Below are 72,089 nucleotides of genomic sequence, written 5' to 3'. Positions count from 1 at the left end.
TGAACCGATAATCCCTTCTTAGTTGGTCACGATCATGTGGTTTCCCAACAGCACAGTATGGGTCTAAGTATGGGGTCAAAAGTGAGGCAGGGGTGATGACAGTAAAATCCCTAGGGTCGTCACTCAAAGGTACCAAAGGGCGTTCGTTCACGATCCGAACAGCACTGCCTGTGTACGTAAGCAGTTCAATAAAATTGGGCTTACGTATTAAAGAGTCCAAAATGTGAAAAAAGTACTTGGTCATATCGGCCACGAAATCAAATCTACCAAGCCGAAATCTAGCCAAGAGATCTGCCAGAGGGTTTAACAAATCAGAACCCGAAAACATTACATCATTAACACAAGTTCCTCGAAATTCAGACTTGCGATCGTAAACAATACGCTTTTTTAATTGTGACGTCACAAAGTATGGTAAATACCATTCAAATGTCTTGACATTTCCTGCTTCACCAGCACGCTCAATAAAGCCATTAGATTTAAGATCTTTCATGGTGTCAGTAAGGAAATCACGAAGTTCAGATTGTTTTAAAGCCTTCTTCCTTAAAGCAGCAGCTCTATCTGACGCCAACACAAAATTGTTAGGTAAATCAATATCTTCCTTCAACGGAACAGGTATCTCAAATCGACCATCTTTCAACTCAATATTCGGTTCAACAAGTTCTCTAGCCAAAATGTCATTGCGAGACAATTCACAGGTTTCATTTTGCAAGGTCAAATCCTGAATGACTTTATTCAGGTCTGCTATTTCCATATCACGAGACTCAATTTTACGCTGAAAGCCAGATATTACCTGTACATCCGACTCTGAAGACGTCTGCACTCTGCACACGTTAGCAACGCTTTCAACTAAGGGTGACTTACCACCACAAGCCAACCAGCCGAGAGGAGTGAGTAAAGCATGCGGTTCACCACGATTTTCACCAACACGTTCTTCTTTTGCCCACATCAAATAAGCGTTATCGTTGCCAATCAGTACATCTACAGTACTACAATCATTCAAATGAAACATATTCACGTCATGAAAATGACGGAAACCACTTAAATCCTGCTTATGGGGTAAAGTTTTAACATCGTCAGCCCAAGCTGGGTTAACCACCGAGGTTATATCACAAAACAGTTCATTCGTCTCTAACGACTGGATGTTGAGTTTAACAAGGTTAGCACAAGTAGGTTTCTGACCAGCCAGAGTATCCATTTTAAACGACGCTTTATCGTACGGTTTAAGACCAAGTTCGCACACCAAATCACTGGAAACAAACGTCAACTGCGAACCAGGATCATGCTGACAATACACCAACTTCGATTTACCAGTTATTGGATTCAAAACACGAGCAGCAGTAACGCGGTTAAAGGCTGCTTTAACAATTCCAATCTTAACATTACGCGCAGGAACTCTGGCACCAGCATCATCTTTGCCAATCGAATCCAGAGAATCATGTGACGTCACATAAAAATCATGCAGAAGAAAATAGTGTTTCCTATCGTTGTTAGGGCCACACTTACGACAGTTGTTTGCATGAACGCAATCCCTAACCATATGCTGGCGCAAACAATTCGAGCATTTGCCAGCTTCCACAATGACATCTCTCCGATCTTTAGGTGTCAAGCGCAAAAATTCTTTACAATTAGACAAAAAATGATATTCAACTTGACCACGTGACGAACAATAAAAATATGCCGGTATGTCACTACGTCTGGCCACACCACCACGCGGTGCGCCAACAGCAGTCGAGTACTGCGAACTCCCTGAAATCACATTATGATGGGGCAGGCCCGGATTAAGGTCAAATGGGGCCCCTGTGCTAATGAATTTTATGGGGGCCCTTACCAGCTTACGTGGAGCGTAATGGAAGTAAACTGGTTTTGCTTGCAGAGGAAACCGAGCTTTGCTTAGGTAGGCTAAGTTAGATAACTTTGAAATAGCACGTGATCAATGATAAGCATGTGCAAATTAAATCAACAATGTTTACGTTATAATGGATGCAAAATCGCACACATTAAATCAACGAAACCGTGCAAGGGAAAACATTGTAGCAAGGGACCACTGTTAGTACTGCACACTACACTGCAAATTGCAATGAAAGGTTATTCTGAATTTCTATTCTAAGCTGCTCTTTCATTCACTACTAACTACCAATAGGATTTAGAAAACTAACATGGAATTCAGTCGAACGACTTTTTTCTGAATTGAGAAGTCGCAGTTTATCACACTCTATGCTGAGAAGGCTCAGATTAGCCCACCGCTCTTGTGTCATTGTAGACCGAAGTACGTTTTTGATTCTTTTCAGCTTAGAGAATGATCTTTCTCCAGAACAGTTAGTGACCATCATACAAAGAAACAATCTAAGAATTGTTTCTACTTTAGGGAAAGCAGCTGCAACTTTGTCATTCTTTATTATCTGGCACATGTTTTCATGACTAAAACTTGCTTTATTTCCATAAGCCTTTTTAAGATACAGGTAGAAATTCAAAAGTTCATCAACAAGACAGAGATCAACATCAGTAGGAAACTCTTTTGCTATATTCATAACACTCTGTAAAATCTATTCCTTTGATGCATGAAGATCAATTAAAAACGAGAAATTCTTAGCAACTCTTTTGTACACAGTAGCTCTTCTGCTTAAATGAGAGCGAAAAGAATCAATCACTGGAATAAATGGTTTTATCCTAAATTTATCTCTTGCAGCAGAAGTTTCTAGCAAGTCTGCAGTTGCATTGAAGGGGGAGATATATTGATAAATGTGTTACTTTTTTTAGACAGAGGGGCCCCACTTTTCTTAATTTCTTTTCTTGAAAATGTTTTTCAGGAAAAATTTGTTATTTTCATTTATTTATTTCATTTTCAGGAAAAGTGGGGCCCTCTGTATGCGGGGCCCCTGTGCTTTAGCACACCCTATCCTGTCTTCCTCTGACAAGCCAGGAGTGTCGGAAACCAAATTAGCAATCGTTTGCGCAGCTGTTCTAACACAAGCTGCTTGTAACAAAGTCAAACGAGTTCCTTTAAAGGGCGAAGCTGCCATTAAGGCCGTAACACGATTTTTAAAGAAGATAAATGGCATATTATTACCATCGTAACCAATCAAGGCCGCCTTATCGAAAAACGTCCTACTATTTTGGTATTCAAAAAAGCAATCCTGCTGTTGAGAACTCGATTTAGCGGGAGAAGACAAGCTATATTCCTTAAGGGGCTGAGTGGGCTCAGTCACGTGCACAGCCCGATCACGATCCTCACACACGTTAAAATCAGGAGACGCGATACGCCTCTCACAATCACCCAAATTACGTGTAGCTGGGCGATCAAAAACTAGCGGCGCAGAAAACTGTGAAGGGGGCAAAACATTACTTGTGATAGCGGCCTCGTGACCTGTACGCTCTGGGGCATGAGTTCGGCTATAATTCGCAGGCCTTGGCTCTAGGTCCTTCGGAAGACCCTTAGCCGCGGCCCCGAGACCTCCTGAAACAGCTTGAAAACGTGTGGATTGCACTGGTCCACTTACAGATTGAACAGGCGTCTGGAAAAGGTTATGTAAATTAAACTGTGATTGATGTTCACTTCTGGAATGCCTAGAAGATCCCTTCTTAGAGCTACGCCGGGAGCCCACCTCTGATCGATATTCAGCTAAAGCTACCTCCTTACGTTGTTCAGCCCTCAACTGTGCGTCTTTGAATGCGAACTCAGCAGCTCTCGCTTCGGCTTTCGCGGCAGCCTCAGTTCGTACGGCCTCAGCTCTTGCGGCGGCCTCAGCAGCTCTTGCTTCGGCCTCAGCTCTCGCAGCAGCCTCAGCTCGTATGGCCTCAGCTCTCGCGGCGGCCTCAGCTCGTATGGCCTCAGCTCTCGCTGCGGCCTCTGCTCGTATGGCCTCAGCTCTCATGGCAGCCTCAGCAGCTCTCGCTTTGGCTTCGGCTTGTATCTGGAGCTCCTCTCGTCTTAGCTGTAGGTTAATTTGTGCCACTATCCGAGACGAACTCCTAGACATCCTAGTGCTTACATTAGAGGCGCTATCCTCAGGATGTATGTCAGCATCCAACCTATCTCAGAACTCACTTTTTTTTTGTTCGAAGTTATTTTTTAACGAGTTAAATTCGGGATCTACCCTATCACGAAGTTCTGCCAAGATTGCAGAGTTAAAAATTTTAGTCAAAAGAGCATGGAAATGCCGTAATTCCTCTTCCAAAGTAGAGAACTTAGATCTAAAAATTAACAGTTCCTGCTTATCACTCAAAGAACCTAGGGCTACAGAAAGTTCCCCAATTTCAGTCAAAACATCCCGTCTAAGATGCCGGGCCTCTCGAACTGATTTAGCCTCATCGTTACTGGGTCCCTCCCCAGAATGGCCTGCCCGACCGCAAAGAACATCATCAGGCTTAAACTCAGTCGAGTCTACGGCGGCCGAGTCCCTGTCGCTACCGAGTGTAGACATATTAAATGTTGGGGCTAAATTTAACAATTAAAAAAATTAAGTTACACAAACACACAAAATTATTACAGTAGTTATAAAAAACTTAACTGCAAAGACCGTAAAAACACAAAAAGAATTTAAATGCACAATACCGTAGTTGTACGGGTATATGAAGTCTTAAAGTTCCACAAAACTTGGATTCGTTCACTTGAATCTTCAAGCACAGATCGATTGTCTAAAATCTTCTTTCTTGCCAATGAATGTCAAAGTTGTTTTCCTTCAGAACCAACAAAGAAACGCCTTTAATTTTTAGCTTGAAGTTCTTCAGTACCAGAAGAAATGTCTTTAATTTTCTTTTGCTTCTGTAGACTACCAACCAACAACAATCTTCTTTAATTACACTTCTGTAGCCTACCAACCACCAAGATCTTCTTTTATTATTTCTTTGCTTCTAAGTTCCAACTGACAACAACGTCTTTATTATTACTGTGCTTTAAGTGCTTCTTGGCCTACCAACTAACAAGCCACGTCTTTATTATTTATGCTGCCTGTGCTTCCGTACAAACACCAGTTAGAGTAACGTCTTTATTTTTTATGTGCTTCAAGTGCTTCTTGGCCTACCAGCTAACAATAAGCCACGTCTTTATTATTTATGGTCACAGCGGTAAACCATAATCTTTTTGTGGGAAAATTGTAACATAAGATTCCCGAATCCGTTCGTCTGTATGTAATGACCGAAAAGAAACACTTCTTGAAACGTCTATTCGAGAATTGTATTTCTGTAAAATTAGCCCGCGGCTATCGAAAATGGAACGCAACACGGTACGCCACTAAAACCTGTCACTACAATACAAACTACTTAGATAAAGACGGAATTTTTGTCCAGCTGGCAAGCACTAAGCAAACAGTTAAATGTGCGACTAACTCTCAAGCAACCATTTCACGAATGACCAGAATAGATATCAATATCTCAAACTCACGTACGCAGTACTGTGACGTAATAGTGAAAGACATTGTCACGCAATTCAAACAGGTGTTCAAAGGCGGTGATGCAATGTTTCATGTTTAAACAGGTTTGACACAAGTCTTACGAACGATGGTGCAATTTTGGCTCATTTTCTAGCAACTTCCATGACGTAAGATGCCAGCTAGGTTAAGTAGACCATAACGGTTTTTATATGACGTTTGATTAGGTGAACCATTGTCGGGAACACCTTGCTCAACGTGATTTTGTTTCATTTGAGATTTGTGTGCTGGTTGCTTTGAATTCCGAGGACTTTATGTCTGATGCAAAAAAAAAAAAAAATGTTCACCTCTGGTACACATTTACTACTTCCCTTTTGTTTCATAAAAAAGATAGGGTGTTGCCAAATATTTAAATTTAGGCTTTTTCTTTATAATCTTTTTCTTATAAATCCATCCATATTTAGGCTTTTTCTTATAAATCCAGCTAATTCTTGATGTAGAAAAGGAATGTGGGTAAAAAGTTTACGGCAATAGAAGTATCGAGCTAGTGTAAAAATATCACAAATCAAAAAATATCATCTTCAAATCAAATGTATTTAAAGTTTTACGTTACTTTTCAGATTTCATAAGTTCAAAATTTAAGCAAATCAATCAAGTTTATTTCGGTATAGCTCCACATTCATTTTCAATGTACACATCAGTAGATATAACAATCGCTTTTTTGATATGGAAGCTACACCATGGAGGCACCGAAAAAACCATGCGGTTATCTAAGTCAAGGTGCCCCCACAAACGTCAGAATCTAAGTCATACTCATATCACAGCAAAGTCAGGAACTGTGGACTTTGTTTTTAACGTTAAGTCCGAAACAAAAGTAACTATATCCTACATGTGATGATAAAGTGGCAAATCTGCCAGAAAGTTGTGTCTATCAAAGTGAGACAATCATTTGAATATATTTCGCAAATTTTTCATCTTTGAACAAAAGTCTTGCTTTTTGGCAACATTTCCATTTTGTGTTGCAATTTCAACAGCTTGGCAGCTTGTTGAAAATAAAATTGATAGGCCTACGGTAGTAGCCAAGAGCCAAATCAAGTTGTATTATTTTGGTAGCCACTTTAATAAGTCGAAATTCTGCCACTGCGAATGACTACAATGCAACCGCCAACCAATCAGCACATGTTATAAGAAGCTACCGTCCAATTGTGATTCTTCTAGCACTCAGCCAGAGAGTTAATGCTTGTTTTGAACTTTATTTGGTAATTACTAGGGCAACCAATTTTTTGACCTAAAAACTTGAAATTTTGACTTTATAATTTACAAATTTTGACCTAATTTTGACCAATAACTTTCTGCGTTTGCAACCCGAATGCGAAATACAAAGCATACAAGAAATCGAACCGTTAGGTAAGGATATCTTCTTTTTCTAATGAAATAAAAATGTGGAAGACTCAACGACACCACAGCCAACGAACAGGTAATGAAAGTCACTCGAACAACTGCAAAAACTAAATATGGAGTGTCTTTAAATATCCCGCAATGACTGAGAGGGTTCTGCAGTATTATACTTCGACGTCAAGTAATGTTTCACATTATCGCCTTTGAAGTTCCTGTCTCTCGCCAAAATTTTTCATAAAATAGAGAAGCTTCTCTCTACTGATACAGAAGTTGCCAGGGAGTTCCTCAACAAGCTATAAAAATGCGGTGAAATATCATCTCGTCCCATTTTCACAATGCACTTGATGTCATTTCTTGAGATTCTTGCTTGAATATATTTTCCAATTAGGCAGCCATCAACACCAAAGTTAAGGGACCTCATTTTCTGGTAAGCTTCTTGAATGGTGCATCGGCTGTCTTCCATCTTCTGAACTAAATCAAACGGTGCACTGTACTGCTCCTCTATTCTACAAGGTGAGTAGCTAAATTGGGAGCTTTTACAGCATCTTGAGCACGCCGCAGCAAGACACCACCATCATGGAAGCCTTCCACAATATTTCTTACTTTTAGTAGACTTCTTGAATAATAGAAAGCAGCTTTCAACCAAAGGCCCATCTAGTTACATTTGGCTGTGGAAGTTGGCCAATGGAAGTAAAACTAGCTCTTCTTGACCTGTTTTTAATGGTCACTGCTTTAACCCTGGCAACCAACTCATCAACAGCAGGGTAGTTGGCTAATATTCAATCGTCAGTAGTGGCCCCAACAAGATTATTACTTCAGAAATTGCAACAGATGGATTATTACGTCAGAACAGCAGCAGAAACTGCAACAAAAAATCAGTATCTGCGTAGTATTAATAAAATATCAATAGAGAGAAGAAAAACTACGTTAAAAGAAAATTTTGACCTAACCATGAATTTTGACTTTTTTTTTACTTAATAACTTTGAAACCTCTCTTCGTGTCAGCCTGAAATTTAGTTTGTGGACGTTTTATAAACTTTTAACAGAGCAGAAAAATTTTGACTTTATTGACTTTTGGTTGCCCTAGTGATCAGTGACTTCGGCTTTGTTCTATTTTTTTCTCTCAATCTTTTCAGATTCCGTTGTTTGTTTGCTGAAACACTCTAACCCTTTTAAAATGTTTGAGGAAACTACGATCAACGACTTCGGCAAACTCTTAAGATCATTACCGGAAATTGTAAAATGTTTTCGGAAAAACCGAAACTGCGATCAGCGATCTTTTTCTCTCGATCTTTTCAGTTTGTTTGTTTGCGAATACCACTAACCGATACTCCGATAGGCTACCCTAACTCTTTTAAAATGTTTGCGGAAACTGCAATCAGTGACTTCGGTTTGTTTTAATTTTTTCTCTTGATTTTTTCAAGGTACGAACTGACGGTACGAATTGTTCATGGTACGAATTAGGTTTCACTCGTTTTGGTTGTCTGCCACGTTTTTTAAATTTCCTTCTACTTTGCCTTCTGTGCAAACTTTGCTGATTCTGAATTGTGATCTTTTAGTGTGGCCAAACAGTTTTAACAATTGGATGTAGTTTTGTCATAGTTAGAAGATCTTCTATTTTCGTGTGATCAAGTAACCTTTTGTTGGTCATGCTTCTCATGATGTGATTTTGGAAGGTAGTGAGTTTTTTCATTGTTGATGATGTCCAATTTACGCATTTTAGACTGTACAGCACGACTGGTAAAACGTAGGTGATGAAAATTTTTGCTCTCAGTTTGATTGGGAGTCTAATATTATGATACCGGTATCTTTTTGTTTTTATTTGTAACAACTTTATTGAGAAAAAAATGAAAGAATAACATATGTGTTGTGGCAATAATATCGAGTTAAGGTTATATCTCCTGCCAAATATGAAGCAGGCTCGGTCTAGTCCAGTTATTTGTGTCTTTGACTATTCTATTGAAAACAATGCGGTACATGTCAACATATCATTGACTTAGAAAAAGTTAGAAGCAACAAAGCGCAAAGTTAAAAAATGCTTGAGACTGAATTAAATTATTTAGTTAAACAACTTGACATGATTTCAACACCTTGAGAAAAAAAATAAATGAAAAAGAAATAGCCTAAGGTAATTTCATACTAAATAATAATTTTCCAATCTTCTGATTAATTAGTCTTAAAATTTCTTGTTGAAAATTTAAGTTATATACTGGTGCTTCATGATTGTAATCAAGAAGTTAGTTGGCTAATGTATATACGGTATCCAACTGTCCATATAGGCTAAGGTACGGTTGGTCACAGCGGTAAACCATAATCTCTTCGTGGGAAAATTGTAACATAAGATTCCCGAATCCGTTCGTCTGTATGTATCAACCGAGAAAGAAACACTTCTTGAAACGTCTATTCAATAAGTGTATTCCTGTAAAATTAGCCCGCGGCTATCAAAATTGAGATGCAATGCCTTACACCTCTAAAAAACTGTCACTACGATACAGATTACTTGGATAAAAGACGGAGAGTTTGTCCAGCTAGCAAGCACCAAATAAACCAGTTAAATGTGCGACCGACTTCCAACAAACAACTTCAAGAATGAATCAGAAAAATTTGTGATAACTCAAAGGCACATCAGCAGTTCGTGTGACGCAATATTTCATGTTTAAACAGGTTTCAACAGGTTTGACACAGGTCTTACGAACGATGGCGCAATTTTGGCTCATGCTTTAGGAATTTCCATGACGTAATATTCAGTAGACTTGAACGGTTTTTATATGACGTTTGACCAGGCGAACAACCGTCTGGAACATAGCGGCCCCTAGTTATGACAGTCTGACATGGCATAACTAAAAAAGAATTGACGACAATTGTGAGCCAATGAATAAAAACACATGATACACAAATTGTTTGAATCACTCACGTTTAAGTTAATACGCAAATACAAAGGGCATGCAAAGAATGAACAGCAATAAGAATAAACCCGACGATACATGAAATTGGTACCATAGGTAGTAGGTACACGCAAAAAATGATGCTATATACTATGGTTGCGATAATAACCGACTGTTCCGGGCTCAGACAAGGGTCGGCCACCGCAGACAAAACCAGGCTCAAACCCTAACACTTAGGTGTTCTTTACGGGGGCGAGGCACGAAATATCCCTCAACACATAGTCTACTTTCACTTTCCCCGTACTCTCATCATAGTTGCAGACGGCAACTTTAGCTCTACGAACCACAGGCTTCCCTTTCCTAATTTGTGGAACTACCTCATGCACCCTCCCAAGTTGATACTTCCCACGTTTACCAATGTCCTGGAGAGAACCTACCACTACAAGTTGACCAGGCTCGAAATTCTCGGCCATTTTTAGCCATTTTTTCCGGCCCTGAAGACCTGGCAAGTAAAAGTCGATCCATTTACTCCAAAACTGCTGAGAAAGTGACAAATTGAACCGATAATCCCTTCTTAGTTGGTCACGATCAGTCGATCATGTGGTTGCCCAACAGCACAGTATGGGTCTAAGTATGGGGTCAAAAGTGAGGCAGGGGTGATGACAGTAAAATCCCTAGGGTCGTCACTCAAAGGTACCAAAGGGCGTTCGTTCACGATCCGAACGGCACTGCCAGAGTTTGCAAAATACCATCTCGGTAACAAAAAATCCTTAAGCAGGTCCAAAGAGCGAAGCCACGACTCCCACTCTTTAACAAAGCTATCAGGGACCTCGGTGACCCAATCAAACTTGTCTATCGCCAATTGCTGAAGTATAAGGCGTGCTTTTAGAAAAAATGGCGCTCCAAAGCCTAGCGGATCAAAATTTTGTCCAAGCTGACTGAGCATACTTCGGCGCGTGTGTTTAGCTAAGGGTTTTAAGGAACATGCGATACGCATCTCGTCAGACTCGGTTTGCCACACACAACCCAATGTCTTCGCTGATGGCAAAGTCATATTTTCAGTCTGAAAGTCAATGTCACGAATCAAAGGTGAAAGCATCTCATTATCCAAATTTGACAAGACAATCATAGCCTCCTTGTTAGCACTCCACTTACCAAGTTTAAACCCACGGCTATCAAACAAAGCAATTGATTCATGAGTGATTTGCTGAGCTTCCTCTAAGCTATCAGCCGAAAATATAAAATCATCCATGTACATATTATTTGCAATATTGCAGAGAGTCAATTCACCAGCACTGCTGGGATTCTGCTCGATCATTTTCTTTATAGCCAAGCAAGCGATATACGGACTACTCTTTATTCCCCAAGGGTGTACACAAAAACGAAATGGTACCATCCTACCATTTTCAAGGTCATCATCTTCAAACCACAATATACGAAACAAATCCCTTTGCGACTCAGGTAACTTTATTTGAAAGAAGCATTTAGTCACATCAGCCATGAGACCAAATCTACCAAGCCGAAATCTAGCCAAGACATCTACCAGAGGGTTTAACAAGTCAGGACCCGAAAACATTATATACATCATTAACACAAGTGCCTCGAAATTCAGACTTGCCATCGTAAACAATGCGCTTTTTTAATTGTGACATAACAAAGTATGGTAAATACCATTCAAATCCCTTGACATTTCCTGCTTCACCAGTACGCTCAATATAGCCATTTGATTTAAGATCTTTCATGGTGTCAGTAAGGAAATCACGAAGTTCAGATTGTTTTAAAGCTTTCTTCCTTAAAGCAGCAACTCTATCTGACGCCAACACAAAATTGTTAGGTAGATCAATATCTTCCTTCAACGGAACAGGTATCTCAAATCGACCATCTTTCAACTCAATATTCGGTTCAACAAGTTCTCTAGCCAAAATGTCATTGCGAGACAATTCACAGGTTTCATTTTGCAAGGTCAAATCCTGAATGACTTTATTCAGGTCTGCTATTTCCATATCGCGAGACTCAATTTTACGCTGAAAGCCAGAGATGACATCCGACTCTGAAGACGTCTGCACTTTGCACACGTTAGCAACGCTTTCATCTAAGGGTGACTTACCACCACAAGCCAACCAACCGAGAGGAGTGAGTAAAGCATGCGGTTCACTACGATTTTCACCAACACGCTCTTCTTTTGCACACATCAAATAAGCGTTGTCGTTGCCAATCAGTACATCTACAGTACTACAATCATTCAAATGAAACATATTCACGTCATGAAAATGACGGAAACCATTTAAATCTTGTTTATGCGGTAAAGTTTTAACATCATCAGCCCAAGCTGGGTTAACCACCGAAGTTATATCACAAAACAGTTCATCTGTTTCTAACGACTGGATGTTGAGTTTGACAAGGTCAGCACAAGTAGCTTTCTGACCAGCCAGGGTATCCATTTTAAACGACGCTTTATCGTACGGTTTAAGATCAAGTTCACACACCAAATCACTCGAAACAAACGTCAACTGCGAACCAGGATCATGCTGACAATACACCAACTTCGATTTGCCAGTCATTGGATTCAAAACACGAGCAGCAGTAACGCGGTTAAAGGCTGCTTTAACATTTCCAATCTTAACATTACGCACAGGAACTCTGGCACGAGCATCATCTTTCCCAACAGAATCCAGAGAATCATGTGACGTCACATAAAAATCATGCAGCAGAAAATAGTGTTTCCTATCGTTGTTAGGCCCACACTTACGACAGTTATTTGCATGAACGCAATCCCTAACCATATGCTGGCGCAAACAATTCAAGCATTTGCCAGCTTTCACAATGACATCTCTCCGATCTTTAGGTGTCAAGCGCAAAAATTCTTTACAATTAGACAAAAAATGATATTCAACTTGACCACGTGACGAACAACAAATGCATGCCGGTAGGTTTTTACGTGTGGCTTCACCACCACGCGGTGGGCCAACAACAGTCGAGTACTGCGAACTCCCTGACATCACATCATCATGGGGTTTTACGGACGTCTGCCTAACCGGACATGAAGGCAATTTTCCTTTGCCAAACTTTTTAAATTGCTGCGACTCACCAAAATCGCCCATTAGCATAATGCTAAAATCAGTCGACTTACGCGTTTCCTCCCGTACTACAAATTCAAACAAACTCTGAAAAGTAGGCTCACCAGTGCCACCATACTGATCACCTAAAAAGTCAAGATAACGCTGCTTAGCGTCAAACGGGAGTCGCTTAGCCAAATCCAAAACAAAACGTCCTTCCAATTTGTCACGCTGACCATAAGCTTGCGCGACTGCGCGTAAAGCAAACACTGCGATAATTCATCTTTAAACTCTTTCAGATCACTGGAAGAGGTCGAAGTCAATTTGCTACCATAGCGATACTTTCTAATTTCCGGTTCTGCAAAAAGACCTCCACGAACCCCAAAACGCTGGGACAAGCGAGCTAACGACATTTCTATCCTGTCTTCCTCTGACAAGCCAGGGGTGTCAGAAACCAAATTAGCAATCGTTTGCGCAGCTGTCCTAACACAAGCTGCTTGTAACAAAGTCAAACGAGTCCCCTTAAAGGGCGAAGCTGCCATTAAGGCTGTAACACGATTTTTAAAGAAGATAAATGGCATATTATTACCATCGTAACCAATCAAGGCCGCCTTATCGAAAAACGTCCTACTATTTTGGTATTCAAAAAAGCAATCCTGCTGTTGAGAACTCGATTTAGCGGGAGAAAACAAGCTATATCCCTTAAGGGGCTGAGTGGGCTCAGTCACGTGCACAGCCCGATCACGATCCTCACACACGTTAAAATCAGGAGACGCGATACGCCTCTCACAACCACCCAAATTACGTGTAGCTGGGCGATCAAAACCTAGCGGCGCAGAAAACTGTGAAGGGGGCAAAGCATTACTACTAATGGCGGCCTCGTGACCTGTACGCTCTGGGGGAGGAGTTCGGTTGTAATTCGCAGACCTTGGCTCTACAGCATTCGGAAGACCCTTAGCCGAGACCTCCTGAAACAGCTGGAAAACGTGTGGATTGCCCTGGTCCGCTCACAGGTTGAACGGGCGTTTGGAAAAGGTTATGTAAATTAAACTGCGATTGATGTTCATTTCTGGAATGCCTAGAAGAGCCCTTCTTAGAGCTACGCCGAGAGCCCACTTCTGATCGATATTCAGCTAAAACTACCTCTTAACGTTGTTCAGCCCTCAACTGAGTCTTTGAGTGCGAACTCAGCAGCTCTCGCGGCTGCCTCAGCTCGAATGGCCTCAGCTCTCGCGGCAGCCTCAGTTCGTATGGCCTCAGCTCTCGCGGCAGCCTCAGCAGCTCTCGCTTCGGCCTCAGCTCTCGCGGCAGCCTCAGCTCGAATGGTCTCAGCTTGTATCTGGAGCTCCTCTCGTCTTAGCTGCAGGTTAATTTGTGCCACTATCCGAGACGAAGTCCTAGACATCCCAGTGCTTACATTTGAGGCGCTATCCTCAGGATGTATGTCAGCATCCAACATATCTGAGAACTCACTTTCTTTTTGTTTAAAGTTATTTTTTAACGAGTTAAATTCGGGATCTACCCTATCACGAAGTTCTGCCAAGATTGCAGAGTTAAAGATTTTAGTCGAAAGAGCATGGAAATGCCGTAATTCCTCTTCTAAAGTAGATAACTTAGATCTAAAATTTAACAGTTCCTGCTTATCACTCAAAGAACCTAGGGCTACAGAAAGTTCCCCAATTTCAGTCAAAATATCCCTTCTAAGATGCCGGGCCTCTCGAACTGACTTAGCCTCATCATTACTGGGTCCCTCCCCAGAATGGCCTGCCCGACCGCAAAGAACATCATCATGCTTAAACTCAGTCGAGTCTACGGCGGTCGAGTCCTTGTCGCCACCGAGTGTAGACATATTAAATGTTGGGGCTAAATTTAACAAAAAACAAAAATTAAGTTACACAAACACACAAATTATTAGGCTACAGTAGTTATAAAAAACTTAACTGCAAAGACCGTAAAAAATACAAAAAAGAATTTAAATGCACGATACCGTAGCTGTACGAGTATGAAGTCCTAAAGTCCACAAAACTTGCTTGGATTCTTCCACTTGAATCTACAAGCACAGATGGATTGTCTTTTAATCTTCTTTCTTGCTAATGAATGTCAAAGTTATTTTTCTTCAGTACCAAACTGAGAAGAAATGTCTTTACTTTTCTTTGCTTCTGTAAGAGTGTAGACTACCAACCAACAAATCTTCTTTTATTATTTCTTGTACTTCTAAGTAGTTCTTCTGCACTAGCGGACAACAAACACGTCGTTTATTTTTATGCCTTCAAGTGCTTCTTGGCTAACCAAAATCGGCTTTTATTTTTTTTTTGCTTTAATTTCTTCTTGACCTACCAACTGACAAAAATCGTCTTTTATTTTTATACCTTCAAGTGCTTCTTGGCCCACCAGCTAACAAGAACTCGTCTTTTATTTTTTATGGTCACAGCGGTAAACCATAATCTCTTCGTGGGAAAATTGTAACATAAGATTCCCGAATCCGTTCGTCTGTATGTATCGACCGAGAAAGAAACACTTCTTGAAACGTCTATTCAATAAGTGTATTTTTGTAAAATTAGCCCGCGGCTATGGAGATGCAATGCCTTACACCTCTAAAAAACTGTCACTACGATACAGATTACTTGGATAAAAGACGGAGAATTTGTCCAGCTAGCAAGCACCAAATAAACCAGTTAAATGTGCGACCGACTTCCAACACACAACTTCAAGAATGAATCAGAAAAATTTGTGATAACTCAAAGGCACATCAGCAGTTCGTGTGACGCAATATTTCATGTTTAAACAGGTTTCAACAGGTTTGACACAGGTCTTACAAACAATGGCGCAATTTTGGCTCATGTTTTAGGAATTTCCATGACGTAATATTCAGTAGACTTGAACGGTTTTTATATGACGTTTGACCAGGCGAACAACCATCTGGAACAACGGTAGCATGCTGCTGCATAAGTATATCTTTACTAATATTAGGCACCTGCAATAAAATCAAGCCAAAGTATTTCAATCAAAATATTCACAACTCGTGCCATGCTAATGTTGTAATTAGCCTACATATATAGCTTTTAAATCATGGCTATAATCCTTCAATAGTCAGATCAACCGAGTTTCAGCTCAAAAGATACAAGCATAGCAATAAATAGTAAATATAGGCTATAATTTTTTTTTTGTAAACTGAGATTGTGTGATCATTTAGGTTGTTACTGATACTTTGCAATTATAAATGGATGTTGTAAAAAATGAAGAAGTGAAAAAGTGTGAAGATGTTTATATGAATGACAATGCTGGCTTTCCTAGTTCTGTTTCAAATGATATAGAGCAAAGTGAAGCAGAATCAAATGATGCAAATCTTTTGGAAACTCAGATGGAATTGGATTCTGGTCGTAGAATCATATCTGAAATTATGAAGCAAAACAAGTATGTGAAGTTGCTCAGGCTATTGTATCTAAACTTAAGTAAAATTTAAAGTGGCGCAATCGGCAAGTTTAAATATAAATTAATTTGATTAGTTTGTAACATACATTCACAACTTTAGTGGAAAATGTGTTGCAGTGCATGGTTTTTTAATAATTATTTGTTGTAATGATTGCATGCGTATAGCGTAAACTTGCTTGTTTTGTAAATAAATTGTAAGTTATAAGCAATTATTAAAATCAATGTAGATATTCATTGAAGTATATGAATGTAGTATGAATAATTGAATATGACTTATGATATTGTGTTTTTTAATTTGAAAGACAAATGGATTAGTTACCATATTTAGTAACCATAACCTCAGTGGTTATTTTACACCTATTGAGCAATATCATGCACACAAGCATCGGCGTCGATTTTTTCTTAGAAGAGAGGAATTCTGGGTGGGCGAGAGTTTTCAAACAGATTTCATTGAATGTGTAGGTTCGCAATGGTTAGTTTTTCTCACTAAGACTGCGTTTAGCGTCGCTGCAGCAATTATGCTTTAAACTTCTTTTATGTTTTCCTTTGCGACCTAAAATGCGCGTGACCGGTGACCTGTTATCTTTAAAGTGGCACTTTCGGATTTGCCACAAAATGGTAGGACAGAATGATGACTGCTGACTGTGCTGACGGAACCTTCCTGAGCCGGAAGCTAATCCGGCAGCATGCTAACGTCAAATGGAGCAGGTAGATTTTCATGGTTCATGCTGTCTTCTACAACTACCAGTGCATTGCCTGAGACATTGACTTCACCACTGTCCATTAGACCTCACCAATCCCCGGACTTTCTTTTGTTTTTATTTATATTGTGACTTTTCTGCATGGGTTTTCAATAGGGTGTACCAAAAAAACCTTACTTTCACCGATCTTGCTGTTGGCTGGCAAAAAGTTGTGTTTGGGGTCAAAACTAATGCTAATATAAAAAATTTTAAATTTCATTGTTGTTTGGCGCCTATTTTCTTTACGTTTCCATGGAAACAACCCAAATTTAAAAAAAATAGTGTAACTTGAAAACCACTATAGTTAGAAAGCTCTAATAAACACCAAAAGTTCCAGAACACCAATATTCCTATGAGTGTTTAATGCATTATATGGGTCTAGGTAATGTAGTTTTTTTGATATTTCCTAAAATAGTGTTTTTGTAAAAAATCTAGTTAATTTACTCTAAAAATTATTTTATACAAATTTTTGCTATTGCTGGCTAAAGTGGCAATGTAACAATCACACAATAGTCTGGCAATGTAAACAAAAAATTAAAGTACTTGACTAAAACCTTAAATTACCAGTATACATACAGTATATATAATCAGATAACATGCAGTAAGCAATACTATTTTACTTCCTTTGACAATGCTCAAGACAAAAGGTGTACCAGTGGTCCGGTACCTGTGTAGCCGTAATGCGATATGCAATGTTTTACGCATCATATCAATGGAAATCAATGTTGCTTGATTTGTAGTTTTTACAAGTACAGTTTCATTCCTTTTTTAGTAACTCTTTCTAATGATGTAGCAACTGTGGCTTGTTTTTCTCTCAATCCTTTGATAATCTTTAAAATGTTTTGTTTTGCTGTAGAAATTCGGGTGAGTTTGTCATAAAATTCAGTAAGAAGACCCAATGCTCGTTCAGATGCATCATTGACAACTGGGATTGCTTTGATTATATTTTTTACCTTTAAGTATCAGTAGATTTTTGTGCCAAAACTTGGGATTAGCTGTTAAAAAACTTTTATCTAATTTGAGCAAATTGAACTAAGTCCATGAGTCTTATTCCTATAAGGTTGTGGAGTTAAGTTTGTTGTTGAAGAACTGGCATTTGCTGGATTCTGGTTTTTGGAAGTTTACTTGATTTAAATGCTCCATCATAATTTAAAAGTTCTCTACCCATTTTCTGTTTTTGAGTGAAGGAAGCATGATCGCTGAATAGTGCAAAAATAACTAGGTGCTCAGAAAGGTACCACAAATGTTTATAAAACTTTGTCAAATATGCTGAAAGTTATTTCAATAAAAAGTGGAGGTATAGTTGCAGAATATTTTTGCATCTTTTTCATATCATTGCTCAACTGGCAATGTAGTTTTAAATCATTGATTGGAGAATCAAGAGATTTGGATGCAGTAAACCAGGGCTCTATAAGTCTATATTAGGGTGCATCGTCTCCCCCCTTTTTTTGAAACTGGTTTCGTAACATTGAGAAGTGTGTTCCACTTCAGGAAAAATTCAGCCTAAAAATTTTTTTTTGCTCAGGGACTCCCCCTTCCACTAGCACCTGACCCCCCCAAATTGCGGACAGAAAAATCGCCATAACTCCAAAACTAAAATACTTAGACATAAAATGTTTGGTATTAAATTCATTGCAACTATATGATTTGATTCAAATTTGGTAAATAAAACATATTTTACAAAGAAACAATTTTTTTGCTATTCAGTAGACACTGTTCACTCAAATACATCTAAAAAAATAGCTATGAAATGATAATGCACTTTTCGTTTTATGCATGTTCCCTCGCAAATATTATAATAATATCAATGAATGAACTAAAAATATCAATAAGCCTAAAGTGAATTCTGTTTCATTACTAATAATTATAATAATATTCAATAAAACTTTAAAAAAAGGCAGACTTTGTCTCATAGAATAGCCTTGAAAACGGCTTTAAAAAGGGGGTCCAACGAACGTTTTCGTCTAGCTCCCTTCGGGAGTAGTCGCTAGAATAGATTCTTCAGGCAAACGGGGTAGTATTTGTAGTAAAGCTGTTTTAAATAATTACATTTCATGGGATTTGAAAATTATGTGGCGATATACCGTAGTTAGTTAGTTACGCACAGAACTCAGATTTTGTCCCATAATCAAAGGCCACTTTTGAAAGTGGAGTTGCAAGCTTGTTAGATGGATGTAATGCAACAGTTTATGGTTTTTGCCACAAATTTGGTGTCTTACATTTGCTTTGTTGAACCACCTGAAGAATGCTTTCAAAGTTTTGAATATTTTGAGCTGATGATCGAAAATCTGTGGCCAGCTTGACGTCATGCTCAGAGCAGCCATTTATAACCGTTAACATTTCTGTTTTTGATTTGGCCAGTTTATACTGACTATCTTGTTCTCACTCTAACGTTTTTTTCAAAAAACATTGGGCGTACTTTTAACAGCTTAAAGAGATACCAGGAATCTTTACCAATCAAATCAATCAGTGAAGTGTTGGCATCAATTGTGCCTGGAAAGCTTTCCTTTACCTTTTATTTTCAGAGGTTCCTGAATTGAATCTTTACCAATCAAATCAATCAGTGAAGTGTTGGCATCAATTGTGCCTGGAAAGCTTTCCTTTACCTTTTATTTTCAGAGGTTCCTGAATTGAACCATCAGCTGCTAGCATTTTTAACAAAGCAGTAACAATTCCTCTTTTTGTTTCCTCTGGAACACGGTAATCAAACAGAGAAAGAGGAAGCATTTCCTCAGTTAAGTACCAGAGGTGGAGATTCAGCTTCTTCAAAGCACTAGAGGCTACAATGGGATCAATCTTCTCAAACAAATGTAAAGTTTTCATTAACTTCAGGTCTGCCCATGGTGCAGAAACTCCTGAACTGCAACGAAACCACCATGACACATACACATATAGGAGGAACGTTGCAAACATTTTCAACTTATTAGTTTCCTTTGGCTGCGGAATCAAGTGTTCTTGGGATTAGCAGCATCCATTACTTCTTCACTTCAGCCCTTCCAGACAATAGTGACAACTTTATGACATAAATAACTTTAGCCAACTTCTGAGCTTTGTGAATAGCTCCTGGCTGTTTAAATTTAAATGGCTTCTTGCATGGCAATGGATAGTTGAAACTAAATAGACACAGCTCCAATAGTTCTCTGTAGTCTTCTTGAGGAAAATATCTTTCATCATTTTTTGTAAGCAACTGGATTGCAAGAGCTACAGATTCACTAATTGACAAGCACTTGTAGCTTATGTAGGCTATCTAAATAAGGTGGGAAAGAGATGAGGTCTTGAGAAATAATGTTGAAGTGAGTACAAAAGTGAACAAACATAGTTATTTCAGGCAATCGAGATGTTTCAATACTCAATGCTTCAAACGCATTACCTACGATTAGTTCTCCAACATGTTTTCTGCATGTACATTGCACACCATAGCAATGACTTCTTCAATTTCTGTTGCAATTCAGCACAACCTCCAGACCAAAGGCCAGTGTTTGTTGATGTAGTGTCAATACCATGCTGATAGCACCATCAACAGAACAGTTCCATGCATCCTATAATTCAGTAGTGAAATCAGCTATGATGCTCCCAATTGATTGCTCTATTTTAGGATTGAAAGGCACACCAAGCAGTTTGGTTTAATTTCGAGGACTGAATAGTTGATTGATGGTACAAAACTTGACTAAATTTAAAAAAAAAGACGGATCCATAACTCTTTATCTCATGAGTAGCCTTGAATAAGGCTTTAAAAGGGGAGTCCAACTTGAAAGTTTTCAACGAAATTTTTGTTTTTTTGTAAAATATGTTTTATTCACCAAATTTGGATCAAATCATATAGTTACAATGAATTTAACACCAAACACTTTATGTTTAAATATTTTCGTTTTGGAGTTATGGCGATTTTTCTATCCGCAACTTGGGGGGGCCAGGCGCTAGTGGAAGGGGGAGTCCCTGAGCGAAAAAAAATTTTTTGGCTGAATTTTTCCTGAAGTGGAACACACTTCTCAATGTTACAAAACCAGTTTCAAAAAAAAGAGGGAGACGATGCACCCTAGTCTATATGATATAATACAGTACTAGAAAAACTGCCAGAGATGAGATTTCATTCAATGTTGCTTCAGATACCAGATTTAACTTCAGCAATTGTGATTTGAATAAAGATATTTTTAATGAATATAATATATTATTCTACTCATCCAACGAGCATGATGTGATGCTCCTGAACAAACTCAACTCCACAACCTTATAGGAAAAGACTCATGGACTTAGTTCAATTTGCTCAAATTAGATAAAAGTTTTTTAACAGAGATCCCAAGTTTTGGCACAAAAATCTACTGATACTTAAAGGTAAAAAATATAATCAAAGCAATCCCAGTTGTCAATGTTGCATCTGAACGAGCATTGGGTCTTCTTACTGAATTTTATGACAAACTCACCCGAATTTCTACAGCAAAACAAAACATTTTAAAGATTATCAAAGGATTGAGAGAAAAACAAGCCACAGTTGCTACATCATCAGAAAGAGTTACTAAAAAAGGAATGAAACTGTACTTGTAAAAACTACAAATCAAGCAACATTGATTTCCATTGATATGATGCGTAAAACATTGCATATCGCATTACGGCTACACAGGTACCGGACCACTGGTACACCTTTTGTCTTGAGCATTGTCAAAGGAAGTAAAATAGTATTGCTTACTGCATGTTAACTGATTATATATACTGTATGTATACTGGTAATTTAAGGTTTTAGTCAAGTACTTTAATTTTTTGTTTACATTGCCAGACTATTGTGTGATTGTTACATTGCCACTTTAGCCAGCAATAGCAAAAATTTGTATAAAATAATTTTTAGAGTAAATTAACTAGATTTTTTACAAAAACGCTATTTTAGGAAATATCTAAAAACTACATTACCTAGACCCATAAAATGTATTAAACACTCATAGGAATATTGGTGTTCTGGAACTTTTGGTGTTTATTAGAGCTTTCTAACTATGGTGGTTTTCAAGTTACGCCATTTTTTAAAATTTGGGTTGTTTCCATGGAAACGCAAAGAAAATAGGCGTCAAACAACAATGAAATTTAAAATTTTTTATATTAGCATTAGTTTTGACCCCAAACACAACTTTTTGCCAGCCAACAGCAAGATCGGTGAAAGTAAGGTTTTTTTGGTACACCCTAGTTTTCAATGCTGATTTCAAAAATATGCATAAAAATTTTTTTCGATCAACGTCTGGGAAGTTATTCGCTGTTTCTTGGCAACAACTTTTCATAAAAAGTACAAAAATCCCCTTTAACCCTTTACACGCCAACGTTCCCAAAATGGGAACATGGGGTTGAAGTCGCCCACAGCATTACACAGACTTCATTTAAAAAAAATTGTTTTGGATATTGTTGTTGAATGATTATTGTTTCAGATGTATTTGTTAAAAAAATAATATTTGCAAAATCTTTCCTTTATGAAAGCGATGGATTTAGTCAAAAATCATATTTTTCAGCTTTCGAAAAAAAGTGCTTCTCGAAAACACAAATTAAATTTTTTTTTTTAATATTTGCGTTTTTTATGTGAGATTATCACTAATAACTTGTTTCCCCTACCATTTGTTTCGTTATATTTAACATTTTTCTTCACATAATTAAATTAATGCGTTGTTCCCAAAATGGGAACGTTGGCAACATGTGATACACAAATAACAGAGTTTATCTCAAAAATGTTCTCACTACTTTTACCAAGAGAACATTTTCACAGCTTGATGCTGTCACAGCTTGATGTTTTCACAGCTTGATCTTAAGCAGAAAACACTTCTATGACCTCTATCGAAGGAACGATATCGAATGACCTCTACGATATCGAAGGAACGATATCGAATGACCTCTACCTGCTAAGAATGCCGAAAATCTTATTAACAAAAACAAATCGTTGCTACCAGAAGATAAGGCAGAAGGTATACAGTTTCTTAAATTACTTGAAACAAACCAACCAGCATCTCTTGGACCCCTTGATAGAAAGAGGTTGAAATGCTTCAAGAATTATGCATTGAAGAATCGAATAAAGGTAATAAAGTATGAGGTATGTTTGTTCCTCAGTGCAGATTCGACTTAATTTATTGGGAAGATGACGAGGAGAGTAAATTAAGTCCTTAGGTAGATGGCTGAAAATCTGCATTTATCTGTAAAAAACGTCTTGTTTATGCATCCGTATCAAAAATTAATAGGTATGTTACTTTAAAAATCATTGGGCTGTTAAGCATACTGGGAACAAACATACATCACACTTTATTACCTTTATTCGATTCTTCAATGCATAATTCTTGAAGCATTTCAACCTCTTTCTATCAAGGGTCCAAGAGATGCTGGTTGGTTTGTTTCAAGTAATTTAAGAAACTGTATACCTTCTGCCTTATCTTTTGGTAGCAACGTTTTGTTTTTGTTAATAAGATTTTCGGCATTCTTAGCAGATATCATAAATAGTGTTGTCAATGTTTCTCGAAATTTAATTAAGGCAGCAGATTCCTTTTTGGCATGTTTGTATTTCTTGTATTCATCAACCAAACGAATAATTTTGTTTTGAATATTTTGTTTTGTCATCAGTGGAATGCAAGCAGGCTGCCATACTTTTGCTAGACATACTGCTGTATCCCAAGCTGTGAGTTTCCCACTCTGGTGGTTACAAGGATTTAATTGAAGATGATTTATGTATTTCTGAAGAACATCTGCAGTAGGTGGTCTAAATTGTCCTTCCTTAAAATGTTTTAAAGGCTGCAAATTACCAAGCAAACCACCATTGTTCATTTTACTCTTCCTCAGCTCCATGATGGATACATGAATACGCATGGAATATTAGACAGTAGAAGTGTATACAATACGTTATTATTATAATCATACAAGATACAAGTAGAAAATGCTAACTGATCAATAGTGAAACCTAAAATACATTACAGAAGGTTATCGGTAAGTTCAGCTGGCTTAATCTATTTTTTTACCACATGATTTAGATACATAGACTACATTATGCTGGGTGAGAGATGCTATTGAAATTGTGGCGGACTTTGGCCATCTTGCACTTGATCAGAGCTCTTTCCGAGCAATGAAGCGTGTATTCTAACATCAAGTGCAATGGGTACCCAGATGTTAGCTACATTGAGATGATCGGTTCCACGTTATACTGTTTATGACTCAAGGCATTTAACGTTTGTGGTGCCTAAGGAATACATCTCGTTGTAGGAATGAAGCGACTGCGACAAAATCATTCATGCGTGACTGTTCGTATCAATTTTTTAATAACTTTTTTTCTGTTGCTCTGAGACACTTTTTAATAAACTTTTTGAACTCCTTACCCCCAAAAACCCCTTGACAGCAACTTTCACCATTTTTCTAGTATCATTTGGCAATAAATTAACAAAAATCAGTCATGAATGACTGCGTAATCTGGGTACTTAAACGATCATAACTCTGGTACCGATTGTCCAATTTTAATAATTTTTTTTTTAATTCTTTAGCAGAAGAAATGCTTTCAGATAATCTAGATATCAGCATACTAGGTTAAAAGTAAAGGGGTTTTAAAGGGGATTTTTGTACTTTTTATGAAAAGTTGTTGCTAAGTAACAGCGAATAACTTCCCAGACGTTGATCGAAAAAAATTTTTATGCATATTTTTGAAATCAGCATTGAACCCCCCATGCAGAAAAGTCACAATATAGATGAAAACAAAAGAAAGTCCGGGGATTGGGGAGGTCTACTGTCCATCCTTGAAGCATTGCTTTCTTCTTCAATGTCATCTCTACGTTCATTTGTGCTAGACATGGCTCCTTCAGCGTTATCATCTTGCCGCCTTTTGGAAGCTGGTTTTAAGAATGCGTAAATAGATGTTTGACTTTGCTTCATGTTTAACTTTTTAATAATGAAAGGTCATTGACAACATCGCGTGGTGCCCCAGTTTATTTTATACCCAGCAACAAGTTTGTGAGGAAAGATTTCTAAAAAGCGACTTGTTTCAGCACGTCTTTATTTGTATCTGTCACGCTTTCTTTCTATCTCTTACCAGGAAAAAGACTTGGAAAGATTCAATGACGTAGTTTAATGGGTCAACCGAAAAGCAGTCAATTAAATGTCGAATAATTCTACTAGCGAAATGATAATCTGACTTCTTGAAGAACTTTAACGAACGGCTTCTCAAATAACTCTAATTTCTGCATCAACTACCAATCCACAACTCATAGCACAACTCTCATAACCAACTCAATAATAATCATCATAATAATCACCATAATAATAATCTCAGAATACAAACTACACCACTATTTATAGTTGGCTGTTCAGTCCAGTAACTTCGAGAAGGTTACATCATAAAGAACCATCGTTCGGTCACGTAGCATTTAAATGTCAACAAGCAGAAGCTTATAGAAGTCTAAAGAATGTCACGTTCGCAAGAAGATTCTTACATAATAACGATTTTGCAATCGGACATTTACAGATAAACAACCTTATGACGTCATGACAAACGACGCTCAGAAATCATGAAAAACAACAGAACCTTCTAGATTTGCATGCTTACAGATGATTCTAGAAATACGTTACATAATACAAATTTCTCAATCAGAGGTTACTTCAGGTCATAACCGATAATAACACACCGCACCAGAATTCCATAATCAAAACAACACGCTCGTTGAAGATACAAAGCAAGCCATCGCGAGGCATTGCACCTTGATTGTGACAGTATCGGTTATTTTATTGTCATGTGATTATGATGTCGTATTCATATTCCCTTACGCTGACCCGAAACTGAAGTTTGATTGCGACGTAACGAAAGTGAGACCATTCGGAGAAAAGATCAAACGTGGCTCAGGAATTGCCAGAGTGTGGCAGTTGCCGTAGCAACAACAATGCAGTGAGTACCGCCTTTTTTCAACTCAGTGTTGTTGCGGAATTGCTTTGTTCTGTCGGATACCTAGCGAGAGACATAGCGTAAAACAAGAAGTTGCGATGCAGTTGATTAGATAATTCAGCGTTTAACAAAAACGGAAATAATTGCAACGAACACTTCATAAGTGTCATAAAAACAGGGTGGGCAAAACATATTTTGCCCACCCTCCTTTCACGGCAGGCGGCCCACCCGGCCCGCCCTATTTTGACGCCTATGCACAGTTGCACACAAGCATATATTTTTGCAAAACATTGGTCACACATACATCATGATCACACAAACTTGGTACCAATAAAAAGAAAAAAGTGGCAAAATTAATAAAGTTAAAAATATATATAATGAAAATTTGTTTTTAAAAGTTACTATCATTAATTTATACAGACCTCAAACGTATTCGTTATCAGTGAAAATATGCCCATTCTGATGAAACACAAAAATAAAATTTGCTGGAGTCACAGAGTGAACCAGAGCAAACAGTTGTACAATAAAGGACACATTTAAGTTGATGGTAAACAAACTTTATTCAGCATCAGCAAGTGTAGACCACGTCCCCTTTTGGAAAATGAATATTAACTCAAACAAATTTTCAAATTCTAACGCAATTGAAAAGCTTGCACAATTCAACTTAATTATTCACAATTAAAAATCTATCAAAAATGTTTTTCTTTGAGAAAATGTGAAATAAAATAAGAATGAATTTAGTTGGTGCTCATTGTGACAAAAATATAGCACAATTAAAACAGCTGGAAGCAGCTGAAAACAATCATTGTATGTGTTGGTTTGAATTGAAAGTTAGCCAAAAACAATGCTTCTCAACAGTATTTAACCCAAGTTCATAGGCGTCGAAATAGGGTGGGCCGGGTGGGCGACGCCCACCCTGCCGTAAAACGAGGGTGGGCAAAATATGTTTCGCCCACCCTGTTTTCATGACACTTATAATAGGGTTGGGCACACATAGACTTTTTCTCTGTTGTCCCATGAAAAGGAGTGTTTTTTATGGCCATTTTTCACGCTGATCACGAATCCGTTGAAATTTTTGATCTATGATGATGTTTTAGGTTGGTAAAATGCAAAAATTCAAAATGGCCGCCCAGGGCTGCGATTTTTTCTTTCTTGTCGAACGACCAAAAATTCTGCGTTTGTTTGTCGAATAGTAATATGACGTCACAAGAGTCAGATTATAAGCGTTTGGCCGCGAGTTACTGCACAAGTTGTGTGGCCACAAGTTGTGTACTTAAGTTTTTAATCGCACGCTGGTTGAGTGATTGCAAAGGAGTATCAAGCGCTAAGTTATGTACCTGCCGGACATGTATACAGCCCTCGAAATTAGCTTGTATCTACGACGGCAAAAACTTTGCCGTCGCCAAATCAACAAACCTTGGATTAGGGCGGCAATTGCTGTATGCTTTAATGTTTAATCAAATGAAATTTTATGCGTTTCTTCGTCGCGTGTCACACGGCGGTAGCCCAGAGCATCACGCAAGCTATTTTATGCGCTGACAATGCTCTTGTGAACTGTAAAAAGTTTGCAACCTTATAAATACCGGCTTATTGTTACGCAAAAGTTATTTTTTCATCGAATGCTTATTGTTTACCGGTGTCGTTGCGAATATAAATCATGGTGAAAGAAGATACAGTTAAAAAGTAGAATTTTACCTGCTATAGATTATCAAACAGAAGGAAAAGTTAGTGTGGTATTTTTCAAAATTTGTAAAGAATTTTATGACGGAAACAAATTGGAATTAGAAAAGCTACGGGGTCAAGTTAAAAAAGTAGTACGAAATTCGATAAATGGTTCTTTGGCAGTAAAGTCATGCTTCCGATCATATGGCATCGCGCGTTCATGAACGGGCAGTTTTGCGTCTTCAAGTATTCTAGTGACGACGCGACAACCTCATCCTCCGATACAGCATCTGATAATTCCGATTCTGACAGCTAGTTCTTTACCAAACAGACTCGTGTTTGCTCGCAGTATCCCAATTGTGCCGAAATTATGTCAGTGTAAACGTAAATCGAGGCAATCATCTCGCAGTGAGCTATTAATTTGTTACCGGTACCTGGTTGAACAATTAACGTTATTTTATGATAATTCAACGTCGCTAGATGTTGAACTAATGTAAAACAAACCTAAATTTCTTTTTGGTCATTGATACGCAGGCATTAAAATTCGTTATTTTTTCATTGACTTCACGTTTGTAGACGTTGAATCAATGTAAAATGATGATTCTTGCTGTCTGGGTAGCCTACGCAATATAACCCTCCAGGAAAGTTAAATCGATTTGTGCTGTTAACTTACTTTAAAGTTAACTCAAAATTAACTTACTTTCCCCCCTGAGTTATTTAAGGTGAATTAACGTAACAGCGTGCGTATCGCTACTTTTGGTATTATTACATCACAACAAATCAAACAGTGCGGTCGTGATAGACTACTCTAGTATATTTTTCGCTTCTCGTTTTTTCGATTCAACATCTGCAGACGTTGAATCAATGTAAAAACGACGGGTTTTGCTAGCTGGGTTGTGTGCTTTTGTGAATGCAAGTGCAAAATCGCCCATTACGTAATCACAGAAACCCTTTTAGTGGAAGGAAGTCGAGTTGCAAGTTGCAACCGTGTTTATCTGTCTATTATTCTTTATTCACATTGCAAAAAAATTCTCCATTCTTGGAACAACAAGTGCATAAGTCAGACATAAATACAAACTTGCATAGACGTTGACAAGTAAAAGTAGCCTACTTCGAAGAAAGTTAGAAACCCGTTGTGTCGAAAAGCACGAAACGTGTGTGGCGAAATATTTGATGCCAGGCGTTAGAACTTCGATCCAAGCATTTTCCCGCAGTGTTCAAAATGTTCCTTTCCATAAAAATAGCGGCCTTTTTCATCTGTATTTCTGAACGTCTGGTCGGAAACCAGGCTGTTTTCTACATGTGAAAAACTTTCATAGCAAGTATCATAACAGTCATTTTACCAGAGCAATATTGTTAATTAGTTCAAACGGCGAAATACAAACTGGCATAGACGTTGACAACTCAACGTAGCCTAGGTTATTTCATCTATAAAAGAAACCCGTTGTGTCGAATAGCACGAAACGTGTGTTGCGAAATGTTTGATGTCAAGCGCTGGAACTTCGATCAAAGCATTCTTTCGCAGTGTTCAAAATGGCGGCGCTGACGCCTTGGGAGTTTCTCGTGTGAAGCGTCGCTTTTAGACCTTGCTTTGAAGTAGGCCTACCTGGCGAAGGAAAGTTTACGTAAGTCAGCACTCTTATGATAGCATCACGTGATGCCCCCCCCCCCCCGATTGTTTCTCGACCTGACGATGTTTAGTCCCCTCTCAGTTTTTTTTCCTTTTTATTTTCCTCTTTTTTTCGTTTTTTTTTTCGTTTTTTCCCGTAAGGCACAGCGTTTGTCGAATAGTGATGGCGCGTGTCGAGTGACCTCGTCACCGAAAAAGGCAAAAATCGCAGCCCTGTGGCCGCCAAATTTACACATTTTTTCAACTAAAATTTGATAATTATGCCTTACTATGTCGTGTAATATGTCATTTCTTTTGTTGTTAGGGTCACTCTCACTGATATCGATAATCATGTTTTTAAACTTGTACAGGTCAACTGGACCGCTCCAGATACATATTGCGATAAAATCTGCACTGAAATGTGAGCAGAACCATAATTTCAAAGGAACAATTAAGATATAAATTTCCATAAGCTACTTTAATTTTCACTTCAACATCTGCGTACCAGCATCTCAACAAGTTTGTTTGTACAAGAGTCCTTTGAATTTCAAAGAACTTTTTTCAGCAGGATATCGACAGCAACAGAAACATTGTCTTCTGGCTTGATAGCATTTCTGATGGATGTTTTCAGTTCGTCTATACTGAACTTCTCAAGCATGAATGTTTTTATACCGTCGGCACATTTAACTCTACGCTTTTGGCGTATATCGGGCGCCACTGTCGATCTAAGGTAACCAATGTCGTTGAGCAGTTGTGATTCATTAAGTCTATCAAGAGAGTCAAGTGTATTTGGAGTCGCCGGACCTCCATGCTTCTTACACTCTTCAAGTACCAGTAGGCTAGCACTTTGGCTATTTTCTTCTTCTTCGCTTCTTGCTTCTTCAGAAGCGCAAGTTGTTGACTTGTTTTAACTTAACAATAAAGTCTTGTTTAAGCTTTTTCGCCTGGGTAACTTCTTCTAAGCACCTTGCCCATTTCCACTTCTCATCTTCATTGAGATCTGTAAACGACGAATCCATGAGAAATTTATCCGTTGAAACTACATTCTTCCTTGAATGAGTTCTTACTGTCGTCGATCCAGCACTGAAAGTAATACGGTTATCAAGCTTGGCGAATTCGGATTCGCATCCTAAATTTGTCAATGGTGCATGTTTCAATTTGACGTCGTCACTACTTTGACCTGCAAAAAATTTCATCTCGGACAACTGTCTGTCCATTGCATCTAGAACTTCATCCAGTACAGCACCATACAATCGGACTTGACCCCTCTCCGTGTTCATGCACTCCTCTTGCTTGGTTTTAATTTCTGGTATTTTCTTATCGAAAAACGACCTGACACCTTCCCAAGTTCTCTCACCACCCGTGTCATCTTCACGTTTATCAATATAAAGTGATATTGAATGTGCAGCGTGGCTAGGCGACAACAATTTGGCGATTGCTATCTGTGCCAAAGTATGGATGCTGGTGCTGGGAGATGTGAATACTTTCTCACCAGCAGATACGTGTAGCAACTTTTGAACACCAATCTTTTGCTCTATATTACGAAAAACCTTATCGCAAGCATGGTCAATTCCCAAAATTACATGGGCACAGCATTTTATCATCTTCTCCGCTTCAATACCTAGACGTTGCAAGAGCGTGGTACAGTCACCTGCCCTGTCGGACATCCAAAAATCGATGGCACCCTTGATTTCATCAACGGTTGAATTTGACAATGCTGCCAAGCATGTAAGCTTGTACTCGTATGCTGCGGCGCCATCTGCTCCTGCGTGACTGAGATGCTCTGTGTAACCAGTAGTCATTAGGGTGCGGCTGATGCCCCGACCTGAAGCAAAACACCCTAACTTTTTTTTATAGGTGACACTTGGTACAAAAACAATATTTATGAAGTTTAAGACCAATCTATAAATGTTTAGGGGGTCCAGATTTGAATTGAAAATTGAGAAATTTGGTACTTAATTGCCATAATCGTGTAGTTTTACAGTGCTACATAGTCCTTCATTTATCAGGGTAAATGCTGTATTTAAGGTGATTTATGCTCCACAGTTGCAATGTTTCACACAGTAGGCTATTATTATGTTCCATACTATTTTTTAACAAGTAAGGTTTTACAAGCAGACAGCCAAACACTAACTTGAGAAGTTACGTGACAACCTATTGCAAAATATGCTTGATATGTAATTGCTGGAGAATGCAAGTATTAAGTAGTAGGACAACATGGCAGATCAGATCACGTGCCTCTCGTCAACAATGTCCCGTTTCAGCAAATTCCATCGCCTCACAACTTGTGGAGAACGGGAAATACAAATCGAGAGACTGTGAATCCGATAGATCCGTCTTGCAAGAAATGACGGACCTCTGGAGGGTAACAACCCCAGACGGGGACAACATCTCGGGTGAGTTCATCCCGGAAGAATTTTCCGCCGCCCTCCAGCACATAAAGCCAGGTAAAGCCCCGGGCCCTGACCACCTATGCCCGGAGTTGATACTCCATGCTGCTGCCTCCTTAAAGTCCTGGTTAAAAGACTTCCTTTCCTGCTGTTTGCGCCACCTGAGAATTCCCAGAATCTGGAGAAGAGCCCTTGTGGTTGCAGTCCCTAAGCCGAAGAAGCCCCCAGGGGACCCGAAGAGTTACCGTCCAATCTCACTGCTCTGCATCCCCTTCAAGATCCTCGAGAGACTCATCTACGCCCGTGTCGAACCAATAATAGATCCGCAGCTCCCTCGTGAACAAGCTGGTTTCCGACACGGACGATCAACCGTAGATCAGGTCACACTTATGACCCAAGACATTGAGGACAGCTTCTCGGCTAAGAAGAAGGCTGGCGCCGTGTTTGTTGATCTCACGGCTGCCTATGACACCGTATGGCATAGCGGCCTTACCTGCAAGTTACTCCGTCTGCTCCCTGACAGACACATGGTCCATATGATGATGGAACTTGTGCAAAACCGCAGTTTTACCCTCACAACCGGTAGCGGTCGTCAAAGCAGACTACGCCGACTTAAAAACGGCGTCCCACAGGGCTCAGTCTTGGCTCCTCTCCTGTTCAACATATAGCCTACACCTACGACTTGCCCCCCACCATCTCCAGGAAATATGCTTACGCAGACGACCTGGCACTCCTGCACTCAGCAGGAAACTGGCAGTCAGTGGAGAGGAACCTCAGCCAAGACATGCAAACACTATCAGCGTACCTCCAGAAATGGAAGCTACAGCTCAGCAAGTCAAAGACAGTGTCGGCGGCCTTCCACCTTAACAACCGGGAGGCACAGCGTGAGATAAACATCAAGATTGATGGGGAACGCCTGCCCTACTGTGCCGAACCTACATACCTCGGCATAACCCTGGACAGGTCACTCACGTACCGCCGGCACTTGAAGTCACTGCGCAAAAAACTATCTACACGTGTCGCACTTTTGAGGCGATTGGCGGGTTCCGGCTGGGGAGCTGGTGCTAAAACTCTTCGTACAGCTACCCTAGCCCTTGTTCATTCCACCGCTGAGTACTGCGCGCCGGTCTGGTGTCGTAGTTCTCACACCCACCAGATTGATACCGCCATCAACGACTCACTGCGTACTGTGACTGGATGCCTGCGTCCCACTCCAACGGACTGTCTACCCATCCTAGCAGGCATCCAACCCGCTGAGCTACGCCGTAAAGGAGCCACGATTTCTCTCGCTCGCCGCGCTTTGGACCCCAACCATCTCCTCCATGCAACACTCAAGAGACCACCACCTATAAAGCAGCGGTTGAAATCAAGACGCCCCTTTGTGCCTGCCGCACAACAACTCCTTAAGAACGCAGAAGAACTTGATTTAAGTGCGGCACACTGGACGAACCACATGTGGAACACGGAGTGGCAAAATCACACCTCCACGCTCCGTGACTTCATACCCGACGCCGATCCCCGTCCACCAGGGATGTCCCTCGCAAGGCTTGCGTGGGTCAGGCTTAACCGCCTGCGAACTGGCGTCGGCCGCTTTCGTTCGGACATGCACAAGTGGGGCCTGGCTCCTTCATCAGAATGCGAGTGTGGTGCCACGGAACAGACCGCAGACCATGTCATCCACCACTGCCTAATCCACCGGCCTCCACACGGTGCGCATGGTCTGAGAATCCTGGACGACGAGACTGCTGAGTGGCTGAAGATTTCCTGCCCTCCAATCTAGCCTGGAAACATCGCTCATACGCCATCATCATCAACATAGTCTGTGTATTACTATTAGCCAGTACAATACACAACTTTTATTAAATGTGAGTGACTGAAATCTTCCTGGTCACTATTGTCAGCTTTCCCTTGAGAATCGCTAAAAGTGAAAACATGCCTATGTGATGTCATAATACCTTCAAAATGACTTACCACTGTTTAGCTCAGTCAAATACCTCCAGTTTCAGTCTAGTAAGTGCAGATCATTTCTAAGGCATTGTTCCCAGGTTCAGAATAAATAAGGTTAAATGTAAGGAGTCGTTACAGAGCACTTCTCCTATATCAAGACAAGGCTCCTAACCATTTTAATTGTGACAACTTAGGAATGGTGAATTACCTTAGACATTTAGTATGCTTTGTGGTGAAACATGCATAGAATCATATTTATCAATTGCAGAATGCAGTCCAGAATCAATACGTGTAGTTTGTATTCAGTTGGTAGGCTATTTAATCGAAAAAAAGTTTGCTAGGCTATGTCTTCTTATGCACAACATGACCCTCGGTATGTTCTACTCGCTACGGTTACCACAAAAGCAGATCAAGGTATCAAACGTAGCAAGTTACCAACCTACAAGCAAGTGATTTTCAAATTAATTCAAACAATTTTATCAGGAAGGCAGGTAATTACAGTACAGTTGAGCAAGTTTTTACGTTTTAGCCTACTTGTGAGCTAACATTTCTACAGTTGCAAAGCAAAAAATGTCAGAAAAAAATAATTTCTTTTTACAAGCAAGAATTTCAAATGAAGATTAAGAGAGACAAAGGCAAACCACTAAAAATATATATACAAGAATTTCAGAAAAAGCTTAGCAAAACCTTTCCTTTCTGGCCACGCAATGTAATGAAAAAAATAGCAATGAAGAAGACATGCTATTCCTTATCAGTATACAAGGCAACCGGGAAGCAAGTATGGCTGGAAAAGATAAAGTGTTAGAAGCAAAAGTTAAAAAGATCAGTACCAGGCCACAACAACAAGATAGACGAGTAGCAAAGCCGCCAAAGGAGGAGACCCGAGTTAATGGCATAAATAATGCTATTCATTTAGAAGCTGAGGATGAGGATGACGTGGACAACGAGCCATGCACATATTCAATGATTTGTGAGGTAGAGGAAAAACACTCTCATGATAGAAGATCAAAAACAGGAACAGCCATGTTCATTTCTCATGACATAATGAAATCTCCAGGATTAGTCTCTGCAGCAATCAGAAACAGCATTACACCAACTGCCTTATCTCTTACTCTCCATTCTATGGTTCAAGCCTGTTCTGGAGATGCTTTGAAGCTACATCTCCATCCATCTCAGTCACACAGACACAGAGTTGAAACAGCGCAACATATCTCATAAAAAATGCTCTCCGCATGGTCACCACCTGCTGTTGGTGCTGTACATTGGGATGGAAAGCTTCTGGAGACTTTAACCAGCAAGTAGAAGCAAGATGAAAATCTCCGAGTTTTGATATCTGGCATCGGTGGCATTAAATTGTTGGGTGTTCCAATAATTCCAACCCATTCAACAGAAACAGCTGGAGCACATGTGTCCAAAGTTACTATGCAGTTGCTTGAAGATTGGAATTGCAAAGATTTTGTTACATCTCTTGATTTTGACACAACAAGCTGTAATACAGGGCATTAAAACTGGTGCTTGTATACAACTTCAAGAAGATATAGGTCGCCCCTTACTTTAGGCTGCGTGTAGGCACCATGTGGGTGAAGTAATTCTTTTTAAGGTGAAAACCTGTGGTGAAATGATATGCTTTTATGTATTATAGAGTACTGAAATACAAATGTTAGAATGTCACTTCGTAATATCTAAAGTTTAACTCAAAAGCAATAAAGGAGTGTTTATATTAAATTTATTATGGTTAAAGCCTACACAGCGCTGTGGTAAACGGCATTAAAAGTATAAAACACTGATTTTCTAGTGTCAAATATGGTATGTTCTGAACAGGGTATTCATTCAAAGAATTTGCAATCCAAAGACACCATTTTTGAAACTTTTTGCAAAGTATGTTTCACAGATTTTGCCTAAACTTAGAACGTTTGCCATAATTCTGCAAAAATTTCAGAAATTCCATTGCACAAAGTATGCAAAATTACCCCTAAATTGACACACTTGTTTTAAGTGAAACCTAAGCTTCTGTTCACAGCATAAAAACTATAATTTGCAATAATTTACAAAAAATTAGCTGGTATCACATGAGCAATGAATATACAAAAATCACTCAAATTTTTTTTTAAACATAAATCACTCAATTTAATGTCAAAATTGAAATTTGGGAAAATCGATAATCCTATAAAAGTTTGATTGCAATCTGGACCCCCTAGACCTTATTCAATTTTGCTGAAACTTCATATTTAAGCTTTGTAGACCAAGCCTCACTTCCAAAAAAAAGTTAGGGTTGCTACAATCAAGTTTTAAATTTTACGGGGCATCAGCCGCACCCTAGTAGTCATGGTACGTCTGTCACGACTGGGTCCCGATATTGTAATGTGGTCGGCCTTTACATCATACAACCGATGGCCGGCCGCTTTAGTAGTGTCATCGAGGCCGACAGTTACAACACTGTCTTCTTTCTCTAGAAGTATATTAGCGACCATCTCCAAATTCATATGTGAGGCATCCTCCAAATACCTGTTGAGAGTTCTCCTACTTGGAAAAACAAAGGTCAAATCTTTGGTACATTTTCGTCGTTTTTGTGCAAGTGTCTCGGCTTCGGAGCTTCCGCTTGGAAGCGAAGAGATTAGTTCTTGGCTTTCAGAATCTGATTCATCATCATCTTCTTCATTTTCTTCAGTGCTCAAATCCCAGTTTTGATCAAATATCAAGTTAGCAGTTTGTACTATTGTACCCGCTAAATCTGCAGCACTCACTTTATAATCCGAGAAACATTGCATTGTACATCGCACTATTTTTTCGTTGAGTTTATTGCGACTTTCTCTGACTTTGACTTTTGGGAAACGATCACTGTAGAAGTCTTTGACACTGTCCAGAGTATCAAGTAAACTGGACGATTTCTTACTACGGGTAGTGATGGAAAAAGATGAAGACGTACGAAAGTTCAGATTATCCATTGAAAATTCCACATCTTGTTTCTGCTTATCGCTGATCATGATTGATTGATTTTCGCCATCAGCCAGAGACAATGATTCCTCATACTGCAACTTCCCACCCTCCATTTTTCGCATTGTAGAAGATTTCATTTCTCTTCTTTTCTTCTCAGCTGATAATTGGCGTGTATCTTGTCGGTGCTTTTGTTTTCGCCAGGAACTTGAAACAGTAGATAGACAAATAGCTTTATAACTTCCAAAGCAGTTATCACGGTAGAATTCTTCATCTTCTGGAGTCATTTTTACTCCAAACTGCTTCTCTAATTTCGCTTGATAGTCGCTGTTTTTTGTTCGAACATCGTATGCATTTTTAGTCATTCTCTCATTAAAACTTATTGCTTTACTAATCCACGCATCCGTTTTCTTGTACCTTGTATTGTTATCTTGTTTGCACAAATTTCTGAGAAGTTCATAATCCTTTTTGATCTTTTTGGATACCACGCTTTCATGCTCTGGGTATACGTTCTTTTCCACCCAATCTTTGCAAAGTTCAGTTGAAACTATTTTGCTGCTATCTACTAGTGTTAGTTGTTTTTGTCCTTTCTTTGTTTTGCATACATTTAACATGCGACCGAGGATGTATCTTCCATCGGGTAATTTACTCAACGTCTTTATTTCAGGTTCCTCATGGTAAACCATCCCATACAACGCTTTTTTCACAAAGTCACTTCGTGTATTAAGTATATAACTAGTTTCAGACATCACTGTTGATTATCTGTAATGACACAAAAAACGTACAACATCAAAAACAAAGGATATAGTTGATTAATCAACTCAAAAATGGTTCTGAAATTAAAAAGTAAGTATTTTTCCATAAAAAATACACAGTTTTAGCTATAACTGATATAAGCTATTATGTAGGCTATCACTGTTTTGACCTCATATTCGATATCAGTGACCCTAAAAACATAAAAAATGACATATTACATGACCTAGTAACTGGGTTTTTTTTTCGCTGAGACTTTTCGTTCATTTGTCCGAAATGACTTGAAAAAATTCGGTCAATTTTATTTATTTCGATCATTTTTAGTCATTTTTGGTCATATATAGTCAATTGACTATATATTTTTTCAGACATTTTGACCGAATTGACTATATTTTTTTCGGACATTCTGCTAAAAAATCGGTCAATGACCGATAAATGAGCAAAAAAAAAACCCAGCCTAGTAAGACATAATTATCAAATTTTATCTGAAAAATGCATGAATTTGGCGGCCATTTTGAATTTTTGCATTTTAGCAACCTAAGACATCATCCTAAGTCAAAAATTTCAACGGAGACGTGATCAGCGTGAAAATGGCCATAAAAAACACTCCTTGTAAAAAAAGTCATGTTGTTTGCCCAACCCTACTTATAAAGTGTTCGTTACAATTATTTCCGTTTTTCTTAAACGCTGGACTATCCAACCAACTGCAGCGCAACTTCTTGTTTTACGCTATGTCTCTCACTAGGTATCCGACAGAACAAAGCAATTCCGCAACAACGATGCGTGGAAAAAAAAGCGGTACTCACTGCATTGTTGTTGCTACGGCAACTGCCAAACAGCTGGCAATTCTTCGTTACGTCACAATCAAACTTCAGTTCCCGGTCAGCGTAAGAGAATGTGAATATGATATGATAATGAACATGACAATAAAATAACCGATACAAACTAAAGACGTACTACAACAATCGCGTTTACAAATGAAAATGCGGCAAATCCGAAGGCGCCACTTTAAAGATAACAGGTCACGAGTCACGCGCTTTTTAGGTCGCAAACGAAAACATAAAAGAAGTTTGTTTGGTTTAGCAGCGCTCATAGGATCGCAAGATGCAAGAAAGAAAACATCCAACCTATTAAAGCTTAATTGCTGCAGCGACGCTAAACGCAGTCTTTGTGAGAAAGACTAACCACACTTTTCGAAATTAGCGTCTGCAATTGCCGAGGTGATTGTAAGGACCACAAGATTACAAGCAAAAACTAATTTTCTTGGACTACACCAGACTAGGAGGTTGATTCAATTTTACTATTGCTGGATGTTTTATTTGGGTTACTTCCTACTTCGCCGGCGCTTAGACACGTGCCCAGCTGGGAGAATCTTTTATAAAAATATCACCCTATTTGCATTGATTTAACTCCAGTAGACGTCAAATTATTGTAAGCATCTACTCCTTGCTGCGCCTCGCTTTCCGTTATCTCGTTCAGCTGATACAGCATCTGATGATACCGATTCTGACTATAGTTCATCAAACAGACTTTGTGTTGCTCGCAGTGTCCCAATTGCGCCGAAATTATGTTGGCTTATAAGCTTACATAAATTGAGGCGATCTTCTCGCAGGGAGCTATTAATATGTTACTTGTACCTGGTTGAGCAAATAACGTTATTTTATGATAATTCAACGTCGCTACATGTCGAATTAATGTAAAACAAACGTAAATTTCTTATTGGGCATTGTTGTTACGCAATATAACCCGCCGGAAAAATTAAATCGATTTGCGCTGACTCGAACGTTGAATCAACCTAAAATTAACTTACTTTCCCCTCCCCGTGAATTTTTTAACGTGAATTACGGTAACAGCGTGCGTATCGCGCTGCTCGCTTTATCACTACTTTTGGTATTATTAGTTACATCACAACAAATCAAACAATGCGTTCGTAATAGACTACTCTAGTATATTTTTCGCTTCTCGTTTTACATGTTTTTGTACAATCTTTTCCTACTAAATATTCCCAGTAATTGCCGAGGCAATTTCAAATTTTGCCGTTTGGCCTCGGCAACGTTTTTGCCGAAGTAAAAATATGCTCATATCGAAGACTGAACCATTGCGAATTTGCAAACATACACATTCAATGAAATCTGTTTGAAAACTCTCGCCCACCCAGAATTCCTCTCTTCTTAGAAAAAATCGACGCCTATGCCCAAGTCTGATGGAACTTTGCACACATACTTTGTGGATATGCCAACTAACTTAATAGAAAATAGAGAAGTAATCAAATCATGTTTTCTTTGATGTTAAAAAAATGACGAAGGAAGAAGGCAAGCTCATGCTTAGGTCACTGGGTAACCATAGCCTCAGAGGCTAGAGTTACCACAGATGTTTATCATAGTATGAAAAGTTTTATAAAGCTTTAATAGTGAGTTTGCTTTGTTGAACCATAAACAATTAAACATGCAAAACAAAGTAACTTTGCAACAGGTTTAACACATTTTATTACAAAAAGAAATATAATATGATTTAAATTTTCGACACATAATTGTGTCCTCAAGAAGAATTACTTTATATCTGCAATACGGTACAAAAAGCATACCGTAATCTACAGTAAGTAAAAGTCCAATACTTTTAATCTATGTAAAAATGAGAATCTTATAGTTCTAGAATGAGAAAGCTTACGGTATGCTTTTGTTTTCCTTCACAAGATAAGTTTTACATTTTCAGAACAACATGTTGGCCGTTCATGGATGTGGTTGATGCTGAAGGATTGGGATTATGGGATTACCACACGAAGATAAAAGAGCCAATGTGGCTGAATAAAATTTTGGAAAAGTTTGATGATAAAGAATATTCCAGTTTTGCTGAGTTTGCCAGAGACTTTCGTATCATGGTTGAAAATTGTTATCGGTAAGCTCATAGGCTACTAATTTGTATTTGCTACCACTGGCTTTGTTAGCTTAGCTTTCCTTACCCCCTAGTCAGCAGCAGCTTTTAATTAAAATAGTTTATGGGTAGTACTGTAGTACTTATCAGGAATTATTGATATCTGTAAATTTGTGATTACAAAACTTAGTTCATTCTTCTTTGCCTATTTAAGTGACTTTATAGGTACATCTTGCTTGTTTCAGACTTTCAAACTTAATCAAACAAAGTCTTATTTAATAGATACAATACTACGGAACATCCTATTTCTAAAAAAGCGAAGCGCTTAGAGATGTTGTTTGAAGGAAAACTTGCACTTCTTAAAAAGTAAGTCGATGTCCCTACGATCTTACACTACCATGCTTTGTTGTTCTTGTGGGTGAAACAATGGTGAAAACATATTTCTGTTTCTCATTATAACCAACTTGATATCATCAAATTAGCAAATATAGCAATCAGGAACCATTCTAAAAATAAATATTGAAGCTTTTGTTTTGAAATCAGACTTACGGGTTTATTTGGACTTGTATGCGATATTTAGAATTTATTTGAAATTGTTTACTTACCTTTTGATGTGAGATGTTTGAGTTTCTCTGTTGAAAGTAAAACTCGGCCTGAAGTAGCCTAGTCATTCAGTTTTCACCAATCTCGTTTGCATAAGTAACTTCACTAAACCAGATGGCTATTAGGGTGGATCAAAAAAAACGAATTTTTAGGTTCAGCTTAGTGCATCTGCCAAAAGATGCAGTTTGGGCTATCTTTTACATTGGTACTTAAAAAAACATTTTTTGACCCCGTTTGACCCCTATCCAAGAGCTCTCTAGTGACCGCCGAGGCAAAATTCCTTAAATTGACTATAATTTTTTTTCTAGTGGGTGCAGGCTAGTGGTTTTGGTGTCTATCCCCACTAAATCAAGTCTCTGAGGGAAGTCATTTCTGCAGTCTAAAATCATCTATGGGCTAGCAAAATGACATCAGAGCCTTTATTCAGCAAAAATGCTTGAAACAGTTGGAAATTTATTGTTTTTTTTAAAAAAGGGCAAAGAAAAACAAATTCATAATGCTTCTAAAGGTATTGCTGTTAATACACTGAAGCAAACATATAAAAGCAAACAATTACCGTATGAAGTTAATTGCAAAAATGTTGCCTTTAATTTGTGCATCCAATTATCCATAGCATTACAGTAATGGACACAAAATGCATGACAACGGGTTCAGGCGAAATCAGTATGTTAGTGTTTTGTTGAGGAGCTTATATCAAGTCCTGCAGACATATCATTCTTAAAAGGAATGATGACAGACAGGACAGCCACAATAGCCGGATTTGACTCTATTTTATTCGCACGAGTCAGAAGGAAAGAAAGTAGGATTCTTAGTGCAGAAAAACGACAAAAACACTCTAAAAAAAGAAACGCAAAAACTGCTTTTACTGTAGCTCTTAAAATAAGGAACTTCTCTGGTCAGGTTGTTTGCATCACTTTGGTGAAATCGTTGTGTCATGTATCTTTGAAGATTTGAAGCTAGAGGTTTTAAAATAACCAGAAATGAGCATCTTCATGAGACTCCGCAATAACTGGGGTTCTATTCCACAGTGGCTAACTTCTAAGTACACTGGATATCAACAGCTTTCCAGTAACAACACACGATCTCATTCAGAACCTCAAAGATGACGTTGTTCAACTTGCACAAAGCAAATACAAGTTCATTTGAGGCGACTATAAATAACTTATGAACTTGTGCAATGTGCATTGCTTATATCAGTCCTGGTCTACAAAATGTGAAATTCTACCGTTCTGGGGCCACACACAAGGCCAGATGGATGGCCAAATTGATTCATTCCTATTAATTGGTGCTACTGGAAAATCAAATAGCTAAGTTACCTAAGGGAACTATCACATCAGGTTCACAAGTGGCTAAACTGAAAGATCTCATGAATTTTATTTCCCTCGTCTACTGTATATATTGGTTTCGGTGTAGTGTTGCTGTAGATGCTCCTTGGAACCGTTTGACTATGTACAAGAACATTCTCAGATATGGAGCAGTGCATAAGTTGATATCAGATGCTGCTGAACGTAGCTTCAAACGTCAATTTTGGTATCTCTCTGCTGAGATGGTACCACTGGACTGGCACTGTTCAGCTCTGAAGTTCAGGAAGAGGTAAACATCAGATGGCTGATGAACTTATACATGTAAAACCTACAGATCCTGTTTTTACACCAGCAGATCGGTTTGGCACTGGCCAGCTACGGACCACGTTTTCCATCAGAAATCAATCTGGAATCAAAACTGACAGATTTTATCACAAAGGACACTCGGTTCTTTTTCTCTGTTTTAGAGATAAATGATGATTTTCTTCCTTTATCAGTAGAGAAATGGTCTGAATCAGAGTCGTACCAGAAAGCTGTTTACAATGTGGCTGAACATGGAGTTAAACTGAGCACCGATCACCTACATTGTGCCAGAAACGAGGAACACTATCAAAACACTTCACAAATAGTGGAAGCTAACAGAAAAGACACACCTAGTTTGAGAAAGGAAAAAAACTAATATCCTCTTGCACAGATTAGACTAGTCGATCACATTGCCTTCTGTGACAAAATGTGTTAGTAAAAGTTTACAGTTACTGTATACATACAGATTCAATACCAGGCTTTCATGTAGCAAACTTACTAGCCTATATTGGTAACTTTCTATGGTATTTGATCTATTTCGAGTGTGAAATTAGAATTTTAGACCACTTCCGCTCACTGGAGTTGTATTTTTAGCTACCGTATTCCAACGCGTGAAAAATGTGAATTCACAGACAACTCGTATAGACAAGCATGTTCTTTTAATTCCCTGTACGATAGATAGTCGAACAGGCAAAAGTTTTATGCATATTATTTTGTTGAAACATACAAATTCTATTGAGAAGCGTGAAAATACCGGTAATTCAATATTTACTTAATGGCAAACCTAAAAATTTGAATGGGATGGTGGCCCACATAAACGTGCCCCAATTCTACTGATTTTTGGACCAGCAAAGATTCTTGGCTAGTGGAACAATCTCACAAATCTACAAGTCAATAGTACAAAAAAAAGTAAAAAACAAAGGGGTTGAGTGCACACTACCCAGGATGTGTTCAATGGGATGCTTATTCAGAAGCCAAATGCAAGTTTTGCCTCTATTAAACATTATATAAACTCAATTAAGTTAAGTGTGATCAGATACTTACAAACATTGAAATAAACAATATCTAAAGCTGTAATAAATGCAATAGTTAAGTTTACACTATCAAATAAATATATATGCGGCATGCAGCTGCACTATCGTATGCTTCTGTAGTCTATTGGACCTCATATCACCTCAACCACCTCATTGGACTAGAGGCCAGTTTGCACATAAATGGTCACATCCTCGTGTGTTTTACCTAGGTTACACTTTTTTTAGTATTTCATCCATAAAACTGCCCAAAATATCTAAAAATGCCATTTCTTTCCCATAAAATGCCTTTTTTAGAGCAAAAATGTCATTATGCAATTTTGGCTGCCCATGCATCATTTTAGACTGCAGAAGTGACTTCCTAAGACTTGATTTAGTGGGGTTAGACACCAAAATCATTAGCCTGCACCCACTAGAAAAAGTATTATGGCTAATTTAACGATTTTTGCCTTGGCGGCCACTAGAGCGCTCTTGGATAGGGGTCAAACGGGGTCAAAAAATGTTTTTTCAAGTACCAATGTAAAAGATAGCCCAAACTGCATCTTTTGGCAGATGCACTAAGCTGAACTCAAAAATTCGTTTTTTTTGATCCACCCTAATGGCTATGCCTCGGCGCTGCTGGTCTTTTATGAACATTGTGACCTTGAAGATATCTCAATAGACTTTATATAGACATCATGTATAAGCATAAGATATGAGAATTGGATTTTTACTAAATACGAGTTTCACGAATTTTCAGAGGAATTAGAGAGAATGCTACCATTGCTAAAACATCTAATGGAAGATTTGCAACTTTGGCAGACGAAGGAAGTTCTACGATGCGGTAATTCGATTTCAATTGCTTTCAATTATTTTACACAAAACTTAGCAGTTCACGCAACATTTTCAGCAACCGAGCTATAGTGAAATCAGTGAATCGAATTTAGTTGATTCATAGCAACTCTTTGACTAAATAAAGTACAAACATTTGTAATTTCAGTTAAACAATATATCAAACAAAAACATGTCAAACAAAAATAATAACACAATCATTGTGTCGTCTGCATCGTGTGACTGTCAACTGGGCCACTGGCACCAATTGTAAATCTGTAGGACAGAATGTGTAGCAATTGAACCTGTGGAATCAACGTTGAACTGATTCAAATTTTAAAACAGTGTTATCAAGAAGGACTAGCCTTTTCAGGAACAACGGCAGCAACATGCTTAGTCTTAGTGACGTTTGCGTTTTTAGGTCTGGTCGGATAAGTATCCCTGCCAATGGTGCAGGTCGTGAGGCAGATGGTGAAAGCCAGGGACGTTTGGTTTACGACTTTGTTCGCTGCGAAGAAGCTACATTGGCCGAAGACGAACGTCAAGCTAGCTATCGTGAACGAAAACAACAGCAGACCCTCTATCAACAGTTTGCTGCTGCTTTTGTGTCTTCACTGGAATCTCGTGAAGACTCAAAGCACATTAAAAGATGTCACCATCTTCCGGAAATAGGCAAGCTATTCTGCAGCAATAAATCTCAAGATTATTGCAGCAAACTACCCAGACAGCAAAATATGTCATTTATACATGGATTCAACGTCTGCGTTCGTTGAATCGATCTAAAAATGACGGATTTAGCTGTCTGGGTAGTTCTCAAATATCGTTCTTTAACACATCGCTGTCAAACTTCAAACGGTTTTGTGGACTTGTTATTAACTTCAGGCATGCGTCTTCCGAACTAATCAAACTATAATAATCTTGTCCTCGAACTTACCAACATTGAGGTGGTTGCTATAATTTGTGATACAGATTTTGCTATCCTCATTTTTGCTTGTTTGACATTCAAGTAAATTGCTAACTCGTACAATTGACAGGACTGTTTTTGCATTTGAATGAATCCACTCTGCGTCTGCCTGCTCTGGCGATGTACAGCCTGGAGATGAGTCTTCTCATCCCTTCAGACTCGCTCTATCTTGCCAAGATTATGACCTCTTTTCTTTGTACTTATTTCGAAAGAAGTTTGATCAATCAGCGAAATCCCATGGCCTTTAAGTAAGTCTAATGCCGCCTGGTTGTTTTCAACCTATTTTTAGGTTCCTTTGACTGCAAACTAAACTGACCCAATTTCAAGACGTTGTACGTAACATTCTGCATTAATTTATTATTGTCTTTTACACATGTTCTTTCAAATGGTTTTTGTTTCGAATTTTATGACTATTCTTTTGCTTGTGCCGTTATATTAACGACGCCAGAATGTATGTAGTTTAACTTTTTACATCACCCGGTAGTAGTTTAGCGTGATAGTCAAAATAGCATACTATCCCTTAAGTTAAAATCGACAATCTTGTTCTTTCTTTTGTATTTCTGTCAATATAATTGCTAAATAGTGTCTGATACACGGCTTTGTTTTTCACAAAATACTCAGTTTTCCTTCACACTATAGCTAAGCGATCTTACTAGGCTTACAAATATACTAACTTTGCGTATATCAAGAAAATGAAATATCTTTTGACAGGTGTCAAACCCACAACAGTGATTGATATGAACGACTCGGTTACGTGTCTTGTAATACAAACGAATTTATTTTCACACGAGTCAGTTCAATCATAAACAGCTAAAAATCGATTTCGATCAGCTAGCAGCTAGATCATTTTCAAAATAAGCTTAACTGAAGATGATCTAGCTGATCGAAATCGAATTTTAGCTGTTTATAATTGAACTGACTTGCGTGAAAATAAATTTGTTTGTGTAACTTTGCGTATATGATATATAATATATATTTGTTTAATTGTAGCAGACACGCCTTCATTGCTGATACTCTTTTCATTTTAGGACGTGGGAAAGGCGTCTGAAACAACGTTTAGAAAAATGGTATGAGACTGTGTCCAAATACGATTCTTACATCTATGCTGCTGATAAACTCTGCATTGGAGTGGATTTTTTCCATGAAATGAAATGGAGAAATCCGTTCATTTCTGATGACGGAAAAGAAAAGTCGTTTCTCGACCTGACCTACGATGAAAAAGCTGCTATAATTAAAGTTGGTATAATCTTTTCTACGCATCCTTTGCCGTTGTTTGCAGTTCAAATATATATATCTGCAACTTTGTTATGGTTTTTCAGGCTGTCTGCGACAACATGACATCATTTCAAAGTGTGCAAAACAACATTGCATCTCTTCCCTGTGAGCAGGTACTTTGTGTTAATACTTTACTGATACGACAGTCGATCCTTTTACTTGGACCAGCTGTAATCTGACTTGATTGGAACCAATTGTGCTGGTCTCCAATTCAAATTCGTTTCCCTGTGCAACACTTTCCTCTTGATTTGTTTATTACCCGAATAGACCTAAATGAATCATTCTCTGTCTAGATTCTAAAGCCTTTATAAATATAATTTTCTTCATCCTTGCACGTTTTTGTTTGTGAGATGGTAAACATAACATTCCATCCCAACAACGTCAAAATCCAGAAACATTACAGAAGTTAGACATTGCTTAACTAGAACTACCAAAAACAGTAACGAAATGAATTACAAAATTGCCTGAGACAACCGCAAGTCGTACCAATCTTATTGGGTTCCCATGTGCTTTGATTAAATTGATTCGGCTTAATTACCCAAAGTTTGTTACCGTGATCTTCTCCATCAACAAGTGGGATAATATATAATAAAGAAGGCATGTTGTATTTTTGTCCTGAAGCATTGCTTTTGCTGTGTAGTATGTACTGTGTATGGTATGATTTTCCATTGTATGTAAGTATGCCTTTTTCTCCGGTAAAGCGTAGTTGGAAGATCGCTTGTGTAAGTTTTGTGACTGATAGTCTAATCATCGGTCATTTAAAATGTAATAGAATCAATCATTTGCAATAACAACGATGCCGCAGTTTATTGTTCAATTCCCGTTGTCTTCAGAGTCGGGTTATGTCGCTTGGTTACGATGTCGCCGGCAACGAATACACTTACTTTCCACAATTTTGCGGTGACGATGTGCGAGTCTATCGGCACCGTCGGTATGGAGAGCCGCCTGTGTTCGACTCCCCGGATCCCTCAGCCGTTCTCAAAGATCACAGTAGCAATCTTCATAATGATGAAGAAAAACTGAAACGAGATAACGATGAAAGCTGTGCACCAGGGAATGAGTTATTTGAGGATAAAATAACACAAGATAATGATACGGAAACAGAACCGGGTGAAAAAGATGCGAAGTCTATTGATATGCCGGAATCACCACAGGTGATGTCCGAAACGGTAGACCTTCAAAAGAATGAAACTGTGAAAGAAACTGCTGTGGACAAAGATAATTTGTTATTATCTAAAGAGGCTACAAATGACTTGTCAACGTCTCAAGAGTCTCTCACGTCAGCTGAGCCTAACTGTAAGAAAACGTTATTGTGCAAATCACCAGGAAAGATTGAGAATAACGAAGAAATGGCAAGCGATGTTGAGAAATGTTATTTAGACGAAGATTCTCAAGAATCTTTTGTCAAGAATAAATTAGAAAACTGTGTAGAAACATCAGACGTTATGGATACTGATGTAACGCTAACCAGCAACTCGGTTGCCAACTCCACTGTGCCCGCCCCCGATCAACATTGTGAAGAAATCACTGTTATCGACCAAGCTCATGCCAAGAGCGAATTGATTCAACCATTGTGTGTTGAAAGTGACATAAACAAAACACAAAATAGTGCATCATACGTCGAATCTTCCAACGATTCTTCAGTCAAGAAAGATTCTTCAAACCACAAAGAAAACACTCACTCTACATCAAGTCCCGTTGCCGATAATTTGACACTACCAGAAAAAAACAACGATTCCTTTCGTCTATACAAAACTCCTCAAAAGTCATCATCACGAAAGAAAGTTCAAAAGATAAAAATGTAAGAAATTGTTCATTTGTTAAATTTCACTCATGCTTGAATGTGTTTTTAATGATTATGATGTCATACGAGACGACGTCATATTGATCACCGAGTGAAGAGTAAGATGGAATAAAATGTTATAAATTCTTCCAAAGCACATTCGTATGTTGTTACATTTTATGTTAGTGTACAATGTACATTGTTTTACGTTGTATTGACTTATAAATTTGCAGTGAAATACACTCTTTACCTTTTCTTCCAAACCAAAATGGTTTCTTTTAACGCTTTCTTTGCTTCATGATTGCCTCACACACTCAGTTATGTGTGTGCACTGTACAGTGAAACAAATTTGGTAAGCTAATCACCGCGTACTGGATTTGGTGAAATTTTTGAATTCTGCTGGTAATTGGAATTCACTTGATGATGTTCACTTGTGTGTTTGTGTTCCTTGCCGATGATTCCCAGACAGTAAAGCAATCGTTTTTTGAGATTGATTCAACGTCTAAAAACATTGAATCAATGTAAAAAACGGTTTCTTTGCTGCCTGGGTTGTTCCACAAATCATGACCAATAAGTCTCACAAGCAATTTTGTTCAGAATCACTGAAGATCCAGCCACCTCTCCTCTGCGTCGTAGCTCACGGAAACGTAACACGGTCAACTACACGTCGATGCTGGTAGCTTCCGAACCCCCAACCGTCGTTTCACCCGAACCCGACAATGGCGATAATAACTTTGTGCCAACAAAAAAACAAAAACGGACCAAAACAGCAAAATACACAAGAAAAGCCGCAAAAATAGCCAAGGTTGAGGTAAGATTTTACTTTAGAATGTGTTGTTTTAAACTATTTTTACATGCAGAACAATGCACTCTTTTTTTTTTAAAGGAACCTAAAGAAGAATATGGTTCTGTTGATTTTGAGTTGGTTTGTGATGGGCTTTGTTCGCTAAGACAGCTTATCACTTCAGTGGAACAAGAGCATCAAGACGCGATTACAGATAACAAAGTAAGTGTTTTGTATATACAGATTTTTCAAGGGAAAACGTGAGAATGTGACCACGACATGTCCATGCTCATTGCTCAAGGTCTGTCGATGACGACTATTCGCTCCGATCAGGTTATTTTCAACGGGACGTAATACGACATTGAATAATCTCTAGATTAAACCACGGAGTAAAACTTTATCTTTAAATTTAGCCTCGAATTGTTGTGAACAACGTTGCGTCACTCCTGGAGAAGCTTGAGTGGCTAGTAGGCGAATTACGTTCTTTTGAAACTCATCTTGAGAAGGCGAGATTTGATGCTAGAATCCAGCTGAAGCGAGAGCACGACATGATATTTCGTGATGCGACCACCGGAAAAGCTATTCACTCTACATCACCGGATGTTGATCCCTGGGAAGATGAAATCCTGAGCAAGGTCATTATATTGCTAAGTATTTATCATTCGACGAGAAACAAGTAGTTTTCTTTTTTGCTGTGCGTGGTAAATTTAGATTTTGATTGCGTGGAAGGAAAGGCAAAGGAGCCAACCCTGATTTTAACCCAATATATGTATCATATTATGAGGTATCTCTAAAACGCATCTGCTTGCTCTAGATGAGCGTCTTTTGACACCCGGGTTAGACGTTCTCACCACTTTGTCACGCAGCGATGATTACCCAGTCAGCTGATCAGTCCCTTTTTACAGCGTCTGCAGACGTTGATTCAATGTAAAAAAAGGGCTGATTTGCTGGCTGGTGATTGACCACAGTGCTTGAGTTATTTTACATGTTTAATTCGATAATATTTTCATTCCAGAACACCTTGGTGCAAGGAGAGAACGCGTCCACTTACAGCACTCCTCCTGCTTCCATTTATCTCGAAGAGAGTGATGAGGAGAGTGACAGGGAGATTCGTAGGAGCAAGCGCAGACCGAAGAGATACGAATCGGATGAAGATTTTGTTCTTGATTCGACCGAGAACTCACCTTCCTATCAAGTGTCCACCACTTTCTTGTACGACGAATTTGACGAAGGTTCGTAACAGCGAAAGCTAGCAACGTGGAAGGATGTGAGCTTTTATCATGCCTTTGCGTATTCACCTTGAATCAACTCAGCTTATTTTCAGATCGACTGCGGTTGGTCCCTGCTGCACTGGATGAATTGGAGGTGCGCCTCCAGAAACAAGCACAAACTCTTCAGAAGATGATCGGAGGAGGTAGAGTTACTCGTCAGAGCGAATTCAAAGAAGCAAACCAGTTGTTGACCAACGAACGTAGGACAAGGCAACGAAGCAAAAAAGAAAACAAGGTATGTCAGTCGTGTTGCTTTTCGCAGTTCTTGCGTTAGATTGCGGCTTAATCTTTTTTGTTGAAGCTGAGACAATTGATTGACCGTGCTGTTTATTTTACTGCAGGTCTTCAGAAAAGTGCTTGTGCTTGCCCTGAAAGAAAAAGGAGAGTATGGACCATCGCTTTTGCCATTGCTGCGAACGGATCAAGTGGAAATAGGCGAAGTAGTCGAACGTGTGCTCGAGCAAGAAGTCATTGCTCGGCAGCAGAGAAGATTGGCCAGAGAAGAGGAGCAGCGTAGAAAACGCGCTTTCAAGCAGGCTGTGCAGCAGAAAACCAAAGCCGCCCGAGCAACTCACCGAGCTGCAAGCAAGCTCGTGGCCAAATATAAACAAGAACGCCACGAGACCAAGGCTGAAGTTCAACAACCCACTGTCTCTAAAGCCGTGACCACCTCATCCACAATGTTTTCTCCTCCCAAGAAGAACACAACGATGCCCAGCATCCAAACTTCCAACAATCCTTACCACGTCCTGACCTCCGATAAGACGGAGAACGTCATGATCCGTTTGCAGAACGGGAAGATTTGCCAAGCTCTTAAGTTTTCCGACGGCCGTGTAGTGCCCATAGTGCGCATGGGAAACACGACGAAAGCAAGCACTTTCGAAAACCTGACGCAACGAACTGGCATCTTGAAGAAGCTGGGAAACAAAACACAGGCCCATCCTCACATATCGCTGACGTCTCGAAGAACCACTGGCGTTTCTATACTAAAACAACAACCGGCACCGAACAAGGATGCTTTCTCGAACGCCAAAAGTTTCACTACCCCATCTTCGTCCACCGGATTACAAGCACCAGGCGCTAAAGTAAATGTGGCAAATCCAGTCATGAACAGCGCGTCCAAGTTGCTGGCAAATAAGTTGGAGTCTGAGAAGCAACTTCAGCCAGCAGGTGCACCGGTTACTTCACAACCGGTCAAACTCGTGCAGCAGTCCAGACCGGTGATGTCGACTGGTAAGGCGGTGTTGTCCCCAACTGGTGTGTCTCAGCGCTTGACTCTTCCATCAGGTCAAGTTATAAACTTGCTTGTTAAGAACCAACCTGAGGCACCGGTGAAGACGGCTCCTGCCCAAAGCCTCGGAAAGATGTTCATAGATAATGTCGATAGCGATATGGAATCATCAATGGCTACATCGCACAATGTTGCGCCTGTGACCCCTTCCACTCATTCTATCGTCTTATCTCGTCCAGTGCACAATCTGTCATCAGAGGCCCACTCTCGTCCGGATGCCATTAGCTCAGGCTTTCCTGGTCAACAAATCAACAGCATCTCTTCAAGAAATGCTAAACCCCTTGGTGTTGTTGCTCCGATGCAAGTTAGACAGCCGAACCCGGTTAGCAATTTGGATGGAGTGAGACAAAATCCTATACAATATACGGTCACGCAAACCGGCATCAGATACCCAGCGACGCAACAAACCAATTTTATTGCTCCAGTTATGGCGACACCTGGCAGGCCAAGGTACCAAGAAGGCCAGCCTGTAATTGGCGCTCAAGAGCCGCCTGCAATCCATTATTCTGCTAATCAACAACAAAGTTACTTGGGAATGCAAAACTTAGCTTTAGTTTCACAACCTGTCTATCATCGGCAACAAACCGCTCAACCGATGCAGCTCGTCCCGACAATGATGGCCGCCGGCTCGGTGCCGCTTGTCCAACCAGTGCAGTATGTGCAAACCGTTCCCATTCCTGTACAAGCGCCCCTCTTGTTCGTCGCTCCCAACCAGACCCCTTTGCCGATCAGTGGCGTCGATTCAAGTCAGTATATGCGGTCAACGACCCAGACACCGGAAGCAATAACAACACAGGCCCCACACCAATCTGAGCAAGACATGTATTCCGCGGATAAATGATTCCTGGGTGAAGTCTTTGAAGTTGACAGACAATTTACCGTTTGCTATTGTTGATGCCTGACTTGCATTCCATTTGCCTTATGTAGCACATATTTTGTTAGGAACATAATGCTTTTGTATTGTTTGACAGCTCTATTAGATTCTGCTTTATAACATTGAAGCTACTTAAGCCTCACTAAGTGTGTTTTACATGCTACTGAGTAGTCCCCAGGCAACAATCAGCCGTTTTCTACATTTACTGTCTACTGTCATTTACTGTCTTTCATTGATTCAACTGTCTACAGACGTTGAATCAATGTAAAAAGCGGTTGATTGTTGGCTGGGTTGCAGCACGCCTCCCTGTTTCGTATATTCAGTCAATATGCATTTCTTCAATGTAGTTGCAAGCCAGACAAAAGCCCTATTCAATTACAGCTCGTTCAATCACAAACGTTTTCTCGTCCACAGCATTGTGAAGAAATAGAAATGATCCCAGCCAGCAAATCAGTCGTGTCAATGCCTGCAGACGTCGAATCAATGTAAAAAAGCAACTGAAATGCTGGCTGAGACATCCTGTGGATTGCAGCAGCGCTATACTTTGTTATTCCTTCGGCTGCTTCACTGACAAAATTCTTGTTTTTGTTATCACGCGCACCCCTCTGTCTGCGCAATTCTGTCGAAATCAGTTGTCTATCAATCGGTGGCAGTAATTTCATCAACTTACCTTAAAGTCACTCTCTCCATTTACCTTAAAGTAGCGTTAAAAATTCACTATCTATGAAAACTATTTTCCATAGACGTATTCAAATGAAACTTTAACTGCCGAAGCTGTTGCGCCATTGGTCAACTTAACAATGAATTTCTTGTGACGTCAATCGATTACATAAAAACATCTAAGACTCCCTACATGCAGGAAAGCGCCCTTGTGAGTTTGCTTGATTACGTTCTCTCACCAAGAAATCCTGCTTCTGTTTCATCACTCTCGTCACTTCAATGAAATGTTACTCAACTGGTCGAGTTTGTTTGCATCGTTTCAACGTTAAAGGGATAGGTTTGATAGCATCGTGGTTAGAGCTTGTCGTGGTTGCATTATTACTACCACGATTTGCTCACCTAACGTCCATTAAACCTTCGATGCTGTTTTCACACGCAGACTGCAGTTGCTTTCCTAGAAATTTTTTTGTTTCAAAACTTTGCGAATGTTTGTCAGTTGATACACACGTTTTGCCTGCAACTTGTTTTTTGGTCGTTTCAAAGTGATTAAAATAAATGTTCGACACTTGCGTTTTGTGTGTCTTTTACCTAACAAAAGAAAAGTATAATGTCCATTTAATAGCTTTGCGGCAAACGTTTTTTTCTCTACTGCAGAACACAATGTCAAAAAATTGATTGTTAGAAAAATTGTCACGGGGAGCGTAGGAAAACGCACTGGGTATTTACACGATTTTACCCCTTCCTGTCTGAGAAGCTGTTGCTGAAAGTCCAAACTTGGCGATCTGACACCACAATTGAAAGCACTATTCCTTCCGTTGTTTGTCTGCTTGTTTTCTGTTTACAACTTGAAAAACAAGTTAATAGCGTCTGTGTTGAAGAATTTATAGGTCGAAAAATTTGAGTTTTAAAAGATAAACATTAACAGGTTGCAGCAGGTTAACAAAAGTTGCGCTTGTCGCTATGATCAGCGTTTTTCGTACCTTCCCGTATTGTCTACTGTCACAACATAAAGTGCTGCTGTCTACAAGCTTAAAAGGTCATCTATTGTAGCCTACCACCTGGTAATCCCTGTTTTGGATCAACAACATCTGTAGCCACACGCATCATTTTAAGATTTGCCAGCTTGGAGTTTATGTTTCATATAGCCCTACACTGCGCGTATAATTGAACATTTGATATCATTGTAGGTACATAATGTATACTCCAACTTGTAAAAACTTAAAAGTGAAGCACGCGTACTTAAAAGTTTTTGAACTAGCAGAAAAATCCACCGCGTTTGCATCAGCTTTGCATTATGGGCCTGCTCTGTTGAAGCCTACTGCTATACCACTATTAGAGCTGCAGCTGCATTGTATTTGCCTCGACGATCTTATGTTTATTTGGTGAAAACATGACATAGGAATCGTTAAAATTGGAATACGCTTGTTGAAACAGCGAAAACATCGAAATACAAACACACACAAATGAAGTTTTAGCTCTAGTTGGTTTGCATGTGTCGATGAAGTTCATCTCAGGGCCACGGCATTGTCATACTATAAAACATTTCTCGACAACCTCTCTGTAGCACTACGTGCTTTCCTGGTAAGATGAACAATTGGACTATAGTTCTTGGGCATTGTACTTTTTATGTTTGCAGATGCAAAAATGCGCAAACAAGCAAGTTTTTAAAAAAGTTAATAAATAAGAACGAAAACTTTACACAACAACAAAGGCACGGCTAGGCCTAATGTTTGAATACAAGGCAGCTTAGGGTAAGCGCAGCATGTCCCAATCACAAATTCATATTACGACAATTAAAACTTGCAAACGTGTTTTATCGCAGTTAAACATGCTAATCCTAACCAGCTTCCATGAACTCTCTTCGAATAGACCTTCAATGTCAGGATTTCTATGAAGCCTAATCGGGGATGCCCAATGCTTGCAAAGGCCAATATATGGCGCGGATAGTTTAACCACAGATTCATATCGTTTAAACAAGTCTCAACAGTTATCCTAAAGATTTAACAATAAAAACAAACGAAGCGGTTAGTTGTTTTCATTTAAAGTTTTATCAATTCAAATCGAATGTTCTGGAAGCCTTGCGTAGAAGTTACTTGCTTCAAGCAACCTTGCACTCGCAGTTTTGTTGCCGTTGCCATTCAGAATTTTGCGATTTAAAAGCGGATGTCTTGAAGTATAATTATTTTGTTGCTTCCATCTTTTTATCTCACTCGTCTCATCAATAGCAAGTAGACGGTTTCACAAAAATACTGTTCAACTTGGAAGATACCCAACCTTCGAGTTGAGAAACAGTCGTTTACAGTAATACGACATCTCACAATGGCCGGTACTCGATTTTAACTACCATCTAGCCTACTTGGAGATCGTAAGGTTTAGCCTACCATTTTAAAAACTTGATTAAATTGTAAAGTTACGGTTTGACAGCAGTTGAAACTGTCATGGAGTTGGAAGATGGTGTACAGCTGAAAGATATTTCACTGTTGAAAGACCTTGTTGATGCGAGTCGAGATCTGGAGTAAATAGTCGATTTGCCACTTCCTATTGCAGATTTGTCTTTCAACTTTTCGACACGTTTTCGACCAGCGCTGCGTTTGAACGAACGATCCATAGATGTGTTGTTTGCCCAGTACCTGGCGAAAGCACAAATTGTAAATGTCAGTTAATTGTGACGATAAAAAAGCACGCAGGCTTAAAAGGTAGTCCCATACTTGATTCAAGTGTTAGGTATAAGAAGATAACTAAGCCTTCGGCACTAAGAAGAGTAGGGTGACCAGTTCCTTTCTCTAGGTGAGCGGTGTTTTTAACAACCAGCTTAGCCGGGAGTCGAACCAGGTTTGCATAATAGGAAAGCCAACGCCTTATCCGTTGCGCCATCCCACCGCTACGTAGGCTTACATACCTCAAAAAGTGACAAGCAAAGCAGGTTAAAAGGGGGGTCCCATACTTGATTCAAGTGTCGGGTATGAGAAGATAAGGTTCTCATTGTACTAAGCCTTCGGCACTAAGGAGAGTAGGGTGGCCAGTTCCTTTCTCTCGGCCGCCTTTACTTCAGCAACTACGCCCACCCAATTTATTACACCCTGGGTAAAGCAGGTTACGTAAACACTAAACATATTTTGATAGCAGTGGTTACATTAATTTACTTGTTGATCGTAGGCTATCATTAGTTTTTGGCAAAAGGCCCAGTTTTGCGCCTGGATCGCCTCAAAAAGTAAATTTTAAAAAACTTACTTTTTATTTGTGTTTATCACAGCACTGATTGATTATTATTATTGTTTATTATCAATATTCATTTTTAAATGGCCAATCAAAAATATTATCAATCTTATATTAGCACGTTATTTGGTTTTGTGATAAACGTCAATGTGATAAAATCTGAGTTGGCTTACACATCCTCATTGATCAAAGTTTGCTCTTTTGGTGTAGGTCAACCGTTGGCAAAGTATTATTCACGCATCAACAACTGCTACTGTGTCAATTTTACTCGTTTAGAAGACAATTGAACCATCCACCAATGGCTACAGATTATGTTGAAAAGAATAATGACATGAGGATAAGTTACAGGTGAAGAGATTGCTGAGGCAAACTATTCCGGTCAATCACGATTCTAGATTCTAAAAGAACTGCATGAAACCTAAAACTTCTCTCACAGAAAGGACAACATCAAAATCACTCCGCCTCTGATGGCACAAAATCAAAGCAACAAGGCCACAAGGTCATGCATTTGCGTAAGGAGATTAATGTGGTCTGCAATCACAGTCACCACTATTTCACGATGCAATTAATCAGATGCCACACACTTCCTGAATTTTGTTGATTTTCTGTATCCTGATTTATTCCCTATAATCACTTCACTTCTCTGTGCATCTCTCCTTGTAGCAACCTCACTCGTGATGTTTATTTTACGTAAGTGGACGTAACATAGCGTATGTGTTATTATGGTAGCCCAATGATCTAAAAGCTTGCTCAGCTCCAAAACATCTTTCATGTTGGCAACATTGGCGTAGCATCGCCGTCTGCCACTACTGGACTTTTGAATAAAAAACCGCTCCTTTTTGAATCATCATTTCCTCAATAGTAGGGTACCGTAGGTGTTTTTGACAGTTCTTTACAATAGCCTACTTATAAAACTTGCCAATTTACAAGGTAACTGAAGGCTTCGTAAACAAAATACATTAGGCCTAATTGGCGAACTTATAATGCAGTGGTAGCCTATATAGAGGTTTGTATACTTGTACGGTAGTTGCATTTTTTGTGAAATTTGTGTTCTTAGGCTGATAGTTTATTCTCATAGACAATTCTAGGGCAAGCTTCAAAACAAATACGGTGTTGAAAGTCATATAAACAACATTTGGTTAGCGGAAAATAAGAAAGAGCGGTCAAAAATTAGATGACTCGTCAAAATAACGCATGACACCGGGGAAACCATAGCTGGGTTCAGGGAAATTGTGAGGGATCCAGAATTATGGAGAACGATGAGTCATGGAGTGATATTTCATATCTGCGAGATTTCGCATCTCTTCTTTGATCAACATGACGTCAATTAAATTGCGAGTTCAATGTTCAATTAGACTTATTTTTTGCCGCCCTGAACGCCCCTTCCGCCCTTAAATATGTCCACAATATTAAATGGGTAGTTACGCCATTGGTTAGCAACACACATCTTTTGTGGTTTGTCCAAACACAATTAAGCAAAAAATCTACAAAAATTGTGTTTCTTTAACAAAATGTAGGCTGCAATCAGCAGGCCCATAGTTTCGCTGAAATTTTTTGTGAAAAGTGAGTGGGTTCATTTGATAGCCAACTTCCGGCACATGAGAAGAATAAACAGGAAGTTTTGTAGAGCGTTGTTGTTTGCAACAATGGTTGCAAGCTGCAAACGATATCTAAAAGGCAGCTGCAATAAAGCCACCTGAATCATGCCAGATAATGATTTTGAGCTGACAACATCAAGTTAACCTTTGTAACTTAATGTACACACTAGTTAGAGAAAGGCTACCGTAAGTCTAAATATTTAGGTTACTTTATAACCCAATATCTACAGTATAACGTTCAACAACTGCAACAAAACGATAAAAACAATACAACCATATAGAACAACATATACTTCAAACTATAAAAAAACTACAATTCATTACAACAGTCACCGCTTATTAAGTCCACGGTTAACAGGCCCACTCGCTTATTAAACTTAACTTTGGTCCGATTCGGAATTACTGAATGTATAGGAGTGACAGAGATGAGGACTGCTGTATTGATTGTTTGCTGAAAATAGCCTGTGTTATAAAATTAAAAGATGTATCGCTTTTTATGATTTCTTATTGTTGTAAATTTCCAGTTATTCTGGACAATATTTGAGCATAAAACAGTGTAATTTAATCGGTTAATTGAAACTAAAGTCTATAATTATGGCTTTACGTTTACTATATGCCATAATATTGCCGGGGAATTATTCCATCCTCTAGATGCCGCTGAAAAAGGGCAATCCTGAAATGCGTTACTCAAGCGCATATTCCGAGAGCCAAACCAGCGCCGTGTGATCTTGAGTTGGTCGCTCAATCACTGAGCTAACGGGGCGGAAGTTTATAAAGAAGGAGAAACTGATCCTAAATAAAAGACGATTTCCAAGACATTCACACGTGCACTTTCTTCTTTGTTCACGATATACCTTCTGTTGTGGATAAGCTCGATGAGAAACTCCTTGAATTGCTCAACACTGAATAGCCTACTGTTACCTAAGTCACGTATCCCATGGTGATGCTGCTCACTGTTCACGTATTTTGTGCAGCAACAAACGGATGCTGATGACGTATCTCCAGACCGCTGTGATTGCGTCAATGTATTGCTCTTTGTCCCATTCAAATTGTTTTGTTTACATTTCAATCACTTTTTCTACTGCATCGTTTCAACGTGCACCATCATTGAATCTACTTAAGGTTGTCTTTGTAGACAGTCTCTTCGTAAAGGAACTTACGACAATCTGACGCGTTTTGAGAACAAAATAAAGATATTAATCACGTTGTGTGGTCTCATAACCGGCGTCCCATTGACAAATTGCATCAATATGACAAAAGGAATGATTGTACAGACAAGACATTACACCATTCACGTGAGCCGTCTCAATTCATCTGAACAAGTGTTGTACAGTATGTCGTATTGTCACACAAGCCTTTCCTGGATAAGAAGCAATAACATCACGTAAATAAAGCAACAATGGAATTACCAGACCCATTGAAAGTTCTTTGTCAACTTGCAACATACAGACACATCAGCGGATTGCAATATTCCTTTAGTGTGTTTGTGGAAAGACGTCAATTCGAAAGTGATGTAAGCAGTTTGTAAACTCTTGGCATCAGCAAAGTTGTTTCATTATATAAACTCCTTCTACTGTTTACCAAAACTTTTCTATAAAACTTCAAGAAGCTAAAGCATGGTTATCGCCATCCACTGAACAAACATTTAAAAAAAAATATGCCGTTATAAGAGATGCACTCTTGGATTTCGATTTTGCAAGCCGTATTGAAGAATGGGAATAGCTATTGAAATATACATATGCATGAAGTCGAGTATGAGGTGTATTCAGTGTATTGAAAAACCTGGACGCTTGCTTTGGGTTGAATACATCAGTGTATGACTGCGCATCGAATTACCACTCCAGAGCAGGCTTGCCAGATTGGCCCTTTTGGGGCCAAATTTGTGAAATTTGGCCCTTTTTAGAGGTAGTTGGCCCCCAAAAAAATTGTTTGGCCCCTTGGCCCTTTGTTTTCAATATTTGGCTCTTTTTGGAAGCAGTTGGCACATACTATCAAACCAGCTATTTAAATAAATGTCTTTCGGAAATTGAGACTGAAAAGTGTTATTACGATTTTTTAGACAGTGTTTAGCTGACAATGTTTATGCCAAAGCCAAAGATTCGAGTGGAAACACTGTCGAAGATGAAGATTTGGAATTGTTCTTGTAGATTAGAATGTACGGTAGACTGTGTTGTTGTAATGTTGTAACGTTATTGACGTTGTTAACGTTATTATGTTTTATTAGCAACGTTATTAACATTATTGAACAATTTGGCTCTTTTTTACCCAGTTTGGCCCTTTTTTCGACATAATTTGGCTCTTTTTCTCAAAAGCTGTCTGACAACCCTGCTCCAGAGTAACAAAATGTGGAGCCTCTCAGCTTTTAAGATAGCTTACGGAAATTGATATAACGGCAGACCAGAATCAAAAAGCATAGAAGAAATTTATTGCATAATGACTGCATTTACCTCTATCAATTATGTAACAAAAGTTATCATGTTTGTGTTGATTTATGGATATTTTTCATTTCCTGTGATGTAAACCTTTGCCTAGCTGAAGCACCTAAAGCAGGATACGAATCATTCCACGCAAGAGCTAAATGACGCTTATATGGCTTGTGAAACTTTCTGAAGCCGTGAAGCGAATCACACAAGTCAGGTTTACAAAAACTGACTATCTAATGCACTGGTTCTCAATCTTTTTCAGCACGGGGTCAAATTCAAAATCCTAAATTTTGTAATGGGCCGTAACAAAAGAAATGCAATTGTGAAACTTAATTTTGGCTTTAACTTTTAATAAGTTTCCCTAAATAAGAGGTAATATCGAAAGATGCAGTACGCAAAAGTTAGTTAAAATGATGATTTGTCAATAGGTTGTGATATTTGGATTTAATTCCAACCATTTTGCTGAAAAGTGTTTCACACACGTAAGTTGTGTTGAACTAAATACAAAGGTAGTTTTCAATGCATTAACTATCAGGTTAGGATACTTTATCTCAGGGACTCGACTTCAAAAGTGAAGTAGATGATCACATTTGAATACTTGTGTCAGCTTCACATCTGACTGCAAATCTAGCACCTCGCTGAAAATCACTAGAGGTGATGGCTGCGTCTTTTGTCATAGGTGTTGCAAATATTTTCATCAGCGGCAGCAAAGAATTCATACCGTTGATGCGACTTCCAAATTCATCAATCATGTCGCAAAAGCTTAGAGTACTTTCGAATAATCCGTTAACTTGGTGCTCTGGCTTAACCATGATATGGCTTAATAATGATATTAGCTTAGTGGAACACGTAATGGTGCCACATCACAGGGGTAAAATTATCCTCTTCACACCGTCTATAATAACGAGTTCATGAAGATTTTGATTCTTCCCTAATCCCTATCATGGAAGGACGCGCATGTGATGCAATTGAACACAGCTTTGACAGATCAAAATGTGTTCCTTAAAGCTTTTAATGATATTCACGAAACATACGCCCCTTTGTTATGCCGTGAATGGAACGCAAAGTGAGAAATTGCTCGCAATGTTAAAGTTTATCGTAACTCCCCTGATACACACAGCCATGACTTGTATTCTCGCTATTTTGGGCAGTTGTTTTAACACAAATAATATTTTTTTACTGTATCGTTGAGGGGCCTCAGGAAGAGTGGTTGAGGGCCGCATGCGGCCCAATGGGCTACGGTAAGGAATTACTGATCTAATGTCATTTAGGTTTTCAATGGCTTTCAGAACTCGACTTTTTATAAACAAAATAGCCTAGACTTTTCATTTTAGGGCCAATGTCCGTCGTGTCAAAATTGGTAGTGACCAAATATTGGTCACCGAGATCGAATCTAAACTTTTTGTTTCAAACAAAATGGGTTTTGTTTCAAACAAAATGTTTCAAACAAATGGGATTTATGCTAACGTGTCGACCTATTTTCACTCACCCACTATCAAGCCCACCAAAAACACAGGGTAGAGCAACTCGCTTTACAGTGTCTCGCATCCGTGGCAACCGAATTGAGTAGATGATCGGGTTCAGAAAGGAATTGATCACAGAAGGAACCAAAGCAAAGTCAAAAACTGCAACAATGCAACATAGTTTCTTTGAAGGTTATTTTTATCTGATATGACTTATGCTTTGTACTGACAAACAAAACCACAAAAATTGCATAGCTATGAAAAGTGCTGCCTATTTTTTTTTTATTCAAAACATTTAATGTTGAATGTCACCAAGCGTTGCTATGTTGCCTAAATATTTTGTACATTGATCAATTGATTTGGCGTTTCCTGTTGAATTAATAACTCACTAAGGGCTAGTTTCTCATCCGATTAGACTAGAAAGTGTTCGTTAGTTCGAAAGCAAAGTACTCGAAACAGTTTTGCATTGGTTGAAATTAATTGGAGTTTTGACGAAATGGTCGTCTCGAACTAAAGTGATAAATTAGGCAACCAAAGCCATGTATCACATTACGATTAATTTGCTGCACATTGCAGCAGAAGTTTAAAACATGTTTGCTGAAGTTTATTGTGTCAACATGGAATATTTGAAGATAGATAAAAGCATCGTAATTTTTCTATTGTCAGGTCTACCATTTACATCGACTTGTAAATTAAAGACAATGTAACCCAAACAACAAACTAGATTTTTGCAAGTCAGCAGCTGTCATCAATGCTAGCAACACGCTTAACTTGGTAAGTGCCATAAAAGGTTAGCCCACTTACCTTCTCTAATCTCCATTGAGCATGTACATGATAGCAACACATAATAAATAATTAAGTTGTATAGTTACGTTGATAAGATAAGACTAAGTTATTCTGTAACAATATTATGCTCATGTAGACTTCGTGCATGAACAAATAGAATCAACAAATGCTATATAAAATTAACATAAAATTTTGACGCTTCGGTTGTATGCAAATTGGCAGCCAACTTAGGGAACAAAATACTAACAGTAAACAACTTTCGCCAAATTCAGCCTCTATCTAAAACTTACCTGTAGTCAATTGTGCTGCTGGATAAGTTATAACAACATCAACCACGAACAGAACCACCACTGGTAACCAACAGATAACGAAGCTGCCAATGGTGATCAAGAGAGTCTTTACCAACTGCATTTCTCTTCCCTGCATGACATGAAAACACGATATAAAGAATGCAATAGTTTTGTGAAGAAACGTTTGTCAGTCTTCTGCAGAACGTACCCCCCAGACAGCAAAATCCCTTATTTGTACAATGCACGACGTTGAATCAATGTAAAAAGGACGGATTTCGCTGCCTGGGACGATACTGAAGTGGGCAGCCGACACATGTATGAAGCCTGAGAATCTAAAAGCTGAGATGGTCAACAATGATGCGATGCCATACCTTAGAATTTAGACAGGGCCTTTGGTAGAAGTTTTATATGGGGATGCGTTTTCTCCAAAAATAAAAACGACTCATGTTTAAACTTGATTAGACTACTGATACAGAAAACATTATCCCAAAAATAGGCTTTTCTAAATAGGATGTATTGCTTGCAAGCTATCGTATCGTCCTCTTAAGCTCCAGTTAATGTAGTCTATTTCTTCTATAGCCCTGGCCTAGACTATATTTTTCTCTACGCTATCTTCCACGTTTATCCCCTGGCTAAAAATACCAAATCCGAATGGTTAAATAAAAACTTACGTACCAACATAGTTCATAAATAACCTGTTGAACATTATTATTTTGTGACTCGCAAGATGATAAAATTTGTTCGGTATAACAAAGTTGCCTTCAACTTTACAATGCGGTAAACCATCGTTTTATAGCCTTCGTCATAACTTAAGTCGGCTACAGTATTTCTAACCCAAAAAATACCTTTAGATTTTAAAATATCAAAGTTTTTTGTCATCGATGTATGGAAACTTTCAACATTTTTATTCATACAATTTAACACCATTTTATTAAAAAAAACCTAGCCGCTTCTTACAAACGAAATCATGCGCAACGCAGAATCTCAATTTGTTTCAACGCGAAAGGCGTTGAAAAGTGCAAGATGCGACAAAAAGAATTCAAATGAAGAGTGGGTTTGGAAGCGTTGAGTCAGTTAGTTCAAGCCTATGCATGCAATTGACAAAAAAACAGAAAACAGAGTTACACAAATGCAGTAGCTAAAATATTGCCATGATCTTTATGTGCTACTAAACAGCGACTCTGTTTGGAGTCTGGACGTATAGTTACCTGGAAAGCGTAAGCAATTGTACAATACGCAAATCACCAACTGACCAAGCTACATGCTGCTGAAAGATTTGCTATTTCAGCAATTCTCTTCCAATGATGATTCCGAATCTTGGTAACAAGACACCGCGTTGGTACCTCACAGAGCACTTAACTGCTTATGTATTATTTCTTTTCAATAACATGTTAGACCTAGGCTACATGTAATGCACAAAATATGTGCATCATTATGGAAATTGGCCCACATAAAGGATTTTTGAGCAATTTCTTCTAAAAGTCTTTCGAACATTTTCATGCAAACTAAGCCATCAGAATAAAATCAGTTTTTTTAAGAAAAATGTTAGAGGTTTCAGTTTGACATCACGTTTTAAAAATTATCATGCACTATAACTACCTGTGTTTCTGACTGTGCGGTATTTCCACGCTGAAACAGATACAAGCATTTTAAAGCCTCTTATACTGACAAGGATTCGTATGGGTTATGTCAGTTTGTTCGGTCGTGTTAAAAAGCTTGAAGGAAAAACAAATTGCGATAATTTGAACGCAATTAAATTTCTAACACTGCAATTGGGATCAGTGAAAAAAAGGTTAAAGGTCATCAAAGTTCGAAACAAACCACTGCAGCTGATCATACATCTGGCGACTCAAACACTTTCAAAATGCCAAATTTCTTTTTTACAAGTTTTTAAGCGCCTCTAGAACAAAAGCAAGGTATCGCGTTTTGAGAAGCCACTATTAACACCGAAGCGTTTTTATCGCTTCAGTTGGTAAATTGTTTTTAATTGAAGCTGAATTGCAATGAAAATTGTATTAGGTCTTATAATCCTGCTTTGATGCATTCGATAAATTCACCAGTTGCTAAATTATCCTATGAATGAAAACTTAGAGGTCAAGCTTCCTTTCAGCTGCTTTGAATATTTAAGTAGCCATGTTATTCAAACAAGTTGAACATTGACACACTAAATTGATAAAATATGATAGAAAATTATTTAATTTATAGATGATGTTTCAATTCTACACAGCGGATGCAATGCAGAACCACAAAATTCCATACTTCTATTCATGTTCAATGCAACATACTTTCAAATGCCACAAGAGTTTTGTGTCAACCAAATGTCAGACATGTCAAGGGATATGGAAACAGAAAATCGCAGAACAACACCATAATCCACTCACTGATCTGATGGGCTGTAAGTTTCTCGATGTTAAAATAAGCTTACCACAAACGTGCAAAATTGACTTTCATAAGTTTTATTTTTGCTTGACTTCTCCACACCCATTACGACTTTCTTCTTTCAAAAATTGAAATCCACCTTACAACATGCTGATACAGATGGTCACAGACTAAATCAATCGCCAAAGCAAAAACTATAAGCAATGCAGGTGACATATGTGGGTATACGGTTGGTTTTTAGTCTTTGAGTAAATCCAGTCCCAAATTATTATATTTTAAAGACTTTTCTTGTCTAAATCAAAATGATTTATTTTCAATATCCAAACATTGACAAGTAAAAATAGGTAATGAAAAAGTTCCACAAAGCCATCGCACTTGTATCAATTTAGAACGAGCGTGCTTCCCCAGCTCTTAGATATTTTGCAAATAAAATCAAAAATCGTTTTAGCGATGACACCTTGATGCTGTGGTAATGCAAGTTTCTATTTATTGGTTATTTAAAAAAACTATGAGATCATTCCGCAAAGTTTCCGAGACATCTTGGTTGAGAGATTTCTAATTTAGTCCCAAAGTTCCAACTCGAGCCGTTGGGTACCTTTCGCAACAGGCGGCAGACGCTCCTTTCCAATTGGTGTAATAACTTGTTTTTGAAACAGGCAACGGAAATGGGCTTTTAATAGAACGGTCATGTACAGCCATATTTAGGTTAAAATAGTTTTTAAATGTCTATATATGTATAGGTCGCACTCGCTTGGGTGACAAAGTTCACAATTTCCTTCTCAACATTTACTGACGCTGAATCAATGTAAAAAAAAATTGTAAGCTAAGGTAACATTTGTGGAATTCATCAATAAATCCAAGATGAAAACAAACATTTTCTGAAATTCTTTAAATGTACTGGCATCATCGTTGCATAAAACACTTTGTAACATGCTCAGCAACTAATCTAGGAGGGGGCACTTGGTTACATCCTCCACAAAACGCAAACAAACATGCAATTTTTCCCAGTCTTTCCAACATTTTTTGCTTGCTTAATCACATTTCATTTCCCGACTTACGGCATAGTTATGCGCCTTTTACTTCAGCTGTGGGGATGAAAGGTAGAAAACTTTTGTGCTTCTCGATAACTACAGTATTAGTATTACAAAAATACAATATTCCGAAGTAAACACATTGCTAACTCCTTTAGTTAACTAAAATTAATTTAGTCCAGTGTTAATAAAGGTATGAAGTCAAATGTGCCTTGTACATGATTTTCTAAGGAAAAAATAGGAGAGGTTGTCAGATGGATTATTAAAAGTTCCTTGAAAGCATAAGCAAAACTTCGTCAAAGCAAGTCATTAAAATCATTCTGTGGTCATGAAAAAATGATTTGAAACTTATTTTCAAGCTTAACCAAACTCTGTAACTGAAATCTAGTTTTTCGTTTCATAAAGTTGAAAAATACAACGCGTTTATCTCCAACGAGGCCACAAAGCCACCAAATAAGCAGAACGCGATCAAAGATAAACTTTTTAAAACTTTTTGGAGGCAGTCTTACGGCACCATACGAAATCGTCTGCTTTTTAGGACATAAGTTTTACATTGTTCACTTCTCATTGTTTTACATTGTTCGTTTGTCTTACTGTGTTGAAACTCTGGTGCCCCCAAATGTTTTTCCACACCAGCTACTGGTCACAATAAAAACATATTTCGTCAATATTAAAGTAATTAAAAAAAGCCTAGTGTTGTTTTTTCAATGGTTCCAGTCACTACTATGGTTCCAGCCACTACTACTGCTTTAGTCCAGACCTTATCATTTTTTTGCTTGTCATGTTTATAAGGTGTATAATGTTTACGATATTACGATGTCCTCAAGCATTCTTACCTTTGATTTGGAGTCTCCACTAGAGCTGCTGCCTCTATGTGCAAAAGTTTTCCTTTTTACCACTCGAAACAACGCAACATAGAAAGCGACCATGGCGGCAATAGAAATGGTGAAGTAAACGACTCCAGAGAGGATGTAAGATTTGGAAAAGGGCACAAAGGATTGCGAGCATTGGGTGGTACACGACGCGTTGCCAAATTCACTTCGCTTACACACGCACATACCTGGAAATGCTTTATTTTAAAGTTGTGGTACTTTAGTTCAGGTTGCTTAAAGCCCGTTTTTGTATGTTGTTGACAAAAGTACTGCAGATTGCGAAATGTTAGTAGGCCTTATTGGGAGCTCCGGTGGTCACGGTTCTACTGTCTTTCCCCACCGCGGAGTATCAGTGTATGTTTGGACTACACTGAGAAGCTACATTACTACTGTAGAGAGTAGCTTAGACCAAATAATCGACATCTAGCATTTTGTTGGAGGAACATCCGGATTCTTTTAAAAATAAAATACTACGTTGATTGGTTACACGCATACATTCATACGTTACAGGTTACATCATTCGCAGGTAACGGAAATTAGCTACGACAAATTGACAAATTGTTTTAAGTGACATTATATGGCTATGCAAAACTTTTTTTTAAAGAAAAGGTTATGATATCATATCATCCGCGCAACACAACATTACTTAAAAAGAAAAAAAAACAAACAAAAAACTTAATTTGCAAGACGTACCGTCATTGGCACAGCAGTGCTGAGTAGAGCAAGACCATCCCAACAATGGAGCGACCAAAAACAGGCCAAAGGAAACTAGCCAAGACAAAAGAATTAGAAATATTATAATTTTTCTCGTGAGCATTCTTTCGTAATCCGCATGATGGGCTATGCGGAGATACCGGTCAATTGAAACCAATAGCAAACTGTTGATTGATACAATGAATGTCACCACTGCCATGCCCTGAAAGATAAAATAATGTTTGTGGTTTTGTGTTGCACACTAATCATTGATTTATTGACTTTTCAAAGAAGTGATTTGAAAACTGAAGCAAACGCTTCCAATTTCGAAAGCATGGTCGTTTTCGTAGAAGGGTCAAAAGTTTAAAAGATATTCGAAACTACCAGGAATAACCAATCAAGGCTTTGTCAGTCCGAGGATAAACATTCAAAAATCAACTACATGATTAAGAGGTTTCGATTTTCAAAATCTGCAAGCAATTTTTGCAATGAACAAATCTTCCATTTTCATTAATTCCACCCAAGGACGTAGTCACGGGGGAGGGGGCTTAGGGGGCAATCGCCCTCCAAATTTTTTCTCCCAATAAGCATATTTTAATACCATTTTAATTTATGTCAAGTGACGTTGGCCCTCCTCCTAACAGTTGCTTTTGCTTCCTTAAAATGTTCTTTCTAGCTACGTCACCGATTCCACCTAAGATTTTGTTTATGCGCATTAATTTACAATGGTTACATTCTAACAACTGCATTTTAATGGTAGTTAACCAAGTTTGTTATAGCCTAGGCCTAAAATCATGTTATAACTAAATTGTTTTTTTCAACGCCAAAAGTAATGGAACTGGAAAGGGGCAAAGTAATTTTGTTTTCAAAAATCAAAAGCCTTTGTAGACTTGGGATTCGTGGACAAAACTTCTAAATCACGATCGGTTTGTAAAAAGTACAACTATTTTATAACATTAAATACATTAAATAACAAACATTAAATAACATGACACGTTCTACTGGTGCAAACTAAGCTAAACTAATCGCAAGAGGTATAAGGTGTTAACTTAGTTTGCAAATAGTTTAACTTAGTTGGCACCAACAGAACTCAGCCGTTTATCATGTTATTTAATTAACAAAACACTTGACGAACAGCGTCATTCAGTTTTTAGTATTAACAAACATTTTTAAGTACCGTACGTGAAAACTTTCACAGAAGCAAACACAAACGTTTATAGGCTGATTTACAGTAAGTCAAAATTTAACACAACTCGTTTGACTCTTTGAATCCAACCATAGTTCACATAAAAACATACATACGTGTGTTTATTTCTTATGCTATTGTCAAGTCAACAAGCACGCATCACAACCTACACAAAGTATGCCTTACAGAAATGAGGATTCCTAAATTGTTTTTGGATTTTCGGTCAAATCATAGCCTACTGTGTTTAGAAATATTATTTCATTCAGTTTTTTATTTTTTTTTATTTCTGACCATCACAGCATAAACAGTAGCCTACAAGTCAACATAGCAAAGGTATACAAAAAGGGTAACTTACATTAGATTTGCCAACTAACAAAACTATAGAAATCAATAGGCTTACAGCTTAGTTTGACTTAGAAAGTTTGTATAGTGTCCTGTGAGTGAGCTGATACAAAATGTAACCTACGAAATTTAGAATGTTCCCTAGTTTTAAGAATAGAATGACGTATTTTTAAAGTAAACTCGGATGTCTTTTGGCTACTCTCATTCCACTCGTGGTACCAGCATTACAATGGGCAGTCTCCTAAAATAGAACTAGAGACAATATTTTACAAACATAAAAGGCTTCAGAAAAAGTTGTTTCCACATGAGTGGGACAACACCGACAAGATCAATGCGCTTATCACGAGACAGGCCTGGTTACGCCTCAACCGTCTCCGTACGACGTAGAGCTTGTTCGCTCTCACGTGAATGAATGGAGAAAGGCATCTTTTTCTTTTCGTGAATGTGGTGCTGAAGAACAGACCGCAGACAACATCATCAAAGATCACGCCACCTACAACCACCAAATGGAACTAAGAGTTTTAACTTACGATACGTGCAGACAACTTTCTCGTCAAAAAAAGGAAGCATTCGCAGCCTCTTTCCCCTCAGCATATGCTTACACTCACTTGGCTTAGTTAACAAATTAATTAGCCTACGGTAGTAGGTTACTTGAAAGGCAAACTTGCTCTATCGTAGGCTATCCCACAAACAACCTAAAATACCTTTCATGGAAGATTATCTGTCTAGAACAGAATATTTGCAGGAAAGCATAAATTTCACTTTGGAGTAGTTCTAACAATGTAAATTTAGTGTCATTGAGTTGCTTTGGTAGACTACTAAGCTAATTGTATTTAGAGTTATATTGCTTGATACAAGAGTCATTTTACACTCTGAGGGTTGGATGCACCAACAAAGGATCTTTTAAGTGACTGATTACGTCGTCTGATTAGTTAATAAAGAATCAGTTTAATGTTTATTTGTGGATCTGTAATCTGTAATTTTGATCAGCGGATTAACATTGGTGCATCAAGAAAAATTTAGTCCGCAAAATAGGCTGCTTTAATGGTTAATTTGTGTAATAATTGAATGACCCATTGTTGGTGTCTAAGCCTTAGACGTTTAAATGATGCAAACAACAAGACAAGAAATTTGATTGGTCCAGTCTCCACATTGATCGCACACAATCTCAAGATATTCAAGACTGTAACATAAACTCGTAGTTCCGCTGATTGGCAGAAGCATGTTTCGTCAGCTATTATCTGAATTGGCAGCAGAAGACAGGTTGAAGAAAATATGATCCCTTGCTTGTTTTTACATGCATGTTATTTGGGGTTCATTTTAAGGTCATAAGCCATAACTGACTTACGCAGAAATAAAAGTATCAGCCTACTGCCAAGAAACATAACGCAAAGCCGTAATCCTACTGTAGAAGTAGACCAATGTGGACGTTATTTGAAATACACTGCTTGGTGTGTAATTTGATCCAGTTAACTAATCTAACCTATCAAACTGACTAGTAATGACAATGATCCAGTTGGTGTATGTTATATGCGTATAGGCAGGGGCAGATCTAGCAAATAGCCTTATGGAGAAAGAGGGATTTTTATAAAACACGATAATGTGTAGATCTACAATTAAACCGAACTTTCAAATACGCCAAAAATAAAATTATTTTCATGTTTTTAGGAGGAGAGAGGAAGCAGTCGTCTTCCCATGGATTCGCCACTGTGCGTAGGCTGTGCGTGGGTGGTTTGCATATTAGCTCATACTTTGTTTCATAAAACCGGCATAAAGCCATTTTCATTTTAAAACCCAAAAAAGTTAAAAAAAAATTAAATTGCGTGATTAATGAGAAAAACATGCATGAAGACTTGGATATAAAACAGGTACTACATGGAGAAGAAGTTTAATACAAAGGTAAAAAAATCAACTTTTTCAGTTGGCCAAGCAATATGACAAAATACTAAACAAAATACCTTTAGCACAATTCTGGATAAAGGTGATGTACCAACTGGAACGAATATAGCTAATACAACCTCCACTCCAGTCAATAAATCAGCTGCAGCAAGGCTTGCTAAAAACCAGTATGGTGGCTTTCTCAAACTCCTTGGACCTTTGATAATAGCTACCAGTATCACAAGGTTTTCCAAAACAGTCAGAATGGATATAACGCAAGCTACTGCTTCTGCTAAAGTCACTTTCCTGTCTTCGCTTGAATTACACATATGCTGTTCAGCAAAATGAAGAGAGTGATTGTCGTTGATGGCGATGCTTTGAATTGCAATCTTGGAAGCCCATTCCGTAGAAGTTTGCAGATCATCAACGTCTTTCGTCACAATATTTGCGATATAATCCATAATGCAATAAAATTTATCGAAGAACAATTTGCCACTATAAACGTTTAGAGAAACATTCGAAAGATTATGTGCTGTAATTTAATAGATGTTAACGTATTTCCTAGGCTGAGTAATCGAGTACAACAGATTATTTTTTTAACCCTCTTCAACTTTGGTTGGTTTAAATATTTATCCTTAGACTGACAAAGCCTTTGATAGGTTATACCTGGCAGTTTCGCATAATTGTAGAAGCTTTACACCACTGATGCAGGGCCAGTTAACGAGATTGTCAGAATAAAGTTTACCCTTGTTTTTGAGTGTTCTTGTCTGTGAGTTAATTCGTCCATTCGGTGCCGCTGAACGGAAAGAAGTCTTGAAATGCGTTGCTCAAGAGAGCCGAAACAGCATCGCGTGATCTCGAGGTTTCTTCATGTACAAAGTTTGGTGCTTAACCACTGAGCTAATGGGGCGAAACTAAGTTGCACGGAGCTATCCCACACCATTGCGGTTTTCCCAAAACATTGTAAGGTAGCCCGTAGCCGGTTAAATTAAATGTCATTTTAGCTATATTTTTTTAATTAATCAAATAACATCTCAAATATTGTTTTTTCGTTATGATGG

General features: G+C 38.5%; 2 protein-coding genes across 2 annotated transcripts; one reads left to right on the top strand and one right to left on the bottom strand.

Moving 5' to 3' along the window:
* The first annotated feature begins 15,917 nt into the window (after nt 1–15,917).
* LOC145778656 (uncharacterized) lies at nt 15,918–53,431 on the top strand. The gene is made up of 15 exons (XM_082590192.1): nt 15,918–16,119; nt 39,760–39,942; nt 40,201–40,284; nt 43,899–43,982; nt 44,391–44,641; nt 45,004–45,181; nt 45,962–46,169; nt 46,253–46,321; nt 47,042–48,009; nt 48,589–48,802; nt 48,878–48,997; nt 49,189–49,410; nt 49,791–50,007; nt 50,100–50,281; nt 50,388–53,431. The coding sequence occupies exons 1-15, from the start codon at nt 15,926–15,928 to the stop codon at nt 52,176–52,178; spliced, it is 4,965 nt and encodes a 1,654-aa protein (XP_082446318.1). The 5' UTR covers nt 15,918–15,925; the 3' UTR covers nt 52,179–53,431.
* A 563-nt stretch (nt 53,432–53,994) lies between these two features.
* LOC145778509 (cannabinoid receptor 2-like) lies at nt 53,995–71,546 on the bottom strand. The gene is made up of 6 exons (XM_082590004.1): nt 71,109–71,546; nt 67,623–67,845; nt 66,894–67,117; nt 62,648–62,777; nt 61,598–61,733; nt 53,995–55,501 (listed from the first exon to the last, which is right to left on the bottom strand). The coding sequence occupies exons 1-6, from the start codon at nt 71,487–71,489 to the stop codon at nt 55,282–55,284; spliced, it is 1,314 nt and encodes a 437-aa protein (XP_082446130.1). The 5' UTR covers nt 71,490–71,546; the 3' UTR covers nt 53,995–55,281.
* Between the last annotated feature and the right edge of the window lie 543 nt (nt 71,547–72,089).

Source organism: Aplidium turbinatum, chromosome 10 (genome assembly GCF_918807975.1).
Source record: "Aplidium turbinatum chromosome 10, kaAplTurb1.1, whole genome shotgun sequence".
NCBI lineage: Eukaryota > Metazoa > Chordata > Ascidiacea > Aplousobranchia > Polyclinidae > Aplidium > Aplidium turbinatum.
The sequence above is the reverse complement of the archived record's forward strand: the minus strand, read 5'-3'. Positions and strand labels throughout refer to the sequence as shown.

Bases quoted from the DNA above. Each gene is read 5' to 3' on its own strand.
- LOC145778509 (XM_082590004.1), bottom strand. From the start codon at position 71,489: ATGGATTATATCGCAAATATTGTGACGAAAGACGTTGATGATCTGCAA. The intron at 67,118-67,622 runs GTACGTCTTGCA...AAGCATTTCCAG, and splicing joins GCACTGCTGTGCCAATGACG to GTATGTGCGTGTGTAAGCGA. The intron at 61,734-62,647 runs GTAAGTTTTAGA...GCATTGTTGCAG, and splicing joins AGCAGCACAATTGACTACAG to TTTTTGACTTTGCTTTGGTT.
- LOC145778656 (XM_082590192.1), top strand. From the start codon at position 15,926: ATGGATGTTGTAAAAAATGAAGAAGTGAAAAAGTGTGAAGATGTTTAT. The intron at 40,285-43,898 runs GTAAGTCGATGT...ACGAATTTTCAG, and splicing joins AAACTTGCACTTCTTAAAAA to AGGAATTAGAGAGAATGCTA. The intron at 50,282-50,387 runs GTATGTCAGTCG...ATTTTACTGCAG, and splicing joins GAAGCAAAAAAGAAAACAAG to GTCTTCAGAAAAGTGCTTGT.